General features: G+C 46.6%; 2 protein-coding genes across 2 annotated transcripts; one reads left to right on the top strand and one right to left on the bottom strand.

Annotated features, from left to right (window-relative positions):
- The first annotated feature begins 18,207 nt into the window (after window positions 1–18,207).
- AHNAK2 (AHNAK nucleoprotein 2) lies at window positions 18,208–49,212 on the top strand. The gene is made up of 7 exons (XM_062495405.1): window positions 18,208–18,313; window positions 23,133–23,209; window positions 23,987–24,076; window positions 24,845–24,901; window positions 25,501–25,642; window positions 25,988–26,163; window positions 26,944–49,212. The coding sequence occupies exons 1-7, from the start codon at window positions 18,208–18,210 to the stop codon at window positions 49,210–49,212; spliced, it is 22,917 nt and encodes a 7,638-aa protein (XP_062351389.1).
- A 5,158-nt stretch (window positions 49,213–54,370) lies between these two features.
- On the bottom strand, window positions 54,371–65,403 carry PLD4 (phospholipase D family member 4). Its single transcript, XM_062494784.1, has 10 exons — window positions 65,320–65,403; window positions 62,967–63,202; window positions 62,128–62,311; window positions 61,689–61,809; window positions 61,206–61,333; window positions 60,837–61,037; window positions 60,303–60,442; window positions 57,264–57,429; window positions 56,090–56,186; window positions 54,371–54,820 (listed from the first exon to the last, which is right to left on the bottom strand). The coding sequence occupies exons 1-10, from the start codon at window positions 65,377–65,379 to the stop codon at window positions 54,603–54,605; spliced, it is 1,551 nt and encodes a 516-aa protein (XP_062350768.1). The 5' UTR covers window positions 65,380–65,403; the 3' UTR covers window positions 54,371–54,602.
- Between the last annotated feature and the right edge of the window lie 5,635 nt (window positions 65,404–71,038).

The raw sequence follows: 71,038 nt of genomic DNA, 5'->3' as shown, positions 1-71,038 counted from the left end.
ATGCAAGTGCCTGAAGAAGAGCAGGCACCAAGTCAACTTCATCTGCCTAATAAAGATAGCAGTGTCTTCAGGGGGCGGATTTATCTGTTTTTCAGAAACACAAACAAAGAGATAAGGTTTATATGATTTCCAGGCTTGCTGATAAATGCTCGAGTCTCCAAAGCCCCAGGAACTGCTCTTCACTGCTGGGCAAATGTTGCTTCTTCTCTGTAGTTAAGAGAACAAACACTACTTGATTTTGATAGCAGTGGTCTGTACCTGACTTTCGTAGTCAGAGGACCAGCTCTTATCCATGCAGCCCTCTGATTTCAAATACCTTTTACGTGCCCACTGACGTCCCAGTTCTCTCCCCTTGAACAGTGGTGTGTTTTCAGCCTCAGCCAGCCAGCACTGAAATGCAAAGGTTTAAAGCTGCATGTACTTCTTCCCATTTCCTCAAGTCCTAGCTAAATAGTCTAATGAACTGTTAACAGATATAAAATATTCCACCTAGAAGTGCATCCTGAAAGCTCACACATTTTATTAGTCCAGGCATCCCCACTTCTTCTAAGATTCCCATACTCCATACCAGCCATAGGAAGCAAATGTCATCAGGTTTCCACAGGTCTTCTCTTCATTTACTTGCTGTGTGGTTTTGCTCTAGCTCCTGGACCTTAGACTGGCAGCCAGGCACAGTGCTCTACTCTTCCCTCAAGTAGACACAGGCAGGAACTTTTCTTCCCCTTGCCTCACATCACTCTTTTTAATCCAAAGAATTTGCCTTAGCACTATTACTTGGAAGAGTGAATTCCAAAATGGGAATTTTAGCCTGAGCAGAAGAAATTCAAAGGACATGCATGCAGGAGCAAAAATTATTTAAGTTAGCAAATGGGATAATAACTTTTTCACACAGCAGGAATGGCTTTAACTGATGCTTGTATTGTATTCTGAAGGGGAAAAATGGCTCAGTGGGACTAGGCATCATTATCTTGAAAATTAGTTAGAGACTAGCTTGTGGTGAACCTCAAAGAGGTTATCAGCTCTACCTCAGGTCAGAAGATCTGATAATCATCCAAAAGATTGGTTTTTTTTAAATTTTTATTTCTTTAATTTGTTTTTATTTGCTTGAAAGCTGAGCATGGCAGTATTAGGTCAAAGGTTGGACTTTATGATCTTGGAGGTCTTTTCCACATTTAAAGATTCTCTGATTCTGGGTGTGCGGGTTTATTGGAAGGTCTATAAGATGAAGGTCTGTGAAACTGTCATGAGAAAGCTGGTAGTTTCAGTTGCTGATATTTCCTGATATGAGATGAGCTTCCCCTATTCCTGCTTCTAAAATCAGCCGAAAGCAAATAATTTGCAAGAACACAAAAATGTCATTAAACATTCCCCAAATATTTTCATATATATCAGAGCTGATCTGATTCATGTTTCAGTGAAAGGTTGCATTGATTTTTATATGAACTGTGTCCTCACACTCCTTAAGGCTGGCTTTTTCACATAATGGGCTTGATTATGAGAAAAAAATTGTTTGTGGAATGAATAGCTCAGCCAACTCAGTGCATAAAGAGTGAGAAAGAGCCCATTTTGGAGGCAAGCAGGGAATTTTCACATGAGAATGACTACATGCAACACATGGGTTCATGGTGATGCTACTCAGGCTTCCCGTGAACAGTGATGGCTAATAAGTACTTAGGTTTTGCTATCAGTATCCTTTTAGGGGGCACATCTCAGACTAGAAAATGATTGACTACTTAAGTGGTGTAAAACAGAACTGTCACACACAGGTATTTATGAGGGGACATTCCAGAGATCAACAGAGCTGGGTGGAGGCAGGGCCCCCACAGATCTGCTGTGAAAGGAATAAATTTAGAAATGGCACTGTGATCTTATATCTGTATTTGGATTATATGTTCACAGTGGATTTAACCACTGCTTCAGTCAGTCTAAAAGCGATCTGTGAATGAAAGGGTTTGGATAGAGATAGCAGGAGAAATCATGTTTTTCTTCTTAAAATTATCCCTCCTCAGAGATTAAAAAGAAGCTTTTGGATAACTGTACCGGGTTATGCCAGGAAAGCTCATCACAGAGATTAGTGCATTAACTACATAATTATAATGTATACATTGCATGCTTCAGCGACCAAATATATAAACCTTATTTAGTCTAAATAAACCCTGAAGCCCAGAGAATAAGCCTAGCACTTTAAGATAAGCTCAAGCATGAATGTAATCTCTCCTTAATATACTAGTTTTTCTTAGAAAGAAAGCAGCGTGCCCAGCACATGTGACAGCAAATCATCCCTGGGTCTTATGGTGAGGAGATCAGAGCAGGCATCAGGAGTCCCCAAGGAGCCCAAGCAAACTGTCCACAGCAGCATTTTCCTGGGAGCTCTGCCCAGTGCTTCCCCCTCCTTCATTCCCTTTCTAACTTTGTCTGCTTTTCTACCGTGGATAAACAGCCCCAGTCCTGCAGAACCACTCACATCCCAACCTGGCCAGCCCCAGGCCATGGGACCCCTCCCAGAGACCTGGATCATCATTTCCCTCCTGCTGCCGCTGAGCACAGCAGGACTAGGAGTGTGGAGGGTGTGTGGCTGCCTGAGGTATCCCTGTCCAGAAGTCAGGCTGCTCAGAGGGTATTGGAAAATACAGCATCCCAGTCTGGCAGGATCTCAGCAGCAGTAGGTAGGGAGAATCTGGCAACAGAAATGTTACTTGGAGGGCAGCAGTGTTTTGTCATTCTGGGGCCAGCATGAGCAGGTACATGTGTCAGCAGCATTTACTGCACATCAGTATGATGTCCTAGTCAACCTACAGGCTCCAGAGCACATTGTCACACAAATTCAGAACTCTGCTCTCTCTCTCGATTGTGAAAATGCTGCAGTCCATCTCTGTCAGCACAGAACCGTGGTGTTTCCAGGAGAAGTGCCTGGTGCAGTGGCAGGGAAGGCTGTGGGAGGCAGATGGCAGAGCAGATGGGTGCTGGTTCTGCAGGTTGGGTGTTTGCAGGCAGGCAAAGCGTGCCCAGCACAATGCTAGCAGGGGCATTCCAGGCACTCAGCACTGCAGGTGCTCTGGAACAGAGAGGGTGAACCACCTGAGTCGGATCAACTTGTTGGATGTGGACCATAGCTGATGGTATGGCTTGGGTAGGAAAACCTGTGAGAAAAAGTCCGATTTCTTATTTTCAGTTTTTAGAGCTTTTTTCTCCGAAGAGAAGTTTAAATTCATACAGCACCCATGAAAGAAGATTGTGACAGGCCCACCTTGAAGTCTTTTGCAGCTGGTACCTCCGGGATCAGGCTGCTTGGCACAGGCGGTGCTGAGGGAAAATATCTTGGCAAAAAGACAGGTATGGGAGCAGGGGAGCCCACAGCACACCCCCCTACCACAGCCTGCTGCCTCAGCAAGGGTGCCCAAAGGTGCCTGCAAACCCTTGGGATGCAGTGATAGAGTCAAAGACAACCCTGAAGCAGGGACAGCAGCAAATGGCATGGAAAGAAAACCAGTGATTTTGGATTATTTTTCAAGGGCACTGACAAAGCAGGCAGCAGGGCCACACACAGACACATCCAGCCACAGCCCAGTGAAAACCAGTGTGGGTGAGACAACCTCATGCAGCAAAATCCCCTCCTTGCCCGTGTGGGCAACCACAGCATTTTCCAGCCCAGGGGAAACGCCTGGTTGGAGTTTTGGCTGGTGCCAAAGAGCTGTGCTGCACATCAGCAGCAAGACACATTGCCATGTGTTTGGGGTGTTTCTGCTGACCACTGCCCCCATCATTCTCAGCTGTGCTTCATTAATATATTTTCCCTCCTATGTGTCTGGAGCATATTGCTGGTTCACATCCAGTCCCTGCCCTGCTCTGAAAGATGGGGATTGGAATTAGCAGGTCTCCACCCCAGCGTTTGACAGGGAAGCGACACTTTCGCAATGATCCCCCAAGTTGTGACATGCACTGAAGGCTGGTCCTCTGCCAGCAGTCCTCTGTGCAGAGAGCTGCAACTAAGCTCAGGTGCTGCACGAACACCTCTCCACTATCACACTTATTTCATGGCCTGGGCTGACAACGGCTCCATGACAGCACACACCGATACAGCCCATGAGCCTGGGGCTTTTGTTTGCACCAGAGCAAAGGGAGAGCAAAAGAGCTATAAGAAACCATTATTAATGTCTCCCCTCCCCACAAATCCTCCTCTTTCAAATGCCAAGTAAGGGATGTAGAGGGAGGGAAAAACGTCATTCTCTAATCCAAAACAGGAGCTGGCTGTCATACCAGCACAAACAGACCACGCCAACTCCTCCACAAACTCTGCTCTTCTGAGGAGACAGAGCTGGTCTGCGATAAGGGTTTGGCTCTTGGACACTCTTGGAACCAGGGGGAAGGCCAGGCAGAGCCTGTGCATTCAGGGGAAGGGAGCTGGGACTTGCTAAATCAGCACTAACAGATTGCAGCAAGGAGCAATGTCCTTGACCTGGCTGCAGCTGCTGTGAGGAGCAGGAGAGAGAGTTTCCTGCTTTGCAGGGACTTTGCAGACAGCAGTGTCTCTGGCAGGAGCACAGGCTCAAATCTGTAAAACTGATTATTGTTGCATAAAAGTGGCACAACCCAGCCATGTTTGTCAATAGCTATTCTTGTAATTTATTGCTGCTGCAGTCTGAGGGCAGGTTAAGGTCCCCACCGTGTTAAGTGATACACAGTCTCCTCCCCAGGTGTGCCTTGGAGGATTTAGAAGGTTTGTGTCAAGCAAGTTGAGCAAAATGGAGGTGATAGTAATAAGAAAATAGCAGAAACAGTTCTACAGAGAAAAAAAGGAAGGCTTTTTTGGGCTGCATTTTTTGTCTGTTTTGTTGTCTAGAAGATCTAGAAAATGTAAATCGTAATAAAGCCCTGTTGGCTGGATCAAAGCTGTTGGGTGCAGTTATCCAGAACATGGGTTCATGCAGAGTGCTCATGGTGGAGGCACCAATACAAGAGCATCTGAGAAGACCATGAGCTCTTTGGCCTTGCCACATGTGAGATCTCCAGCTGCTCTTCTGCAGAGGAGCAGGAGACTGCTGCTCTGCGACAGGAGACCTGAATAAAAAATCTGGAGGATATTTGTTTTCCAGTCAAGAGGAATGAGGGAGTTAGGTTAGGCAACCTGCAGCTGCTGAAGTTTTTGTTCCCACTGTCATGCCCCTTGAGTATCTGGGTGAGAGGAGGATACCACATGAAATGCTGTATTTCTTTTTAACTTCTGTCCAGCTCCCCTGGACAATCTTCAATAGGCAGAGCAGCATGTTGGAAGTGGAGTTATAGCAACAGCAGCACAGTACCTACAATCCCAGCTGGGTTTGTATGATGACAGGTAGGAAAAATGGAATGGCATTCACCTTGAGGATGAGAAAACAGGCAAGTGTGTTTGACTGCTCAGAATCATGGACTTACCTTGGGCTGACAGCAGTAAGGATATTTTGCTGACAGGGCATGATGTATTTGATGGAAATGAGATTTACATTGCTTTTGGAAAGTATATGAACATGGCCTACCACAAAGACACTATAGATAGCTTAATGAGCAAATTTTAAATATTTGGACATTCTGTTCACTAAATATATTAATGGGAAATTAATGTTAATTAACTATCAGTCTTATGGCAGACCTGAGTTTAATGGCTGATGGAACTTCCTACCTTTCAGCAAAATAAAAAGATACAGAGGCTTGTCTTAAATTTATACTTACAAAAAGCATGCTGTAGCTTTTTTTGTTTGCTTTTTTTTTTTTTTTATAGTAGTAGACCAGTTTATTTACTGCTTGGTCAAGTTGTTGTCATGGTTCAACCCCAGATGTCAGCTGAGTCCCACAGAACCATTCACTCCCTCCCTTCCTCCTTAGTGGGACGGGGAGAGACTAGGAAGAGTAAAAGTGAAAAAACTCATGGGCTAAGATAAGAACAGTTTAATAGGTAAAACAAAATCCACACACAAAAGCAAAACAAAGAATTAATTCACTGCTTCCCATTGGCAGGCAGGTGTTCAGGCATCCCCAGGAAACCAGGACTCCATCACAGGCACTGGGGAAGACAAATGCCATGACTCTGAATGTGTCCTCCTTCTTCTTGCCCCAGCTTTATATGCTGAGCAGATGCCATATGGTCTGGAATATCCTTTGGGTCAGTTGGGGTCAGCTGTCCCAGCTGTATCCCCTTCTCAGCTCCTTTTGCACCACCACTCTGCTCAATGGTGGGGTTGCTGTGAGGAGCAGAAAAAGCCTTGACTCTGTGGAAGCACTGCTCAGCAATAACAAAAACATCCCTGAATTATCAACACTGTTTCCAGCACAAATCCAAAACACAGCCCCATACCAGCTACTATGAAAAAAAATTAACTCTACCTCAGCCAAAACCATCACAGTTACAAAAATTGTGGTTTTGTAATTAGTGGTTCTTTGCAAAGTCATGAACTATATATATGTATACACAATGTGTATCTCTATAAAAGCAGTATGTGGATAAATGAGTTTTGCACTGATAGGCTACTTGGCAAAGAAATCACTTTTAGTTGTCCATTAGGGCTGGATTCAATAAAAATGTTGGCTGAATTTACTGCAAGCCTTGGAAACCATTGGAGTATTCAAGGCTTAGACAGTCAGATGCCTGCTTTAATTTGTATTGACAAAGGAAAAGGAGGGATGAGTAAATGTAAAACATTTCCTTCCAGCATTGAGCTAAGGGAGGCAGCATGGTGCAGGGAGGAGGTGGAATCCAGGACATCTGGGTTGTATTTAATGCTGGTTCTGCTGCCAACTTGCTTTGTGACTTTGAGCAAATATTTTTTTTTTTTTTTTTACTTTGCTATCTTACTTTCTGCAAGGTGGGGAGAGCTCACCTAGTTTCACATGGTGCTTTGGGAAGGGGGAGGGATTTCCTTGGTGACCATGACCACGATGCTGCAGTTGCCAAGCTGGCAGATTCACATGTACCAGGCAGAGCTGTCTGTGTGATACAGGGTGCAAGGGGTAGCTGTGCCTTTTGAGAGCCCAAAGGGAAAGATGTTCACAGAGTAGAACTGTGCCTGCATAAACATGTATCCAGAAGTACCAGGAACCAGTACCTCCTACTACCCATCACAAAGTAATTTGGAGCTGAAGTTGGGTTGGCAACCTCTACCTATGATCTCCTTTTTAATTTTCTACAGCACTCCAAGGGAAGACCAATTGCTCTGGGGCTAAATCACAGAGGATGAGGTGGCTATTTTTAAAATGGTCTCTGTATTTATGCTTCCTGAACTCAAAGCTCTTTTCAGGTTCTCAGTATGGAGGAAAGAAGCCTGGCAGCTTTTTTTTTTTCTTCTTTTTTTTTTTTTTTCTTTTTTGTAAGATACATTTTCTGCCAAATGTGAAGAACTGAAAAAGCGTGTCAAAGCCAGAAGAGAGTCATGTATGGCCCTCTGCATGCCACCACTTCTGTAGTCCAGCAGTGATACTTGGGCTATTGCTGGAAAATTTCTGCCTATCTCTAATTTGCCTTTGTTTCTCACTTTATACAACACTGATGTTGTAGTGCTACTTGCTGTATCCAGCAATGGAGCTCTTGGCTAATCTACAAAATACTTGCATTTTTTCCTCAAAGCATTTACTCTTACAAGGTTGCAGGTGTGATTGCTGTGATGTGTGCTCTGCTGGATTTTGCAAGATGAAATCAAAGCTGACCTCAGCCCATATCACAGTCTGAATTACAAGATGAATGCAATGTAACATGCCATGTATCAGTTTCAGTGAGGCCAAGTGATGTCTTACTTGAATAGGCATGGAATGAAATATCAACATTTCAGGATTTGATCCTGTGGCATTAGATGATCAGCAGGTGTCATGTAAGTCCTACTGCTTTTTGCAAGCTTCCATTTATGGCTGTGTCCTGATGATCCCACTGGTGAGTCAAGACGTCTTTCATGAAACCTTTTGGAAACTACCTGTAACACGAGAGCTTGGGCACACTTACCTCTCCACAGAGCTGTACATGAACTCAAGGCTCTGTTGAGTATTGCACAGATGATGGAAGAACTTGTCAGGAATAATGATAACCATGTGCCTTTATGCACTGTACAAATCTGAGAAGATGCAATATTCAAGTCTAGAGACAGAGTGATTAAAATCAATAGAAAACATTGATGGAGACTGATCTGATCTATCCACTCTACTGCAATATTCCCCTTTATTTCTTTTAACCTATGAAGGAAAAAGGTTATTAAGAGTAACAGGGTAACACGAGTATAAATTTTGCCTGACGTACTGTAACTTTGTTGTAAGCTGTCCTAGTTTAGGTGTCACTTGAACTGCATTGATTTTCTCTCCTCTGCAGGGTACATAATGTATTCGTCTTCTCACAGTAACATATTTGGCAGCTAGAATCAGTCATTTGAACTGGGGTGCAAGACACCTGGGTGTCTGGGTGGGTAATGCAGTCACATCACCTCTCTGTCTCTGCCTCCCCCTCTGTCCAGCCCTCTCCCCCTTTGGCTCTCTGTTAGTTTAACAGAAAGCCCTTTGGGGCCAGCATTGTTCTCCATTGTGTATTTGTACAGCATAACGAGGTGTTGGTCTTGGGACAGGCTCTTGGAAGCTACTAAAGCATAAGTGGTAATAGAAATTAATAAAGTGAATACCCATGTCTTAGGTGTCAAGGCATGGTGTAAAAATTATCTCCAGTAAAGTGCTCTGAGTGTTTTAAAGTGTGATACAAAGCTTCTCCAGACTTCAGGGATTTAAATTCATCTCTTCGCACGCAGCCAGGACTTCCCACAAAGTTCTCTAGTCCTGCACAGACAACTTTGTGATGTGACGTGAAAGCTCAATTGGAATTTTCGTGGGTTAAGGGCGGTTATTCCCACAGTTCCCATTTCCTAATGTTTTCCACTTATGATGTTCTTCTCTCTTAATGTTCATAATAACTCATGCCAAAAAAGGTGTTTCCTATCATGTTCTCCTCACATTGTGTGTTGTGGTGTAGGGATTTTTTTTATTCCATATTTTCAATCCCCCGAGAGCTAAGGTTAGTCATAAACATGCTTTTGGTTATCAGATTCATGTGTGGTTTGCTATAGCAACAAACAAAAGCATTAGTCAGAAACTGGCATGAAGCTATAAACACATATTTTTTTGTGATATTACCCAGAGTTAGCTGAATTTATCTGGTACACTGTTGCCACACAACTGCATTGTATTTAGACTGAAATCCTGGTTGAATAGGAACCTCGTAGAAAACCCAAATAATACATTATAGAGAAATAATCAAGTCTGTTAACTGATGTTGTCTGAAGATCATGGCCAAATTCTGCTATTGCACTCTGATAAATTCTGCTGAACACCTTCAGGATGCACGTTTAGATCAGAGCCTAAAATTTTAATCTATATCTGTGGAATAAGAGAAAAATTATAATTAAAAAAAAAATCTTGCTTTGCCTTCGTTGTTTTCACCTTCATATTTCTGCTGCAGCAAAATGATCAGAGGTAGGTGTTAGCTGTGGTAGATGGTGTGAGTTCACTGCCAGGACACTTGGAACACATGATCTGCAGCACGGCAGGGAAGGTGAGCATGGGTGAGGACAGCGTCTGCCTGGCTGTGCCTCCAGAGCGCTGGGAAGGTGCAGTTTGTGCAGAGCTGCTGTCCATCCAGCCAGCCTGGGCACGGGAGGAGTGGCTTGTGCAGCAAGTGCCGGCTTCCCTGGGGAGTTGGTTGGGTTTGTAAGGCTTTCACTGAAATCCCACAGCTACACAGCTACCAGTCCCTGAGCCAGCTAGTTTAAAGGCTGCCCTGAAGGCTCTACAGAAGTGGTGATTTTTGCCTAGGCAGAGTAGGCACATTCCTGCTTTATTCCAACCATTTGTCTTCTCTTCCCTGCACCTTTTCAGGAACATGAGCCCTGCTCTGTTTTGACAGCTGCATTTAATAAAAAACATATGCAAGAAAAATGTGTTTTCCAGTATCCCTGAGCTGGCACTGCTCTGCAAGGAGAACTTAAACTTCCCTAGAAATTGTTCAGATACATTTTCAGATCCCTCTCTTTGAACATGTATGTGTGAAGTGGTCATGACCTTCCCTGCTGCAGAGGTGTGCAGAGGAACATAGCTGAAATATCCACACCTGCCCAAGTGATAAGAGTAACAAATCCATCAGAACTTCCTTGTACCAACCAGTCCAGAAGTTTTTCAAAGGGCCAGTGGTTCCAGCTGCAGAGGATAAACCTGCAGCAACATTTGTGCTTGAGCCTTCTTAGAATTGGCTTTAGAAGTTCAGGGATCAGGAACAAGACCTAGCATTGGCCAAGCTATGTTCCAAAAACAAAGAGCTGTTTTCCTGAACTATGGGTTCATAGCAGAAGGACATGCCCCAGGAGATCCTACATTTTAACCCTCACTCTGTGCTTTGCTTAGTGTTGTTGAATCTCTGTCCTAAACACTTGAGACCCTGGCCCAGGTGTATTTTCAAAACTTTTTGAGATAATTTTTCCATGGTACATTTCCCTGATGTGGAAGATGGAGAAGGGCCTGCTTCTCAGTTAACAGGACTTCAGTAGGCTTTCAGCAACCTGGTCTAGTGAAAGGTGTCTCTGCCAATGGCAGGGGGGTTGGAATGAGATGATCTTTAAGGTCCTTTCTAAACCATTCTGTGATTCCATGATTCTGTGACTTACTCTGGGCTTACATGTGGGTTTGTCTTTGCCCTTTCCCCATCTGCTTCCTTTTGCATCACAAGCCCCGCACTAGATTTCTCTGAAAAGAAGAGTTCTGGGCATTTGTCTTCTAAGAGCAGCAGAGTGCTTTTCTTTACTCTCTTTTGGTCAAATGGGAGCAGATCTTCATAAGAGTTCAAAGTGGGATTAAGTAGTCCTCAAAGTATTTGCAATCAAGAAAGAAACAAATTCTGCTCTCAGTGTAGTTGCAGAATTCTGTCAACACTGCCCCAACACAACTATATAAAGCAAATATTTCAGTCTCTGCTAAAACCTTATTAGCATCTCATTCCATGGAGGACTTTGGGACTGCTGCATTTAAAACTGTCACTGTGAGATGGTGATAGAGTCTTTGGTTTTAGATGGGATAATTTCATGGTAGCAATAATTCTCCTTTTCTGGCATTACTGTCTGTAAGCTGTGCATAGTGCAAGGAATGCAAATCTACCTTCCTTAGGAGAGAGCAGTGGTCTCTGTGCTGCACATGGAGCTCACAGAGAGCTGAACCTCTGCTCAGACAGCAGAGTCCTCACTGGGGCCACGGCATCAGGCAGGGTGCAAGAGAGTTCAGGTAGTAAAACACCACTGGTTTAAAAATACTCTTTGTAAAGATGTGCAGAAAACCCTACGGACGGACTGAAGGGCATCTCCAGGTGCCTCCCATTCTTTCCTTTTGCTCAAACTCTTCACAGCTCCACAAATCAAGGTGGTCATTGCTATTCTTCAGAGTGGGGACAAGACACTGGATTGTTCTCCTCTTGCACGGATTTAAATGACTCTGAATAAGCCACCTTGCAGCAGATCTCAAAAACTGTAACTGAAGCTCCAGGTTCTTCATTTCCCTTATACTTTATATTGGTACAAAGCTGTTTTATTTCAGTGGAGCCCTTGATCTTGCTGAAGAGCAAAATGTAATTTACTCTCCCTTATGCATCAGTCTGAATCTAGCACAGCTTTTCATCAAAGAAAACCTTACCATGTGCCTTCAAAAAGAATGCATCCTGTTTTAACCGAGTTAGAAAATACTTAACCTGAGTGTGAGCCAACCATTATGATAAAGTTACTAATTTCCATTAGATTTCATTATTTTCATATTAAAGAGAAGCTGTGGATGTTTGGAATTGTTATGAATCAGGTTAAGGTTGATAATCAGATCCAAGAAATAGTCCTCTTAGTGCTTTCAAACAACTCCACCCATCTCAATTCATTCACCAGTTGCTACATGGATGAGCCACAGCGTAGTTACTTTCTCGCTATTTTAGTCTTTAACCAGAAAGAAATCCAAAACTGCAGTAATGAGTCTTTAAAGAAACGCTTTCTCCCTATGGTTTATACTTGTGTCTGTGAAACCTAAAACTGAAATCTGTTTCCTTAACTAAACGGTGTTTTTCTCTAATCTATTAAGAAAGCATTTTGATTTGTAATTTTTGGGTGCTAGGAGGTACAGAAATGGAAAATCAGGACTGAACTGCTTAAAAACCACATGCAAAGATTTAATTTTATTTTTTCAAAAATATAATGCAACAAAAGTTTGTCAGTGTCAGGTTTTTTTTCTGTAAATTAATATGCACTTAAAATTCCAATGCATTTCAGTCTTAACATGATTTCAGCGAATGCTGATGAAGTTAACAGGTTTGATTGGTGAAAGAAGATATGCATCACATGACACATTTAGAAAATGCCAGGGCAAGGTATACATCTGTTAGGGAAAGGTGTTCAAAAAAGAGGTAAAAACCAATGGGCTGAAATCAACATTTTCAAAAAGAATTTGGTATGTGACCAATTCAATTATTTTGAAATCTGACCTTTTTTTGACTGAAACCCAAGTTTATAGTCCATTTATTCAGATTTTAATTACACTGATGTGGGAAGTACTAAGCTATTTTATTTATTTATTTATTTATTTATCTATATGACTCAATGGATTAATTTATCTGTAAATGAGATTTTACGCTTTTGTAAACCCACAGTCTGTATCCTGAAATTCTCTCTAATTTTAAAGAGACTCTTCTACCACACAGAAACAAGGAAAAGTGAGCTGTGCTAAACGCTATTTTGCTACTATCAGTGTTTATTGACAAAAAAGATTTTTATCTTAACAAAATAAGGGAACTGTTAACTTTATCTTTGATATAAAATATTTTCCCATAATAATTTTCTGTCACCTTTATCCCATATCTCTTACATTACATACACATTAAGGAATTTAAAAGCTTAAAAAATATTTTCTTCTGTGGTGATTTACATCCAAACAAGTTGCCCAGGGAATTTTCTCTCAAACTGAAAACCTGTTTCCAAAGGCAGATACTTATTTAAAAGCCCCCATAAAAGGTTGTGGGAACACTACAAGTTTTTTTTCTGCATTCCTGTTTTGAGAGGGGCTGTGCCCAGCATACCAGAGAGACAGCCAAAGCAGCATCACTCCATTAATATTGCTGTATCTGGGCACCAAATTTTGCACTGAATTTTATCAGTGGGGTAAGGAGAAATAAAAGTCTTCTAGACCATGAGGACCTTAAGACCATAAGGATCATAATATGAACTCTTTCTCTCTCTATGTATATGTATATATGTATGTGCTTATTTCCAAATAGAAAAAAAAATTACTGAGCATTGATTCTGATGAGGTTTTTTTTAAGCAAAGTGTCTGAAAAGCATTTTTAGCAGTTTGGGCTAAAAAATCTGTTTCTAATTTGGAGTGCTAAGTGCCATTTATACAAAGCCTGCATCAGTTTCTTTGGGCTTTTTGCAAAATGTTAGCAGCTCCTCTATTCTTATCTTAAGACCTATTCTTACGGAACAAATATGCATTCTACCAAAACCACCAAGAATTAGCATATTTCTTCAGTGTGTCAGTACTGGGCTACCTTAAGGGACAGCTTGGGGTTACAACCACTTCTTCTTAAGAAACACTGACTCTGTGGCCAGAGAAATTGAGTCTCCGGGCTGCCAATCAAGCCTACGCAGGCAGAGAGATCATTTTCCATAAATGCATTCATTTGATTCATTTATAAATCTGAACAGCGTTATGCTTTGGCAGTGAAACAGGCAATCTGCTCTAGTAGAAGCCTGAATTCTTGGAAGGGTGTATCAGAGAGGAGAAGGAATGTGGCAAAGTTAATTTTTGTGATTTTTATGGGCCTTATCTGCAACAGGCACCCACCTGCCTGTGCTTCTAGGCAAGTCATGGTAAGAGCTGAGTTCACAGCTATCTAACAGGGAAGACAGCAGGAATCTACTCCTTGCTCTGAGAGGAAGGCAGATGTGCTGTGCATTCCCTTCCCAAATCTAGTTTTTATAGGTGAAGGGGCTTCTTTTAGAGGGGAGAAAACTGCAAGATGCCTAATCAATATATTGGATAACAAAATAGCTGCAGAGTAGTTCCCACTAGGGTTTCTGAAGCTGGTAATCAAGTGAGAGCTCTTCGTTTCAACATGTTCCTGAATCCCTTCTTGAAACTCAGATCATTCAGATGGGCAGTGAAACTGCAGGAAATTTTATTTGGGTATCCATACAACCGTTTACAGCACAGTAGTGAATCAATTGCAAGTAAAACCAGTATATCTCAAGAGATAAAACTCTTGAGGATCAGAATAGATTAGACCAGTCTTTATTGCTTTATTTGGCTATGAATTGCTAACTCACTTTCTCTCCAAAAGGGTGGTAAACAATTTTAGTTCAGTTCAGGAGCTTGGGTACACACAGCAAAAATTGTTAAAAAAGTAATTCTCTTCTCTTACCATGTTTTTGAGAACAGGCCCTGCAATCCTGGAAAATTATAATTATCAGAGAGGGTCCCGATTCACTACATTATCACAATATTATGCAAGAAAACACTGTACAAATTCATGCAGGAAGTAAAGCACAGACTGAAACCCATTCTGTTACAGAAAACCTGAGAGAGAGGAAAATTTCTGCCTAAGACATGCAGGACAGAGACGCAGGGCAGGAAGTTACACCTACCCTCCATGCAAACAGACTAAAACTTTGTGAGATGACACAAAACTTGGGCTTCTGAGATAGAGCCACGGCCTAGGGGAAACAGCACCAAACCTCTGCTGGTCTGCCGGGTACCATGAACATTTCTCCAGCTATCTTTTTCACTCTGCCACTTCCATCTGTGTTTTAGCTCAGAAGAGGAGGGATGGACCAGGAGAGTCAAATACAGCTATCAACCACTGCTGTCTGCTTTTGCTGTCACTTATGGCCATTACTCTAGTCATGTCCTTGCAATAAACTTTGGTTAAGAGCTTATTTTCAAACTCTCTGTTACTCGTAGGAAACATCATCCCGTGTCAGTAAGAGGTCACACAATGAAATACTTTAGTTAATATTTTATCCTTGTAGCAGAAGAGTTATGTGGATCTGGACAAACTACATTTCCTATATAGCCAAGTAACCAACAAATGATGATAGCTAGATGAAAGTCATTAACTCAGGATCTGGGAAATTTCAGTTTGACAATTGGAAAAAAAAGTCCCCTGTGCTTGTCATGTTAAAATATGACTCAAGCTGAGAAGGTCTGTGAAGAGTTCCACCAGAGCAATTTATTTTCATGCTCTGAATTGTTCTGTGGTTTCTATTAAGTTTATGCTTAGCATCACAGGAAAGGTGGGCCACTGTAAGAATCAAGAACTTCTTTCTCAAGGTTTTCCTAAAGGTTTTGTTCCTATTTTGAAGTGTGAGCAGGAATGCTTTTAATACTTTAAAATCTGTGGGCAGAGCTTATCAATAAACACACACTCATGGGAAAGCCATTCACTCTTCATCTGGGGGCTGTTAGTTTCTGTTTTTATGGTAGTGTTTTTATCAGTTCTTACTTGCCAGTGCTCTTACACAACTTTCCTGATACTAGTCAATATGCAGAAAACACTCTATAAAATCCTATGGGGCTCAGTATGGTCTGCAAGGAACCTTAATTCCCGAGACGTTTCCCTGCTTGGATGTACTTTGCAGAGCAGAGTACTGTTCCTTGTGATAAAAGTAAGTGTTAACTTCATGGACAGTCCTCTGGCTGGCCAGGGAGACTCATGATTGTAACTCACATATATATAATGTCTTCAAAAGGTTTTTGAGATGAAATGATTTGAAGGCTTTTAATGAAGTACTCTAACAGCCAACAAGGGCAGCTTAACATACCAAGGCAATGAATCAAAACATCTTGTTCATGCCCTGAATGGAAGGAAACTATTCACACACGTTGGTTATTTGGGAGTAGCTGCTCCTTTAGCACGACTGTGCTCCAAGCCCCTGCTTTCGGCTCCCAGGTCTGAGCTACATTCATCACAGCACAAGTATGCAGCCCAGGGACAGAGTGCAGCCAAGGGGCATTGCCAAACCAGCGCAAAACAAAGGCAGGAGTGTAGCTGGAACACCGGCCCAGCTGGTTCGGATAGCATCCCGCTGATAACAAAGCCTGTTAAACTCCCTCAGCGGCAAAATCTTTATCTTCATTCCACAGAGCAGTGCTTTGTCCTCATCCCACAGAAATTTCAGGGCTTGGTGGGGAGGGTCCCTCTCTCAGCACAGAGCAGAGGGGAAACACTTAAAGGGGCGATGCTGATCCTCACTTTAACAGCTTTTCCGAGGAAGGACGGCTGCTTTTCCGCTCTGCTGTGTTCAGAGCTGGTTCTTCTAGGCGGGGCTGCTGCGTGTCCCCGCTGTGTCGCGGGCAGCGGTTCGAGTGAAGTACCATGACATTGGTGCGGTGCAGGGCTGGCGGGGGCAGCGTGTCCGTGACAGAGCCCCGCGGGTGCCCAGGCCATGCACTGCCATGTACTGCCATGTACTGCCATGTACTGCCATGTACGGCCATGCACTGCCATGTACTGCCATGTACTGCCATCCACTGCCATGCACTGCCATGCACTGCCATGTACTGCCATGTACTGCCATGTACTGCCATCCACTGCCATGCATTGCCGTGTACTGCCATGTACTGCCATGCACTGCCATCCACTGCCATGTACTGCCATCCACTGCCATGTACTGCCATGCACTGCCATGTACTGCCATGTACTGCCATGTACTGCCATGCACTGCCATCCACTGCCATGCATTGCCGTGTACTGCCATGTACTGCCATGCACTGCCATCCACTGCCATGCACTGCCATGTACTGCCATGCACTGCCATGCACTGCCATGTACTGCCATGCACTGCCATGTACTGCCATGTACTGCCATGCACTGCCATGTACTGCCATGCACTGCCATGCACTGCCATGCACTGCCATGTACTGCCATGCACTGCCATGTACTGCCATGCACTGCCATGCACTGCCATCCACTGCCATGTACTGCCATGCACTGCCATGTACTGCCATGTACTGCCATGTACTGCCATCCACTGCCATGTACTGCCATGCACTGCCATGCACTGCCATGCACTGCCATGTACTGCCATGCACTGCCATGCACTGCCATGCACTGCCATGCACTGCCATGTACTGCCATGCACTGCCATGCACTGCCATGCACTGCCATGCACTGCCATGCACTGCCATGTACTGCCATGCACTGCCATGTACTGCCATCCACTGCCATGCACTGCCGTGTACTGCCATGTACTGCCATGTACTGCCATGTACTGCCATGTACTGCCATCCACTGCCATGTACTGCCATGTACTGCCATCCACTGCCATGCACTGCCATCCACTGCCATGCACTGCCGTGTACTGCCATGTACTGCCATGTACTGCCATGTACTGCCATGTACTGCCATCCACTGCCATGTACTGCCATGCACTGCCATGTACTGCCATGTACTGCCATGTACTGCCATGTACTGCCATCCACTGCCATGCATTGCCGTGTACTGCCATGTACTGCCATGCACTGCCATGTACTGCCATGTACTGCCATCCACTGCCATGTACTGCCATGCACTGCCATGTACTGCCATGTACTGCCATGTACTGCCATGCACTGCCATCCACTGCCATGCATTGCCGTGTACTGCCATGTACTGCCATGCACTGCCATCCACTGCCATGCACTGCCATGTACTGCCATGCACTGCCATGCACTGCCATGTACTGCCATGCACTGCCATGTACTGCCATGTACTGCCATGCACTGCCATGTACTGCCATGCACTGCCATGCACTGCCATGCACTGCCATGTACTGCCATGCACTGCCATGTACTGCCATGCACTGCCATGCACTGCCATCCACTGCCATGTACTGCCATGCACTGCCATGTACTGCCATGTACTGCCATGTACTGCCATCCACTGCCATGTACTGCCATGCACTGCCATGCACTGCCATGCACTGCCATGTACTGCCATGCACTGCCATGCACTGCCATGCACTGCCATGCACTGCCATGTACTGCCATGCACTGCCATGCACTGCCATGCACTGCCATGCACTGCCATGCACTGCCATGTACTGCCATGTACTGCCATGCACTGCCATGCACTGCCATGTACTGCCATGTACTGCCATGCACTGCCATGCACTGCCATGCACTGCCATGTACTGCCATGTACTGCCATGCACTGCCATGCACTGCCATGCACTGCCATGCACTGCACCCATCCTGCCCGCGGGGAGTGACAGCCGCAGCATTCCTGCTGCGCTCCGGCCGTGCCTCGCGGCCCTGCCCAGCAGTTGGTGTAACTCACTCCCTGCCATCCTGCAGGACAACGGAATGAAGCCAGGCCTCTGGAATGCACTAGGAAATCTCTGTAGAAGATGAACCTCTTGCCTTTTTTTTTTTTTTTTTTTTTTTTTCTTTTGCTGGTGGTTTTCCCCAGCATCGCTGGAGCTGTTTACTGGAAATGCCAGGAGCCTTCTGGAATCTCGCACACACTGGGAGAGCCTGTGCTCTAAACCGTGGTTTTAACCTCATGGCAGCTTCCTTCAGGAGCACAGCACATGCACAGCAAGGTTTATTTGCAGACACTTCCAGATTCTTATCTCTGGAGCCGATGCTTGCAGGATTATTTCTCTCCAGCGTTGCTTGCTTAGAAGTCAGGTGAACTTACCTATCTGAAAAAGTGCTCTCGAGAGGCCAACATGAATGTCAGGCATGTGCATAGTGTTCCTGCTATCAAGTGCTTTCCTGAACTGTGACCCACGATTTAAAATATTCTAACTATGCAAAGTATTCCCTATTTCAACTCTAAGAAGTGAATCAAAAAGGGCTGGGGGACTTCACGGCAGCACTGCTCAGGCGGCAGTGAGAGCTCTGAGGGAGGAAAAGGAATCCCAGTAATTGCCATACCTTGCAAGAGAGGGAGAACAAGCTGTGGGGGGAAAAGTCAGGCACACCATCCATCTGGAGAGAGGGATGTGCTTTTAAAAACAAAAAGACATTCTGGAGAAATGCACTAGCAGTTACCAGCCACTGATGCATGAGGAATAGCAGCTCCATGACAGGGTGCCTGAGGGCAGAGGGACAGACAAAGCTGCAGCTACAGGGACTGACGCTGCAAGGAAGAGAGGTCTGGTACAGGAGCCAGCTGAAGCTGTCCATGACAGCAGCCATGCACATCTTTGATTACAAGACATAAGCCCATGAGGAAGCACCATGAAAACTGCTGACCCTGCATGTATGAATTCTTTAGTGGGTCAAATACTGTGCCAACAACAACAATGACATAAAATTATTACTGCTGTTGTTTGTCTTGCAATTATTCATTCCTCCTTCTCCTTATTGATAACACAAATGAGGCTATGTGTCCAGAGTGTGCTTTGCACTGTCAGAAAAGACCTGATCTAAAGATGTCCCAACTTTGCCCACATGTCAGGGCAGAGGTTTTCTAACTGGCTATGGACTCAGAGTTATTTCTACAACAATGCACAAACAGGAATGTTAGTTTCTTGACACAGCTTAGAAATGGTAACTAGCAAATGCCAAAATCCTCATAAAGAAAAGGCACAGGCTGTGATTTTAAATAACAATAAGTGAGTGAGCAAAGCATAAAACATTTCACCTGTAGACAAATACTTATCATGGATCAGGTTTCTGTCTGTTAAGAGAAACCATTTGTTGAAGTAACATTGAAGCTGATGCAAGGAAAAGTAATATGCCTAAAGGTAAGTGCAGGTTACTTAAATTCACTATTCATATGCAAATATAAGTTTACTACAAAATCCTAAAAACCAGAAAGCCCAAATCTAAGAATTGCAGAGAAATGGCTATAGTCTGGAAGCAAAGAAGCTAGGATGATCAGCAAAAGATATATTGTTTCTTTTATTAACATCTCTGGTATTTTCATGTACTATTTTATTTTATTTTAAAGTATACAGATCACATAAATTTTACATGTCACTGTTCAAATTAAAACTAGGTTTTCTCTTTAAACAATACATTAAAGCGTATTTGATTTAAATTCAATGACACTGTCATAATTGGAATTCATTATATTGTATCCAATGTGATTTTGGAGACTCTTACCCACTGAATGTGAATACCAAAAAAATAACCTGCTTTTTTTTTTTTCCTTCTGGTTTCCCCCACACAGTCCATCTGGGTTGCTAGGCTAAAGATAAAGTAAATTTTGAATAATTGCATTTCAAAAAGAAGATACACATTTCAGTTATATTATATGAAAATGATCCAGCCTATATAACTCCTACTGCTTACTTTCAAAAAATTCCCTTGTTCTGAAGTCAGCCCAGTGGCTATTAGAAGTAGTCACTGATGTAAATTCCATCTTGTTTATGAAAACATTTTGAACAAAGCGTTGATTGTCCAGGGTCCATAAAAAGAAGTTAAAAGCTATAAAATGTTGGCATTGCTACTATTCAGGGCATGAGAATGACATGCATATAAATCATAGTTTATTGGCACAGGCTTTTCTACTCAGAAAGAAGGCTTTGCTGAAAATGTACTGTAATGCCCCTCTTTTATTGATTTCTTTTGAAAGTATTCTGAATCAGGAAATAATCAGAAGCAAATCTTAGTCTACAGCAGGAATCAAGGGCACAAGTCTTCCATGGCATGGGTTAACTATCATAGAAGGGCAGCGTTGGCAGAGTTTGGGGAAATCAGGGTGGATGGAAAAGCCTCAGTGTGACGATTCAGTCATCCATGTGTCTGATGCCCCTCCATGCAATCTCACCCACATCTCTGTTAGCCCTGGGGACAGTAATATGTTGGTTGTATATTTTATAGGAGAAGGTGCTACTATCACAGTTTAGGAGAGCATTTAGTACTTGCATTGCTTCATTTCCAGACAACTAAAGTGTTTTACGTCAAACAAGAGAAACTGCAGTGAACCAGCCTAAGAAGTCTCACAGATGATTCTTTCCTATTTCTTTTCCAGTAGCAAAATTATTGGCAGCCACCAGGGATCAATATCAATGCTGTAGTTAATGTTGAAGTGCTGCACTGAAGAGCAAACACTCCAGCAATCTAAGCAATTTTCTGTTAAGTCATTCTAGTGAACTGCAGGGCTTGTGGGTGGGATTCTCCCAAGTGAAAAATATGGCAGTGCCGCAAGACAAAGTCCTTACTATTTCTTGGAATTTTAGTAACAGCCATAAAATTTATTATTGGCACCTGATCTCTAGAAGCACTAGGCAAATTAAACAATCATGCATCAATCCTGCAGCTTTTGTCCTCATATGATGCTTATTAAAATATATTTGGTGAAGTGCTTCATGAATGGTGTCCAGAATTTTCAAGCAGAAATGCTTAAAATCAGGTTCATAAATCCATGTCTAATTTTTTTACCAAGGTTATACTAATTTTTCCATTTTCTTGAGCTTCTGAAAACTGCAAATGCTAGAACTTTTGAAAAAAAAAAAATCAAGCTAAATTTCAAGCAGGTCTTTAATCTGAATTATAATGTGCATTAAGACCATTTTTAGAATTTGCTAGAATTGTCTATTGTAGGTGTCAGGACTAGTGCTGTAAAGGCTAAAGGAGGAATGGTCTGGCAGCCCTGATGTGTTTTGGGTTGATCCTAGTTCTCTGGAGGAGGAATACTGCAGGAGAGCTGATTATGATGTGGTACATATGGTTAATGTGGACTGTCTTCTATTTTATCAAGTTTGGAAGCTTGACCCACAGACTGTTACAGGATATTCCCACTGGAAGCACACTATTTCCATTCATCTCAACGAAGTGGTCCATCACTGGGGCATCACTGGTCCATCACTGGGGCATAACTCTTTGAAAACTTTGTCTGTACTATATAACTTCATCTTCAAAAAATCAAGGATAAACTAAATGTAAGAGATCAGAAAACTATGAGGAGTGACCAACAAAATCCCAGCCACTTTAACAAGAGCTTGGCAATGTGTGTAAGTCAGGGATTGCAGACATGACTAAGTCATGCCATCTTGTCTGCAAACACAGCATGTAACATCCAGAAATCTTGTGTTCCAGCCCCAAGATTCTCCATCTAAAACAGACAATGAGTTGCACAGTTCTTCTTGTCAATTGTTTTTTCAAGTTTTTGAGCATATTTTTAAGACAGAGGATCTGTGTAGAAGAGCCAAAACTATGTTTAGTAATGGCAGTTGCAGAACTGAGTGTTGGGGAGCTAGACAGCCTGATGGCTTGGAAAAAACAAGCATGGAGACAGGAAAGAGACATAGTTATTGGGACAACGACTTGGGCACGTGTGTGAATAGCTGGTGCGTTAGGGAATGTGTTGTTCAGCCACACTGTCCTCTACTGGCTAAGCCCAGATCTCTGCGAACATGTTCCAATTCATGCTGTTTTTGTTCTTTGGTGCCCAATTTAAAGCATTTCAAGAGAATCATGCTTTCAGACAGCCCATCTCCTTCACCTCATCTCTGTCCACCCTCAGTACTTTTAAAAACTAAGAAAACAGACTCTCTATGACTATCAAGGTTCATGATGTTTACTCTTGTGTTCTTAAGACCTTTGTCAGAAGCAAGGAAGAGTTTCAATATGGGGAATTTCAATCAATTTAATTTATTGTGAATTATCAATCTGTTAATTACTGATTCTGATATTTTAAAGAATAAAACAGCTAGAGGAAGAACACTTCAGATTTCCTCTGTACACCTCTCCTTCCCTTTTTCTTGTCTCCAATCCCTCCAAGCCTTCATTGTGGGCTGCATTCAGTCCCTTTGGAAAGGTGGGGGGGGGCTGGTGCAGGGGTCAGCAGATGATCACTGCTTTTCTTTTTCCAAAGATATAGAAATATCCAGAAACTTAAAGGCTTTTGTGAAGGAGAAAAATCCCTAGATTGGAGAAAATGTAGAACTAGAAGTAAACCAGATTATAACCCCTGCCCATGGCTAGTAGAGAGAACTAGATGCTCTTTAAGGTCCCTTCCAACCCAAACCATTCTGTGATGCTAGGAATCTAAATTAAGGCAGGCCTTTCTAGTGGCCTGTGCATGTCCCTTGCCGTGCTTCTCCAGAGAGTTTCAGTTTGCCAGCTGACTGCTCTGTGCTGTGTGTGGACTGTGCAGGCACCAACAGCCTGTGTGCTGCTTTCAGGTTCTGGACGACAGCTGAGACCAGCTGAGCCCCCAGGAGATGCTGATGCTGTTGCAGATGCAGACGATGAAGATTCTGTGAGTTTTTTTTTAGTTGAATTTTTCTGTGATGAGAGTTTGGCAAAATGGGATCTTAAATATTTTGTTTATAGCTGGGTCTTGCAGGTGATTTTCCTCTCCATTAAAAATGTATTTTAGCTTGGGATTGTCCTGCCAGCTCAGAAACCAGAAAGATGTTTCAGTGTAAAGGCATCTGCTCTTTGCCATGGTTCATTGGAAGAAGTTTACTACCAAGACTTAGCGAACTATTACATGGCTGTTAACTACAGTAACTTTTCTTTAAGGATTTTGACAGTTTAGGTTCCCTCTTGTCTGACTGGAGAAGGAAGAATGCCAAGTGCTTGTCAGCAGAAATTCCTACTGGGACTTTTCCATGGTTTTCTTGCCTATAGAGGGCAATAAAGTTTGAAGCCATTGGATGCAAAGTTTAGATCTGCAAATAGAGCAGGGAATGGATTTTTAAAATTTTTTCTTTACTTTTCCAATTATTACTAATTGATCTGTCTATTTTCAGCCTGTTCAGTCTGTAGATACATACAATACATAAAGAAAATCAAAATAAGCTTACTGCTGTTTTTTTGTCTCTTGGAACTCTGTCCCTTGTGGTTTTGAGTGCTTTAACATGAGCACTGTATTTGTTCTTGACCTAAAAAAAGTTGCTGATTATTTTTTGTTCACCATCACTAATGACAGATTTTTACTCAGATACTATGGGTAATTAGAGAAACACTCCTAAAAATGAGTCACTGTTTAATGGTGGTTGTTCCTTTACCACTGTTCATGTCTTTTCCACAGGTTAATGAAGTGGCAGTAGAAGACGTTCGTCCAAGGCCACAAGGATCCTCTCCAGTTTATGAGTATCCTGTAGAAGAAGACTATTTAAAGGCAAGATACTGAATTTTCCTGCAGGCATGGCTTTATCAAGTTGATTCAAGAGGCTTTAGCTCCCACAAGTAGCAGAGAATCACATGTCATAGAATGGGATATTATTGCAGTCATATTGTCTTCCTGTCCCCACCAAAATTGCATCTGTGTTCATTGATGGATTTATTTTGTGCTGGACTTGCTGACCATGTTCTTGTTTCTTGGCAAGAAAATGCATTTGACTTAATTCTTTAAAGGACATAAGGCAGAGAACATAAAGAAATTATAGTGGTTTTCCTGTTAGAATATATAATTGGCTTGAATCTAACTAATAAGTATTTCAAAATTATCTGTACCTCTTGGTTATTCAAAGTTAGAGATTCAATTAGTACAGCCATGTTAATTAGGCAACAGTTTAGAATTCATGCGGGAGTTGAGTAAGTAAAAAATAATGTTTACAAAATTGAAAGATGAACAATGTACTACATTAGGATACAGAAAAGCTCCCAATATCTTAAGACATTTGGTCTCTGACCAAATGTAATATTTTGGTAGAATGGTCTCTGATTTAATGCAAATTTGGGTACTATGAAGGGAGGCCTTGGCATCTAATTTACTACTGGGATTAGTATAGTTAAATGATTCATGTTGTATATTGCACTTGGTCCTGATTTTGCTCTGTTGCCATTAAAGTCAGACTCATTTCTTACACTAAACCAGGAATTTTAACTGACTTTGGTTGTACTTAAGAACACTGTGGCTTCTGAATAATTAAAAATTATTTTTCAGCTTCAAGAAGAAAACAAAAAACATTCTACAGACAAATCAAAACAGAGTCATCCACAGGTCAGTCTAAAAGTACTCTGTAATTTTAGGTATGAGCCTTGTAAATAGTAAAGTTTGTTATAACACACAGACATGAATGTGTGGACAGAAAAAAGGACAAGTGGGCAAAGAATCACTTTGGAATTGACCAGGGGCTTCATGAATGGCTGAGTTGTGGCATAGGCATAAACATTTATTTGTCCTATTTGTGGTTCTTCCATAGTTCTTTTTAGAATTCATTCTTTAGCCTTCTCTGATTTGAGTGCAGTACAGCATTAGCTCTTAGTCTGACTTTTCTGGCCCATTGACTTCAATTCGAGTGGTTAACATCTTCACAGAAAATACGATCTTTCAGCCCTAAAAGTTTCCATATGCTTCGCATTTTAATATTACAACTTGTTTACCCTATGACTTTGATCCAACATAACTCTAACACAAATGCTTAATTTCTGATTTAGAAGAGAATCAAACCCACACTAAGTATATTCTCTATTTTGGATAATTTTTGTGAGCTATTGAAAATATACCTGAGGAAATCAAAGTTTTTCTTGTAGAACAACTTAGAACCCTCTAATGCAAATTAATCAAAATTATAAATTCATGTATTTTTCGTTCTCTAGGAGACAATGGAAGTGACCCTGAAAACAGAAGTGGAAGCTGGTGCTAGTGGTTTTAGTGTGAAAGGTGGAGGAAATGAAGGAATATTTATTAAAAGAGTACTTAAGGAATCTCCTGCTTCAAAAATATTTAGTCTTAGAGAAGGTACAGTCTGATTTTTTTGCATATATTTTATTGTATACCTTTAAATAATGAGATTTGTAGCTGTGTGATCTGCCAACTCTTTAGGTCTCAGAAATAATAGATTTCAAACCAACTAATGTTATCTATGAACTTAACCTATCTATATTAATAATTTCTAAGACCACTTGCTTGAACAATAATGAAATGTGATTTTTTTCAGTATACCATAAAAAAAAATCACATCTCACTGGAACAGTGAAAAAGCCACATAGAAAGCAGTATAAACACAACTAAAATGGAAAAAAAAATAGATTGGAAAAACTATAAGAAAACACAAAGTAAAATTACGTATTATTCCATTTGCAGGTGATCAGCTTCTAAGTGCTACAATATTTTTTGATAATATCAAATATGAAGATGCACTGAAGATTCTCCAATATTCCGAGCCATACAGAGTCCAATTCAGTCTCAAAAGGAAAATTGCTGTGCAAGAAGATCTAGAACACTCTACAGCCCAGCACACAAAGGAAAGGATAGGCCAGGTAGATATCTGATTATTTTACAAAGTTTGGGCAACATACTGTAGTAATGTGCTATGTGGAAATAGATCAGAGAACACACACCTGTGTCTTTTTAAGAGTTAGGCATGTGTTTAAAGTTACTAGCATGAATATTCATGATTTTTTAAAAATCCCACACAATATTTGCAGCTTTTAAAATACCTTAAGTGAGACAATAGATTTTACATAAATACACAATCTTGTTTTAGGGTGTAAAAATATTCTTTAGTGAGTCAGCATTTTTTAATTGTTAATTGTCTACTGATGGAACAGACTTGGGTAATCTCTGTAATACTTATATTCAGTATGTTAAAAATGTAAAATAGCAGTAAATATTTTTATCTAAAGCTCCTCTGTAAGATTTTCTATTAAAATATTTGTATCTAACCACTGATATTTTGATAGACCTATGATCTCTTCATAGGTTTCCATCAACTTAAATATTGTGTTTTCTTCATATGCATATATAAATACTATATATGACATATATTTGTATGGACATATATAGATAGATACTTATAGAAACCTGTGTTCATTGTAATATTTTGCAAGGAACGAAAATATTCAGAAAACTATATATTATAGTCCATTTGTTGCCTGACATTGCATATTTTTATACTCTTCAGGAATGTTTTCATATAACAAGTAGATGTTGGTAATAAAAAGAACATTTGTATACATATTGTATAGTATGTTTTTGATTTTCTGTTGCACTATATTCAGGTTACTTCTAATCTTCTGACTACTATTTTTTTTATTTAGGAAAAAGAACTCAGTGAGAGCATTCCTGAAGAAACACTACATGTTTCAGGAAAAACTATTTCAGAAGAAGACAGGGAAACATTAATTGTAAGCCAAAGGATAGGAAGAAGTAAAAGAGCTAAAAAAGACAGATTATCATGGCCAAAATTTCAATCAATCAAAAATAAAAAGATACTGAGGCACAGAAGATCTCATAGTACATCAGATGCATACGAGCCTGCTATACAGGATATTTCCCCTACAAGCACGGACACAGAGTCCCAGTATCCACAAGAGGTCCATACCAAAGAGAAAAAAGTAAGCCAAAGGAAGCTGAAGTTCCCTAGCATTGGATTCAGAATGCACAGGTCCAAACCAGAACCACAAGAGAAGAAAAAAAAAGAAATAAAAACCACACTGATCTCTGAAACAGAGAAAATACATAGCGATGATATAAGCTTGGAAAATCCTGAAATCTTAACTGTTGAATATACCACATCTCCTGCTTATGAAATGAAAAGAGGTGAGAAACACGAAACTTTAACAAAAGACTTAAAAGAGATTAAAAATGGTATTCCATCTCATGTAAAACAATGCCCTGAAGTTGAAATAAGCATTAAAAAAGAGAAAGACAAGGAAGCAACATCAGAATTTAGTGCAACTGAAATACCAGACATAACAATAGAGATACCAAAGCCCAGTTTAGAAGCAGCTGATCTGAAAGTAAGCCCAACTAAAAAATCACCACAAGCTTCATCAAAATCTCGAAAAAAGAAACAGAAAGGAACAGCAGATAAAAGAGATGGAGAAAGTGGAATTAACATAGACTTGATGGGACACACAGCTAAAGGATCTGTGCAGGTAAAAGGCCTAGAAATATGCACTGCTAAAGCTGAATTACAGACATCTGACACACTGGAAACAGGAGAAAAACAAACAGAAGAAATAAAACAAATGCTAAATATTCAGAAAATGAATTATGGAATTTCAGTGACCAAAAGAAAAGAGACAGAGACTGACACCACCAAACAGAGAAGTGACATTCTACAGTCAGAACTAGAAAAAACAGCTGGTTCACAAGACAGCAGGAATTTCAGTGTGAAAACTCTTATGACAGATGCAGAATCAGAAGTCTCTACTTGGAAAGTACAAATGCCATCATTCAAAGTGGCCAAAGCACCAAAAACTGACAAGAAAATACCAATAGAAGAAAACAGAGAGAACACAGAAGATATGGTAAAAAAGGAACAGATAGAGGAAGATGACATGCCAACAAATGACAAAGTCCTAAACCTAGAACTTGGAATGAAGAGAGGGGAAAAAGATATAGAGGGGAAAGAAAGCAAATTCAGACTGCCAAAGTTAAAATTCCCTACATTTACCTGGTCAACTACCAAGGAAGAAACTGCTCAACCTGAAGAAGAGATAAGTACAAGAGAAGTAAACATGAAAACCCTACAAAGAGCAGAAGGCCTTCAGCTAAGTAGACCAACAGAGGAAATCATGGTACCAAGTGCAGAAAACGAAACAGGAATATCGATACGGAAAACAGATGAACAAGAAATCAAAGAAAAGACAACATGCCAGATACCAAGTCAAAAAATACCAACTATAAAAACTTCCCAAATAAAAATAAATACAGAAGAAAAGAATGAAAAACTATTGATTTCAAAAACTGACAGAGAAATAGAGAAGACAGAACTCAACAAAATATCAAAACATGCAAATATAGAAATTACACCATCTGACCCTAAATCACCCAAGGTGCATATCAGCCTGCCCTCCGTCGACGTCAGCCTTCCACAGGCCAGCGTTGACCTTCAGGCGCCCGAGGCCACCCTTAGCCTGGAAGGTGAAGCCAAAGTGCCAGAGAAGGAGGCCGCCAAGACCAAGGACGGCAAGTTCAAGATGCCCAAGTTCGGCATGCCTTCCTTTGGCTGGTCCAGCAGCAGAGAGGCCAAGGGCACCGTGGCCGCCGAGGCGGACGTCAGCCTCAAGGAGCCTCACGTGGCGGTGCCCTCGGGGGCCGCTGAAGTGGACGTGACCCTGCCTGGGGCTGAAGTCCAAGCTCCCGGCGTGGAGGTGACTGTCGAGACGGCCGCCATCTCAGCAGAGGGCGAGAAAGGCCGATTCAAGATGCCCGACGTCAAGATGCCCAGCGTCAAGCTGCCCAAAGTCAAAGCTCCCCAGGCGCAGGTCAGCCTGCCTAAGGCCGAGGTCTCGCTGCCCAAAGGCCAGGAGGGCGATGTCGCCCTGCCGGGCCCCGAGGCCGAAGCCAGCCTGGAGGTGGCCGCCGGCAAAGCTGAGGGTGGCGGCATGAAAATACACATGCCCAAAGTCAAGGTGCCCAGCGTGGTCTTCTCCAAGCCCACCGTCAAGGCTCCCAAAGTGGACGCAGATGTCAGCCTCCCGCAGGCAGAGCTCAAGGCCGCCGACGTCAGCGTCGCGGCACCCGACGTCCAGCTGCCCTCGGTGGAAGGTTCCCTCGATCTGCAGGCGCCTGACATTGACCTCAAAACGCCCTCCACCGAAGGCAAGCTCGAGCTGGAAGGCACGGGCCTGAAAGCCAAGCTCAAGATGCCCAAGTTCGACAAGCCCAAATTCTCAGTGTCCTCTCCCAAGGCCGAGGCTCCCGCAGCCGAGGTCAGCCTGCCCAGCGCGGAGGTCGACCTCCCCTCCGCCGCCGTGACAGCCGCAGGGGAGGGCCCCGCGCTGGGCCTCAAAGCTGACATTCCAGGAGCCAAGACCGAAGGCGCCGGCTTGAAGCTGGAGAAGCCCTCCCTCAAGATGCCCAAAGCTGACATCAAAGCTCCCAAGGTGGACATCAGCCTGCCCTCCGTCGACGTCAGCCTTCCACAGGCCAGCGTTGACCTTCAGGCGCCCGAGGCCACCCTTAGCCTGGAAGGTGAAGCCAAAGTGCCAGAGAAGGAGGCCGCCAAGACCAAGGACGGCAAGTTCAAGATGCCCAAGTTCGGCATGCCTTCCTTTGGCTGGTCCAGCAGCAGAGAGGCCAAGGGCACCGTGGCCGCCGAGGCGGACGTCAGCCTCAAGGAGCCTCACGTGGCGGTGCCCTCGGGGGCCGCTGAAGTGGACGTGACCCTGCCCGGGGCTGAAGTCCAAGCTCCCGGCGTGGAGGTGACTGTCGAGACGGCCGCCATCTCAGCTGAGGGCGAGAAAGGCCGATTCAAGATGCCCGACGTCAAGATGCCCAGCGTCAAGCTGCCCAAAGTCAAAGCTCCCCAGGCGCAGGTCAGCCTGCCTAAGGCCGAGGTCTCGCTGCCCAAAGGCCAGGAGGGCGATGTCGCCCTGCCGGGCCCCGAGGCCGAAGCCAGCCTGGAGGTGGCCGCCGGCAAAGCTGAGGGCGGTGGCATGAAAATACACATGCCCAAAGTCAAGGTGCCCAGCGTGGTCTTCTCCAAGCCCACCGTCAAGGCTCCCAAAGTGGACGCAGATGTCAGCCTCCCGCAGGCAGAGCTCAAGGCCGCCGACGTCAGCGTCGCGGCACCCGACGTCCAGCTGCCCTCGGTGGAAGGTTCCCTCGAGCTGCAGGCGCCTGACATCGACCTCAAAACGCCCTCCACCGAAGGCAAGCTCGAGCTGGAAGGCACGGGCCTGAAAGCCAAGCTCAAGATGCCCAAGTTCGACAAGCCCAAATTCTCAGTGTCCTCTCCCAAGGCCGAGGCTCCCGCAGCCGAGGTCAGCCTGCCCAGCGCGGAGGTCGACCTCCCCTCCGCCGCCGTGACAGCCGCAGGGGAGGGCCCCGCGCTGGGCCTCAAAGCTGACATTCCAGGAGCCAAGACCGAAGGCGCCGGCTTGAAGCTGGAGAAGCCCTCCCTCAAGATGCCCAAAGCTGACATCAAAGCTCCCAAGGTGGACATCAGCCTGCCCTCCGTCGACGTCAGCCTTCCACAGGCCAGCGTTGACTTTCAGGTGCCCGAGGCCACCCTTAGCCTGGAAGGTGAAGCCAAAGTGCCAGAGAAGGAGGCCGCCAAGACCAAGGACGGCAAGTTCAAGATGCCCAAGTTCGGCATGCCTTCCTTTGGCTGGTCCAGCAGCAGAGAGGCCAAGGGCACCGTGGCCGCCGAGGCGGACGTCAGCCTCAAGGAGCCTCACGTGGCGGTGCCCTCGGGGGCCGCTGAAGTGGACGTGACCCTGCCCGGGGCTGAAGTCCAAGCTCCCGGCGTGGAGGTGACTGTCGAGACGGCCGCCATCTCAGCTGAGGGCGAGAAAGGCCGATTCAAGATGCCCGACGTCAAGATGCCCAGCGTCAAGCTGCCCAAAGTCAAAGCTCCCCAGGCGCAGGTCAGCCTGCCTAAGGCCGAGGTCTCGCTGCCCAAAGGCCAGGAGGGCGATGTCGCCCTGCCGGGCCCCGAGGCCGAAGCCAGCCTGGAGGTGGCCGCCGGCAAAGCTGAGGGTGGCGGCATGAAAATACACATGCCCAAAGTCAAGGTGCCCAGCGTGGTCTTCTCCAAGCCCACCGTCAAGGCTCCCAAAGTGGACGCAGATGTCAGCCTCCCGCAGGCAGAGCTCAAGGCCGCCGACGTCAGCGTCGCGGCACCCGACGTCCAGCTGCCCTCGGTGGAAGGTTCCCTCGATCTGCAGGCGCCTGACATTGACCTCAAAACGCCCTCCACCGAAGGCAAGCTCGAGCTGGAAGGCACGGGCCTGAAAGCCAAGCTCAAGATGCCCAAGTTCGACAAGCCCAAATTCTCAGTGTCCTCTCCCAAGGCCGAGGCTCCCGCAGCCGAGGTCAGCCTGCCCAGCGCGGAGGTCGACCTCCCCTCCGCCGCCGTGACAGCCGCAGGGGAGGGCCCCGCGCTGGGCCTCAAAGCTGACATTCCAGGAGCCAAGACCGAAGGCGCCGGCTTGAAGCTGGAGAAGCCCTCCCTCAAGATGCCCAAAGCTGACATCAAAGCTCCCAAGGTGGACATCAGCCTGCCCTCCGTCGACGTCAGCCTTCCACAGGCCAGCGTTGACCTTCAGGCGCCCGAGGCCACCCTTAGCCTGGAAGGTGAAGCCAAAGTGCCAGAGAAGGAGGCCGCCAAGACCAAGGACGGCAAGTTCAAGATGCCCAAGTTCGGCATGCCTTCCTTTGGCTGGTCCAGCAGCAGAGAGGCAAAGGGCACCGTGGCCGCCGAGGCGGACGTCAGCCTCAAGGAGCCTCACGTGGCGGTGCCCTCGGGGGCCGCTGAAGTGGACGTGACCCTGCCCGGGGCTGAAGTCCAAGCTCCCGGCGTGGAGGTGACTGTCGAGACGGCCGCCATCTCAGCTGAGGGCGAGAAAGGCCGATTCAAGATGCCCGACGTCAAGATGCCCAGCGTCAAGCTGCCCAAAGTCAAAGCTCCCCAGGCGCAGGTCAGCCTGCCTAAGGCCAAGGTCTCGCTGCCCAAAGGCCAGGAGGGCGATGTCGCCCTGCCGGGCCCCGAGGCCGAAGCCAGCCTGGAGGTGGCCGCCGGCAAAGCTGAGGGCGGCGGCATGAAAATACACATGCCCAAAGTCAAGGTGCCCAGCGTGGTCTTCTCCAAGCCCACCGTCAAGGCTCCCAAAGTGGACGCAGATGTCAGCCTCCCGCAGGCAGAGCTCAAGGCCGCCGACGTCAGCGTCGCGGCACCCGACGTCCAGCTGCCCTCGGTGGAAGGTTCCCTCGATCTGCAGGCGCCTGACATCGACCTCAAAACGCCCTCCACCGAAGGCAAGCTCGAGCTGGAAGGCACGGGCCTGAAAGCCAAGCTCAAGATGCCCAAGTTCGACAAGCCCAAATTCTCAGTGTCCTCTCCCAAGGCCGAGGCTCCCGCAGCCGAGGTCAGCCTGCCCAGCGCGGAGGTCGACCTCCCCTCCGCCGCCGTGACAGCCGCAGGGGAGGGCCCCGCGCTGGGCCTCAAAGCTGACATTCCAGGAGCCAAGACCGAAGGCGCCGGCTTGAAGCTGGAGAAGCCCTCCCTCAAGATGCCCAAAGCTGACATCAAAGCTCCCAAGGTGGACATCAGCCTGCCCTCCGTCGACGTCAGCCTTCCACAGGCCAGCGTTGACTTTCAGGTGCCCGAGGCCACCCTTAGCCTGGAAGGTGAAGCCAAAGTGCCAGAGAAGGAGGCCGCCAAGACCAAGGACGGCAAGTTCAAGATGCCCAAGTTCGGCATGCCTTCCTTTGGCTGGTCCAGCAGCAGAGAGGCCAAGGGCACCGTGGCCGCCGAGGCGGACGTCAGCCTCAAGGAGCCTCACGTGGCGGTGCCCTCGGGGGCCGCTGAAGTGGACGTGACCCTGCCCGGGGCTGAAGTCCAAGCTCCCGGCGTGGAGGTGACTGTCGAGACGGCTGCCATCTCAGCTGAGGGCGAGAAAGGCCGATTCAAGATGCCCGACGTCAAGATGCCCAGCGTCAAGCTGCCCAAAGTCAAAGCTCCCCAGGCGCAGGTCAGCCTGCCTAAGGCCGAGGTCTCGCTGCCCAAAGGCCAGGAGGGCGATGTCGCCCTGCCGGGCCCCGAGGCCGAAGCCAGCCTGGAGGTGGCCGCCGGCAAAGCTGAGGGCGGCGGCATGAAAATACACATGCCCAAAGTCAAGGTGCCCAGCGTGGTCTTCTCCAAGCCCACCGTCAAGGCTCCCAAAGTGGACGCAGATGTCAGCCTCCCGCAGGCAGAGCTCAAGGCCGCCGACGTCAGCGTCGCGGCACCCGACGTCCAGCTGCCCTCGGTGGAAGGTTCCCTCGATCTGCAGGCGCCTGACATCGACCTCAAAACGCCCTCCACCGAAGGCAAGCTCGAGCTGGAAGGCACGGGCCTGAAAGCCAAGCTCAAGATGCCCAAGTTCGACAAGCCCAAATTCTCAGTGTCCTCTCCCAAGGCTGAGGCTCCCGCAGCCGAGGTCAGCCTGCCCAGCGCGGAGGTCGACCTCCCCTCCGCCGCCGTGACAGCCGCAGGGGAGGGCCCCGCGCTGGGCCTCAAAGCTGACATTCCAGGAGCCAAGACCGAAGGCGCCGGCTTGAAGCTGGAGAAGCCCTCCCTCAAGATGCCCAAAGCTGACATCAAAGCTCCCAAGGTGGACATCAGCCTGCCCTCCGTCGACGTCAGCCTTCCACAGGCCAGCGTTGACCTTCAGGCGCCCGAGGCCACCCTTAGCCTGGAAGGTGAAGCCAAAGTGCCAGAGAAGGAGGCCGCCAAGACCAAGGACGGCAAGTTCAAGATGCCCAAGTTCGGCATGCCTTCCTTTGGCTGGTCCAGCAGCAGAGAGGCCAAGGGCACCGTGGCCGCCGAGGCGGACGTCAGCCTCAAGGAGCCTCACGTGGCGGTGCCCTCGGGGGCCGCTGAAGTGGACGTGACCCTGCCCGGGGCTGAAGTCCAAGCTCCCGGCGTGGAGGTGACTGTCGAGACGGCTGCCATCTCAGCTGAGGGCGAGAAAGGCCGATTCAAGATGCCCGACGTCAAGATGCCCAGCGTCAAGCTGCCCAAAGTCAAAGCTCCCCAGGCGCAGGTCAGCCTGCCTAAGGCCGAGGTCTCGCTGCCCAAAGGCCAGGAGGGCGATGTCGCCCTGCCGGGCCCCGAGGCCGAAGCCAGCCTGGAGGTGGCCGCCGGCAAAGCTGAGGGCGGCGGCATGAAAATACACATGCCCAAAGTCAAGGTGCCCAGCGTGGTCTTCTCCAAGCCCACCGTCAAGGCTCCCAAAGTGGACGCAGATGTCAGCCTCCCGCAGGCAGAGCTCAAGGCCGCCAACGTCAGCGTCGCGGCACCCGACGTCCAGCTGCCCTCGGTGGAAGGTTCCCTCGATCTGCAGGCGCCTGACATCGACCTCAAAACGCCCTCCACCGAAGGCAAGCTCGAGCTGGAAGGCACGGGCCTGAAAGCCAAGCTCAAGATGCCCAAGTTCGACAAGCCCAAATTCTCAGTGTCCTCTCCCAAGGCTGAGGCTCCCGCAGCCGAGGTCTGCCTGCCCAGCGCGGAGGTCGACCTCCCCTCCGCCGCCGTGACAGCCGCAGGGGAGGGCCCCGCGCTGGGCCTCAAAGCTGACATTCCAGGAGCCAAGACCGAAGGCGCCGGCTTGAAGCTGGAGAAGCCCTCCCTCAAGATGCCCAAAGCTGACATCAAAGCTCCCAAGGTGGACATCAGCCTGCCCTCCGTCGACGTCAGCCTTCCACAGGCCAGCGTTGACCTTCAGGCGCCCGAGGCCACCCTTAGCCTGGAAGGTGAAGCCAAAGTGCCAGAGAAGGAGGCCGCCAAGACCAAGGACGGCAAGTTCAAGATGCCCAAGTTCGGCATGCCTTCCTTTGGCTGGTCCAGCAGCAGAGAGGCCAAGGGCACCGTGGCCGCCGAGGCGGACGTCAGCCTCAAGGAGCCTCACGTGGCGGTGCCCTCGGGGGCCGCTGAAGTGGACGTGACCCTGCCTGGGGCTGAAGTCCAAGCTCCCGGCGTGGAGGTGACTGTCGAGACGGCCGCCATCTCAGCTGAGGGCGAGAAAGGCCGATTCAAGATGCCCGACGTCAAGATGCCCAGCGTCAAGCTGCCCAAAGTCAAAGCTCCCCAGGCGCAGGTCAGCCTGCCTAAGGCCGAGGTCTCGCTGCCCAAAGGCCAGGAGGGCGATGTCGCCCTGCCGGGCCCCGAGGCCGAAGCCAGCCTGGAGGTGGCCGCCGGCAAAGCTGAGGGCGGCGGCATGAAAATACACATGCCCAAAGTCAAGGTGCCCAGCGTGGTCTTCTCCAAGCCCACCGTCAAGGCTCCCAAAGTGGACGCAGATGTCAGCCTCCCGCAGGCAGAGCTCAAGGCCGCCGACGTCAGCGTCGCGGCACCCGACGTCCAGCTGCCCTCGGTGGAAGGTTCCCTCGATCTGCAGGCGCCTGACATCGACCTCAAAACGCCCTCCACCGAAGGCAAGCTCGAGCTGGAAGGCACGGGCCTGAAAGCCAAGCTCAAGATGCCCAAGTTCGACAAGCCCAAATTCTCAGTGTCCTCTCCCAAGGCCGAGGCTCCCGCAGCCGAGGTCAGCCTGCCCAGCGCGGAGGTCGACCTCCCCTCCGCCGCCGTGACAGCCGCAGGGGAGGGCCCCGCGCTGGGCCTCAAAGCTGACATTCCAGGAGCCAAGACCGAAGGCGCCGGCTTGAAGCTGGAGAAGCCCTCCCTCAAGATGCCCAAAGCTGACATCAAAGCTCCCAAGGTGGACATCAGCCTGCCCTCCGTCGACGTCAGCCTTCCACAGGCCAGCGTTGACCTTCAGGCGCCCGAGGCCACCCTTAGCCTGGAAGGTGAAGCCAAAGTGCCAGAGAAGGAGGCCGCCAAGACCAAGGACGGCAAGTTCAAGATGCCCAAGTTCGGCATGCCTTCCTTTGGCTGGTCCAGCAGCAGAGAGGCCAAGGGCACCGTGGCCGCCGAGGCGGACGTCAGCCTCAAGGAGCCTCACGTGGCGGTGCCCTCGGGGGCCGCTGAAGTGGACGTGACCCTGCCTGGGGCTGAAGTCCAAGCTCCCGGCGTGGAGGTGACTGTCGAGACGGCCGCCATCTCAGCTGAGGGCGAGAAAGGCCGATTCAAGATGCCCGACGTCAAGATGCCCAGCGTCAAGCTGCCCAAAGTCAAAGCTCCCCAGGCGCAGGTCAGCCTGCCTAAGGCCGAGGTCTCGCTGCCCAAAGGCCAGGAGGGCGATGTCGCCCTGCCGGGCCCCGAGGCCGAAGCCAGCCTGGAGGTGGCCGCCGGCAAAGCTGAGGGCGGCGGCATGAAAATACACATGCCCAAAGTCAAGGTGCCCAGCGTGGTCTTCTCCAAGCCCACCGTCAAGGCTCCCAAAGTGGACGCAGATGTCAGCCTCCCGCAGGCAGAGCTCAAGGCCGCCGACGTCAGCGTCGCGGCACCCGACGTCCAGCTGCCCTCGGTGGAAGGTTCCCTCGATCTGCAGGCGCCTGACATCGACCTCAAAACGCCCTCCACCGAAGGCAAGCTCGAGCTGGAAGGCACGGGCCTGAAAGCCAAGCTCAAGATGCCCAAGTTCGACAAGCCCAAATTCTCAGTGTCCTCTCCCAAGGCCGAGGCTCCCGCAGCCGAGGTCAGCCTGCCCAGCGCGGAGGCCGACCTCCCCTCCGCCGCCGTGACAGCCGCAGGGGAGGGCCCCGCGCTGGGCCTCAAAGCTGACATTCCAGGAGCCAAGACCGAAGGCGCCGGCTTGAAGCTGGAGAAGCCCTCCCTCAAGATGCCCAAAGCTGACATCAAAGCTCCCAAGGTGGACATCAGCCTGCCCTCCGTCGACGTCAGCCTTCCACAGGCCAGCGTTGACCTTCAGGCGCCCGAGGCCACCCTTAGCCTGGAAGGTGAAGCCAAAGTGCCAGAGAAGGAGGCCGCCAAGACCAAGGACGGCAAGTTCAAGATGCCCAAGTTCGGCATGCCTTCCTTTGGCTGGTCCAGCAGCAGAGAGGCCAAGGGCACCGTGGCCGCCGAGGCGGACGTCAGCCTCAAGGAGCCTCACGTGGCGGTGCCCTCGGGGGCCGCTGAAGTGGACGTGACCCTGCCCGGGGCTGAAGTCCAAGCTCCCGGCGTGGAGGTGACTGTCGAGACGGCCACCATCTCAGCTGAGGGCGAGAAAGGCCGATTCAAGATGCCCGACGTCAAGATGCCCAGCGTCAAGCTGCCCAAAGTCAAAGCTCCCCAGGCGCAGGTCAGCCTGCCTAAGGCCGAGGTCTCGCTGCCCAAAGGCCAGGAGGGCGATGTCGCCCTGCCGGGCCCCGAGGCCGAAGCCAGCCTGGAGGTGGCCGCCGGCAAAGCTGAGGGCGGCGGCATGAAAATACACATGCCCAAAGTCAAGGTGCCCAGCGTGGTCTTCTCCAAGCCCACCGTCAAGGCTCCCAAAGTGGACGCAGATGTTAGCCTCCCGCAGGCAGAGCTCAAGGCCGCCGACGTCAGCGTCGCGGCACCCGACGTCCAGCTGCCCTCGGTGGAAGGTTCCCTCGATCTGCAGGCGCCTGACATCGACCTCAAAACGCCCTCCACCGAAGGCAAGCTAGAGCTGGAAGGCACGGGCCTGAAAGCCAAGCTCAAGATGCCCAAGTTCGACAAGCCCAAATTCTCAGTGTCCTCTCCCAAGGCCGAGGCTCCCGCAGCCGAGGTCAGCCTGCCCAGAGCGGAGGTCGACCTCCCCTCCGCCGCCGTGACAGCCGCAGGGGAGGGCCCCGCGCTGGGCCTCAAAGCTGACATTCCAGGAGCCAAGACCGAAGGCGCCGGCTTGAAGCTGGAGAAGCCCTCCCTCAAGATGCCCAAAGCTGACATCAAAGCTCCCAAGGTGGACATCAGCCTGCCCTCCGTCGACGTCAGCCTTCCACAGGCCAGCGTTGACCTTCAGGCGCCCGAGGCCACCCTTAGCCTGGAAGGTGAAGCCAAAGTGCCAGAGAAGGAGGCCGCCAAGACCAAGGACGGCAAGTTCAAGATGCCCAAGTTCGGCATGCCTTCCTTTGGCTGGTCCAGCAGCAGAGAGGCCAAGGGCACCGTGGCCGCCGAGGCGGACGTCAGCCTCAAGGAGCCTCACGTGGCGGTGCCCTCGGGGGCCGCTGAAGTGGACGTGACCCTGCCTGGGGCTGAAGTCCAAGCTCCCGGCGTGGAGGTGACTGTCGAGACGGCCGCCATCTCAGCTGAGGGCGAGAAAGGCCGATTCAAGATGCCCGACGTCAAGATGCCCAGCGTCAAGCTGCCCAAAGTCAAAGCTCCCCAGGCGCAGGTCAGCCTGCCTAAGGCCGAGGTCTCGCTGCCCAAAGGCCAGGAGGGCGATGTCGCCCTGCCGGGCCCCGAGGCCGAAGCCAGCCTGGAGGTGGCCGCCGGCAAAGCTGAGGGCGGCGGCATGAAAATACACATGCCCAAAGTCAAGGTGCCCAGCGTGGTCTTCTCCAAGCCCACCGTCAAGGCTCCCAAAGTGGACGCAGATGTCAGCCTCCCGCAGGCAGAGCTCAAGGCCGCCGACGTCAGCGTCGCGGCACCCGACGTCCAGCTGCCCTCGGTGGAAGGCTCCCTCGAGCTGCAGGCGCCTGACATCGACCTCAAAACGCCCTCCACCGAAGGCAAGCTAGAGCTGGAAGGCACGGGCCTGAAAGCCAAGCTCAAGATGCCCAAGTTCGACAAGCCCAAATTCTCAGTGTCCTCTCCCAAGGCCGAGGCTCCCGCAGCCGAGGTCAGCCTGCCCAGCGCGGAGGTCGACCTCCCCTCCGCCGCCGTGACAGCCGCAGGGGAGGGCCCCGCGCTGGGCCTCAAAGCTGACATTCCAGGAGCCAAGACCGAAGGCGCCGGCTTGAAGCTGGAGAAGCCCTCCCTCAAGATGCCCAAAGCTGACATCAAAGCTCCCAAGGTGGACATCAGCCTGCCCTCCGTCGACGTCAGCCTTCCACAGGCCAGCGTTGACCTTCAGGCGCCCGAGGCCACCCTTAGCCTGGAAGGTGAAGCCAAAGTGCCAGAGAAGGAGGCCGCCAAGACCAAGGACGGCAAGTTCAAGATGCCCAAGTTTGGCATGCCTTCCTTTGGCTGGTCCAGCAGCAGAGAGGCCAAGGGCACCGTGGCCGCCGAGGCGGACGTCAGCCTCAAGGAGCCTCACGTGGCGGTGCCCTCGGGGGCCGCTGAAGTGGACGTGACCCTGCCCGGGGCTGAAGTCCAAGCTCCCGGCGTGGAGGTGACTGTCGAGACGGCCGCCATCTCAGCTGAGGGCGAGAAAGGCCGATTCAAGATGCCCGACGTCAAGATGCCCAGCGTCAAGCTGCCCAAAGTCAAAGCTCCCCAGGCGCAGGTCAGCCTGCCTAAGGCCGAGGTCTCGCTGCCCAAAGGCCAGGAGGGCGATGTCGCCCTGCCGGGCCCCGAGGCCGAAGCCAGCCTGGAGGTGGCCGCCGGCAAAGCTGAGGGCGGCGGCATGAAAATACACATGCCCAAAGTCAAGGTGCCCAGCGTGGTCTTCTCCAAGCCCACCGTCAAGGCTCCCAAAGTGGACGCAGATGTCAGCCTCCCGCAGGCAGAGCTCAAGGCCGCCGACGTCATCGTCGCGGCACCCGACGTCCAGCTGCCCTCGGTGGAAGGTTCCCTCGATCTGCAGGCGCCTGACATCGACCTCAAAACGCCCTCCACCGAAGGCAAGCTCGAGCTGGAAGGCACGGGCCTGAAAGCCAAGCTCAAGATGCCCAAGTTCGACAAGCCCAAATTCTCAGTGTCCTCTCCCAAGGCCGAGGCTCCCGCAGCCGAGGTCAGCCTGCCCAGCGCGGAGGTCGACCTCCCCTCCGCCGCCGTGACAGCCGCAGGGGAGGGCCCCGCGCTGGGCCTCAAAGCTGACATTCCAGGAGCCAAGACCGAAGGCGCCGGCTTGAAGCTGGAGAAGCCCTCCCTCAAGATGCCCAAAGCTGACATCAAAGCTCCCAAGGTGGACATCAGCCTGCCCTCCGTCGACGTCAGCCTTCCACAGGCCAGCGTTGACTTTCAGGCGCCCGAGGCCACCCTTAGCCTGGAAGGTGAAGCCAAAGTGCCAGAGAAGGAGGCCGCCAAGACCAAGGACGGCAAGTTCAAGATGCCCAAGTTCGGCATGCCTTCCTTTGGCTGGTCCAGCAGCAGAGAGGCCAAGGGCACCGTGGTCGCCGAGGCGGACGTCAGCCTCAAGGAGCCTCACGTGGCGGTGCCCTCGGGGGCCGCTGAAGTGGACGTGACCCTGCCTGGGGCTGAAGTCCAAGCTCCCGGCGTGGAGGTGACTGTCGAGACGGCCGCCATCTCAGCTGAGGGCGAGAAAGGCCGATTCAAGATGCCCGACGTCAAGATGCCCAGCGTCAAGCTGCCCAAAGTCAAAGCTCCCCAGGCGCAGGTCAGCCTGCCTAAGGCCGAGGTCTCGCTGCCCAAAGGCCAGGAGGGCGATGTCGCCCTGCCGGGCCCCGAGGCCGAAGCCAGCCTGGAGGTGGCCGCCGGCAAAGCTGAGGGCGGCGGCATGAAAATACACATGCCCAAAGTCAAGGTGCCCAGCGTGGTCTTCTCCAAGCCCACCGTCAAGGCTCCCAAAGTGGACGCAGATGTCAGCCTCCCGCAGGCAGAGCTCAAGGCCGCCGACGTCAGCGTCGCGGCACCCGACGTCCAGCTGCCCTCGGTGGAAGGTTCCCTCGATCTGCAGGCGCCTGACATCGACCTCAAAACGCCCTCCACCGAAGGCAAGCTAGAGCTGGAAGGCACGGGCCTGAAAGCCAAGCTCAAGATGCCCAAGTTCGACAAGCCCAAATTCTCAGTGTCCTCTCCCAAGGCCGAGGCTCCCGCAGCCGAGGTCAGCCTGCCCAGCGCGGAGGTCGACCTCCCCTCCGCCGCCGTGACAGCCGCAGGGGAGGGCCCCGCGCTGGGCCTCAAAGCTGACATTCCAGGAGCCAAGACCGAAGGCGCCGGCTTGAAGCTGGAGAAGCCCTCCCTCAAGATGCCCAAAGCTGACATCAAAGCTCCCAAGGTGGACATCAGCCTGCCCTCCGTCGACGTCAGCCTTCCACAGGCCAGCGTTGACTTTCAGGCGCCCGAGGCCACCCTTAGCCTGGAAGGTGAAGCCAAAGTGCCAGAGAAGGAGGCCGCCAAGACCAAGGACGGCAAGTTCAAGATGCCCAAGTTCGGCATGCCTTCCTTTGGCTGGTCCAGCAGCAGAGAGGCCAAGGGCACCGTGGCCGCCGAGGCGGACGTCAGCCTCAAGGAGCCTCACGTGGCGGTGCCCTCGGGGGCCGCTGAAGTGGACGTGACCCTGCCCGGGGCTGAAGTCCAAGCTCCCGGCGTGGAGGTGACTGTCGAGACGGCTGCCATCTCAGCTGAGGGCGAGAAAGGCCGATTCAAGATGCCCGACGTCAAGATGCCCAGCGTCAAGCTGCCCAAAGTCAAAGCTCCCCAGGCGCAGGTCAGCCTGCCTAAGGCCGAGGTCTCGCTGCCCAAAGGCCAGGAGGGCGATGTCGCCCTGCCGGGCCCCGAGGCCGAAGCCAGCCTGGAGGTGGCCGCCGGCAAAGCTGAGGGCGGCGGCATGAAAATACACATGCCCAAAGTCAAGGTGCCCAGCGTGGTCTTCTCCAAGCCCACCGTCAAGGCTCCCAAAGTGGACGCAGATGTCAGCCTCCCGCAGGCAGAGCTCAAGGCCGCCGACGTCATCGTCGCGGCACCCGACGTCCAGCTGCCCTCGGTGGAAGGTTCCCTCGATCTGCAGGCGCCTGACATCGACCTCAAAACGCCCTCCACCGAAGGCAAGCTAGAGCTGGAAGGCACGGGCCTGAAAGCCAAGCTCAAGATGCCCAAGTTCGACAAGCCCAAATTCTCAGTGTCCTCTCCCAAGGCCGAGGCTCCCGCAGCCGAGGTCTGCCTGCCCAGCGCGGAGGTCGACCTCCCCTCCACCGCCGTGACAGCCGCAGGGGAGGGCCCCGCGCTGGGCCTCAAAGCTGACATTCCAGGAGCCAAGACCGAAGGCGCCGGCTTGAAGCTAGAGAAGCCCTCCCTCAAGATGCCCAAAGCTGACATCAAAGCTCCCAAGGTGGACATCAGCCTGCCCTCCGTCGACGTCAGCCTTCCACAGGCCAGCGTTGACCTTCAGGCGCCCGAGGCCACCCTTAGCCTGGAAGGTGAAGCCAAAGTGCCAGAGAAGGAGGCCGCCAAGACCAAGGACGGCAAGTTCAAGATGCCCAGGTTCGGCATGCCTTCCTTTGGCTGGTCCAGCAGCAGAGAGGCCAAGGGCACCGTGGCCGCCGAGGCGGACGTCAGCCTCAAGGAGCCTCACGTGGCGGTGCCCTCGGGGGCCGCTGAAGTGGACGTGACCCTGCCTGGGGCTGAAGTCCAAGCTCCCGGCGTGGAGGTGACTGTCGAGACGGCCGCCATCTCAGCTGAGGGCGAGAAAGGCCGATTCAAGATGCCCGACGTCAAGATGCCCAGCGTCAAGCTGCCCAAAGTCAAAGCTCCCCAGGCGCAGGTCAGCCTGCCTAAGGCCGAGGTCTCGCTGCCCAAAGGCCAGGAGGGCGATGTCACCCTGCCGGGCCCCGAGGCCGAAGCCAGCCTGGAGGTGGCCGCCGGCAAAGCTGAGGGCGGCGGCATGAAAATACACATGCCCAAAGTCAAGGTGCCCAGCGTGGTCTTCTCCAAGCCCACCGTCAAGGCTCCCAAAGTGGACGCAGATGTCAGCCTCCCGCAGGCAGAGCTCAAGGCCGCCGACGTCAGCGTCGCGGCACCCGACGTCCAGCTGCCCTCGGTGGAAGGTTCCCTCGATCTGCAGGCGCCTGACATCGACCTCAAAACGCCCTCCACCGAAGGCAAGCTAGAGCTGGAAGGCACGGGCCTGAAAGCCAAGCTCAAGATGCCCAAGTTCGACAAGCCCAAATTCTCAGTGTCCTCTCCCAAGGCCGAGGCTCCCGCAGCCGAGGTCAGCCTGCCCAGAGCGGAGGTCGACCTCCCCTCCGCCGCCGTGACAGCCGCAGGGGAGGGCCCCGCGCTGGGCCTCAAAGCTGACATTCCAGGAGCCAAGACCGAAGGCGCCGGCTTGAAGCTGGAGAAGCCCTCCCTCAAGATGCCCAAAGCTGACATCAAAGCTCCCAAGGTGGACATCAGCCTGCCCTCCGTCGACGTCAGCCTTCCACAGGCCAGCGTTGACCTTCAGGCGCCCGAGGCCACCCTTAGCCTGGAAGGTGAAGCCAAAGTGCCAGAGAAGGAGGCCGCCAAGACCAAGGACGGCAAGTTCAAGATGCCCAAGTTCGGCATGCCTTCCTTTGGCTGGTCCAGCAGCAGAGAGGCCAAGGGCACCGTGGCCACCGAGGTGGACGTCAGCCTCAAGGAGCCTCACGTGGCGGTGCCCTCGGGGGCCGCTGAAGCGGACTTGGCATTGCCTGGCAGTGATATCCAAGAGCCGTGTTTTGGTCTTGAGTCTTCCACTAGTAATGAGGTAGAAATTGGGAAATGTAAATCTTCTGTTTTTAGAATGCCCAAAATTTCTTTTTCTAAGGGTTTCAAATCTCGCTCCCCAACCCCATCTGCAGGTGATGTTTCTGTTTCTGAAACCCTTTGTTATACTTTCACAGAATACCCTTCTTCAGTTCCTTCTGAAAGTGTTGGGTCCGAATATTTTCCTGACGTTAAGGGAGAAATTATATCTAAAAGTGCTAAATTCAGGGTTCCTAGCATTGGTTTCTCTAAAGCTGAAGTGACTTCGCCTGAAAGTGATATGGAGTCCTCATTACAAAAGGGGAATATTACTCTTACCAAATACCAATTTTTTCTAACAGAATCTGAGTCAAAAGTATCCTCTCTTGCCGATGAAAATCTTTCAGATTTTGAAATTTTAAATGAAGATGCTTCTGAGGAGCAAGGAGGTCTTAAGTTAGAGGGGACAACACCTGCTGAAATACCTTTAATTGACACAGAGGTCACAGTTAAAATTCCTAAATTCCGAAAACCAAAATTCAGAATTCGATCTAAGGGAAAAGCAACTCAAAGTGACACCTGTTCCAGTGTGGAATCTGAAATTTCCAAGGGAAGGATAACATCTGATATGACTGATCCTGATATTGAAAAACCAGCTCAAATCTCTGACACCCAGCTTGGCGTAAAGTTGCATAAGCCTTCACTTGAAGTTTTCCTGGATGCACCAACAGTGGATCCAAATCTCTCACCCATGGAGGTTACCTTGCCAAAATTAGAAGCAGAAATCCATGGACCAGATTTAGAGTGCAAGGCAGAACAGGAAGTAGTTACAGGAGAGAAGGGTACCGAGGAGAAAGAAAACAAATTTAAATCACCAAAATTCAAACTACCTTCATTTAGGTGGTCACCAAAGAAAGAAGCTGTTGCCCCTTCTCACATTGAGGAACAACTGGAAGGACCCACTTTGTCTACTTTATCTGAAGACATGGGATCTGAATTAACTTTTCCTAGTCTTGAGAATCAATACCTCCATGATGAATTTGATACAATCGAAAAAGATGGTGAAAAGGCCAAAACCAAGAAGTCCCAATTTACCATGCCAAAGATCTCATTCCCTAAAATTAAGGGTCAGAAGGTACAGGTCTCTCCACCCGTAGTGGAAACTGATGCTTTTGGACCCAAACAAGAAAAAGAAGGTGTTTCTGTTCAGATATCTGAGAAAGGGAGTAGTGGAGAAGGGGCAGGACTGGGTATAAAAGTGCCAAAAGTTACAGTCCCAACTTTGGAATTTTCCAAACCAGAAATCAAAGCTCCCAAAATAGAGATGGATATTAGCATACCTACAGGTGAGGTCATAGTTCCTACCTGTGAAGAAGATGGGCTGACATTGAAATCAGCTGCTGCTAATGCCAGCCTCTCCACCTCAGATATTAAGACACCTGAAGGTCTTCTTGAGGTGAAGAGTCCTGACGTAAGTGTTGAAAGAACATCAAGTGAAAATGCTGTGGGTGATGTAGAGATAAAAGCTGAAGGTTCTGAAGGGAAAACAAAAATGTCTAAATTCCAAATGCCAAAGGTAGGAATTACATTTTCTAAGGGGAAAGGGTCAGAAAAGGATGTTGGCCAATCCAAATCAGAAGTCAAAGTTCCCCAGCTAAAAGCAATAGTAGAAATGTCTGACATTGCTGTTGAAGCACCAGACTTGGAGGTGAAACATGGCACAGAAATGGAGACTTACAGCCCTGAAGCCAAAATTACCAAAACTGACAGTAAGGCATCAGAGGCTGATGTTCTCCTCCCATCAGCTGACATTTCTATTCCAAAACCAAACAGTGAAATTCAGGAGTCAGATGTAGCAGTAAAGATCAAGGGGGAAATAAAGCAAGATGGAGATGGAGAAGAGAAAGAAGGACATTTCAAAATGCCCAAATTCAAACTTCCATCCTTCAGTTGGTCACCAAAGAAGGAAGCAAGTGTTAAATCAGATTCTGGAGCGAATTTGGAAGACCGAAAGCTTGCTGTCATGACAAGCAGAATAGACACAGAAGTGAAAGAAACTGCAACTGATGATCAAGGTAGTGGGCCAGACCTTGCTCTGGAAATATCTGTAGGAAAAGTTGAACAAAAAAGTCCAATTAAAAAGCCTCAATTTGTCATGCCTAAAATTTCAATCTCCAAGATCAAGGTTCCAAAATCTCAGTCTCACTCACCAAAAGTTGGAGTTGATGCTGCTCTTCCTAAAAGAGAAATAGAGGGTGATGATTCAATTAAGATACCTGATATAGAAAAAAGTCATCCTGAAGGAACTGAAGAAGGGGCACAAATAAGCATAAAACTGGCTGACACTATGGAGTTTTCCAGAGTAGAAACTGAAGCCTCTAGAACTGAAATAACAGTCAGCTCAGCAAAGATTGATGCTTCTTTGACTCCCTCAGAGAAGAGTTTTCAACAGGTTGACTTAAAAATAAATTCTATCACTGAATGCAACATTCAAAAAACAGGTATTAAGCTCCCCAAAGGAGAAGCATCAGTTGATTTGAAGAGCCCTGATATGTTAACAGAAAGCTCATCAGTTGTGGATGGAAGAAAAATTAAATTGGAAGGTCCTGAAGGGAAGATTAAAATGCCCAAATTCCAGAAGACAAAGTTTGGAATCTCCCTAACGAAAGGGAAAGTCCCAGAGACAGAGATCAACTCTCCAAAAATAGAAGCTGAGCTACCCCAGCTAAGAACGATGAACGAAATTGCTGACATTGCTGTGGGAGTTCCAGCATCAGAACTTACATCTGATATGCCAGATAGTGAAGTAGTTGATGGTAAGATAAAAACACCCCAGGTTTTGACAGGTGGCACTGAAGATGAAAAGGTAGACATAAGCACCCAGTCAGTGTCTAAACCAGTGACAGAGGGAATTATTGAGAATTTTGAGAAGGAAATCAAATTAAAAGAACGTGAAATAAAAGCTGAAGAAGTTCAAACTGAGGAATATCAGGGATGGTTTAAAATGCCAAAATTCAGAATACCTGCATTTAGCAGGTCATCTTTAAAGGAAAAAAAAAATGATGTTGATACTGAAAAAATTATGGAAAAAGCTCAGGCAACTATTCCTGCTGCTAAAGTACAAACTGAAATAAGTATTCCTGAAAATACCTTCTCATTACCACATGGAGTTGTTGATATTACTGTTGGAAAAGAAGGGATTCAAAAATTCGGAGATTCTGTGAAGGGTTCTGATGTTAGCTTACCAAAGATGGAAGGAGATACTTCATTATCCACAGATGGAACAGATAGCAGAGTGAATATTCCAAAAACTGAAACTTATGCAGATGTAGTTAAGCGCAGTGCTGAAGGACATACTTCAGAAATCACAGTGTCTGCAGCACAATTGTCTAAATCATACCCAAGTGCTTCAGAAACTGACAAAGACAAGAGTTCAACAAATAGGTTTCCTACATGTACTCAGGCCTTTCCAGAGCATAAAGGCAAATCACAGGATATAGAAGTCCCAAAGGTAGGAAGTTCCATGAAGTTAGAGACATCAGGGGTAGGATGCAAACCATTAACAGGTGAAATTACTCTGGATGCAACACAGAAGAAAAGAGATGTTAGTCTTCCAAAGGAAGAGCTAGACAGTCAAAATAAAGAAGCAGCAAGTAAAAAAGGAAAGATAAAGGGTGAGGTGAAAATCATAGGAAAAGACAGTGAAGAAAGTCAGTTAAAAAGGACTATATGTGAATGGTCTACAACAAAAGGATCAGAAGATGGTACTTACGTTACTGCTAAGATGGAAGATCTAAAGGTAGAAGTTCCAACAGTGCAGACAGATGTTAGAATTACTGAAGTAGATGCTGAAATGAAATTTCAAGTGAAAAGTGTTGAAAAGCATGTGTCTGCAGGAGTGGAAGTGCAAGTAGAAGACAGAGCAGAAACCAGTAAAATTAAAGCATACAAGTTTAAGATTCCCAAGTTTGGAATGTTGCATTCAGAAATCAAGGGGTTTGAAGATGATACCAATTTGCTGAAGTCAGAAGCTGATTCAGCTCCTGAAAGTGAAAGAGGCACAGCAGAAATGCAGTTACGAAAACCAGAAGGATCAGTTGACCTGAAAAGTCCAGCTCTAGATCATTCAGAAGCATCTACCAGAATAACAGGAGAAACAGTGGACCAAACACAAGGTGTCCCAGAAGTAAGTGTAAGAATTCCCAAACTAAAAATACCAAGATTCACATTCAGAACTCTCCCAATTGAAGCTGATGTTTTACTGTCAAAAGTAGCAACAGATCCAAAGGGTTCTAGTACTGACATTGAAATAGTGCAACTGGAAGGAAGCTCTGCTATCCCTGAAGAAGCAGGAGCTCTAAAGGGGGGTATTCAAAAAGCAAAAAGCAAAATTTTAACGCTGACTGAACCTGACATTAAAACAGCACAAATGACAGCTACCATGGAGTCCTCCCTTTCAAGTGCAGGGCAAGACATTCATTGGTCTTATATAGAGGGCCAAGAAGTGAGTGAAAAAGTGGAACCTGAACATGTTGCTATTGAGAGGTGTGAGATTTACACTACTGAAATACTGAAAGGATCAGAGATTCTGTCATCAGAGGTCAAAACTGCTACTTTGGGATTCTCCCTGCTCAAGACAAAGTTGCCTGAATCACACAGTGATTTAGATGTGCTGGTCCAGCAGCCATCTCCAACAGGAGGTGCATCAGTGAGAAAACCTACACATGCTGGTGAAAGCTTTGGGGTAGCAGCACAGAGAACTGGCAGTGCTGAGCTTGGACTATCTGACAAACCACACCATGAGTCTGAAGAATCTAGAGGAAAAGTAAGTCTGACAAAGTTAAAAACATCTGCTGAAGTAAAGTGTTCCAGTAAACTTGAAGAGAGTTTCCCTGATAAAGCACCAGAGGGAATAACTGCAGCTTCTCTCTCTAAAGATGAAGATGTAGTTGAAGATGAAGAAAAAGACATAACCAATGAGAAAGAAAAGACTGATAGTAAAAGATCTCCTGGAAGATTCAAGTTCTGGCTTCCAAATATTGGCTTTTCATCTTCTGGGGATGAAACAAGCACAGATGCAAAACCAGAAATAAAAAAATCAGTTCCAGAAGATGTGAAACCTGCTGACACATCAGATGATTCCTCTAAGCAGGCAGATAAAACTGGATGGTTTCGATTTCCCAAGCTTGGTTTCACATCTCCTTCCAAAAAGGCTAAGTCTGTTGACAAAGAGGAGGTTGGTCATAAAGAGGGGAGTCACTCAGATGAAGATAGCCCAACAGATAAACCAGATGTATTTTTTGATGCACAAGAAAGCTTATCACCTAAAGAAATAGGAGAGGGTGAAAAAGCTGAAATTGATGGAGCCTCATCCATTGTGACATCTTCAGCAAGAACTGAGCTAATCTTATTGGAGGAAGAAAAAGATAGTAAATCTAATATTGTTGGAGATACAATCAAATGAAGGTTGTATTTCTCAATCCTCAATGAAAACAAAATCATTCATATGTACAGAAGAGAATGTTTTCCTAATTTTCTACTAACTGAAAATTAAAACCCAAGGCTGGTATTCATTAAAACACTTGAACAGAATTTACCACATTCAGATTTTCAAACACATGGATATATTAGATTGTAAACTAATTAAAATAATGATTTCTTCATATCTACCCCAAGGGCAACAATTATGACAGATGCAGAGGAGCCCATAGTTTCAGCAAAGTCTGAGTAGATACCAGAACCATGAAAGTAAATAATTGAAAGGCTCAACAATAGCAAAAGAATTGTGAAAGAGGCTTCTCAAAACATACCAGTTATATTTAGATAGTAGATTATTTCCAGGATGGGTTCTAAACTAGTACTATAAGAACTGTCCTCACCTATTTAGGTTTTGGAACTTTCTGATCTACTTTTGCTTTGTTATTAAAATGTTTTTCTTTATTTCATCCAAGGTAGTATGTATATTTAACAAACATTTAAAAATATAAAATAGAAATTAAATACTAATGTAGAGAGACTAATGCTTTGCTTCTTTCTCTCTTCTCATTTTTTTTTATTATTATTGTGGTGGGTCATATTTAGCCTTGCAATAATTTTAAAAAACAGCAAAAACCAACAGAATAATTTCAAGACCAAAAAACATGTAACTAAATAATTTTTGTAAGATACCAGAATAAAACATGCTTACAAAGAATATTATTCAAATGTGGATAAATAAATTTTAATGTATATACTTATGGGATAGTTAAATGCTTAGAATGATCTGCCACACTGGTGGAATTGCTTCAGAGATTTTCTGGGAAAGGAGGTGTATATAATTATTGCTCGTTTGTTTATATTAATGCTTTTCTCAAGTGCAAAATGAAAACCAGAGTGCATATGTGACAGCCTTCACATGTACCATTAAAACAATGTCTGTATTCTTAATTCACAATAAACTCACCACACAAATAGTAACTTGAGTAGCATGAGTTACTGACATTTCTGATTTGGAAATCCCAGCTTAAATCTGCAAGTTTGCATGAATTTCACTGTTTGCTGAGGTGAATGCTTAATTGACAACACAGTTTCTAAACATAGGGGTAATGGAGACTTTTCACTCATTACAATCCCAAGTTGAATCACAGAATACGTTGAGTCGGAAGGAACCTGTCAGGATCCTTGAATCCCACTCCTGGCCCTGCACAGGATGCCCCAAGAATCACCATGTTCATAAGAGCATTGTCCAAAGGCTTCTTGAACTCTGTCAGGCTTGGGGCTGTGACCACTGCCCTGGGGAGTCTGTTCCAGTGCTCAAACACTCTCTGGGTGAAAAACCTTTTCTTAACGTCCATCCTAAACCCCTCATCACTCAGCTCCAGCCATTTCCTTGGGTCCTGTCTCTGGTCATGAGGGTGAAGAGAGTGGAGAGGGTGCCCCTCTGCTGTCCCTCATGAGGATGTTGAAGGTCACAGTGAGCTCTCCCCTCAGTCTCCTCCAGGCTGAACAGAACAAGTGACTTCAGCCACTCCTCATACAGCTTCTCCTCCAGACACTTCATCATCCTTGTGGCCTCCTTTGGATGCTCTCTAATTTATTGTAGAACCCAAAGCTACTCACAGGACTCCAGGTGAGGCTGCCCTAGCACAGAGCAGAGCAGGATCATCCCCTCAAATAAAAAAACATTTTCTCAGGAGACTTTACTCACTAGTTCTCTGAGCAACCTAAAGTCAGCTCTCCTCCTGTCCAGAGTTGAAGTTTTGCTGTCCCTTTTCCTCCTGTCACCAGAGATTTTAAACTCAATTTCTTTGTGGCCTCTGTGGCCAAGATGGCTGTAATCACCACATTCACTCACAAGATCCTCTCTCCAGAATGACAAGTGCAGACATGCTTCATTATAGTAGTTTTCTCATCCCATATTTCTCCCTATTCTACTTAGTACAGGAAAGCAGACACAGCAAAACACTTAGGAAATAGATCGTAAGCGAAGTGTACTTGGCTGGCTAACCACCTGTAGATTGAGAAGTTCTTCGTTTCTTCTCTTCTTATCACAGAATCATAGAATGTAAACAGGACAGAAGGAACCCTAAAGATCATCCATCTAACCCCCTGCCATGGGTGGGGACACCTTCCACAGGCCCTGCTTGCTCAGAGCCCCTTCCAGCCTGGCTTTGAACAGTCCCACGGATGGGGCAGTCACTGCTGCTCTGGGCAGTCTGTGCCAGGGCACCACCCTCACAGTAGATTTTTTAATATCTGATCTAACCCTGTTTCACTTTAAAGACATTTAGAATAGAACAGAATAGAATAGTTAATTAAAAGGGGCCCACAATTATCATTCAGTCCACTTGCTTGACCACTTTGAGGGGTGACCAAAACATAGGAAAAACAGTGAGGTTATTAAGGGCATTGTTCAAATGCCTCTTGAACACTGACAGGTTTGTGGCATTGAACACCTCTCAAGACATGTTTGGTTTAGTGTTTGACCACTCTCTTGGTTGGGAGATGTTTCCTAGGGTCAAGTATGAACTTCCCCTGATACAACTTTGAATTATCCCCACACATCCTATCACTGGCTACCAGGAAGAAAGAACTGGCACTTCCCTCTCCACTTCCCTTCCTCAGGAAGCTGCCCCAGCACAATCCACCCTGCAGCTAAAGCTGACTTTTCTGGGCCTCTGGAGAGAGCACAGTCAGTGCCCATAACCCAAGAGCTGTCCTCTAGGGATTATGGAGATATTCATGACTGTCAAGAAATTAAGCGCACCCTGACATGGCATAAATGGTAGGTGAAATGTTTTCTCAGTACTTGCATGAAAGCAACAAAAGTATGTTTTATTATCTGGAACAACTGGGAAAGAAAAAATCCTGGGTAGTGACAGGAAAAATAAGAACAGTTAATACTAAAGCTTTTGGAACAAGCTGGTGTCTAATGCGTGAAGGCAGGTGTCTTTATGCTCTTGTCAGTACCCATAACCCATGGAGCCAGCTAGGTCCTGTCTTGCTGTCGCCTGCATTGCTGTCACAGGACTGTAGCCACAAGGCACTGCACCAAGCCAAGAGCTTCCAGAGGTGATCCTGCTGGGAGAGGAGTGCAGCAGCTCCTCCTGAAAGCCACTCCAGCAAAGCAGAGCCAATTTGCACGCCCTGTACTCCCTCATAGCACAGGTAGATGAGATGAGCTGATCAGAGGAGAGTATCCATGTTCAAGAGTTCAACCAGTGACTTTCTCTAGACATGAATAACCAATACTGACAAAAAAAAAAAAAATGAACAGCCTGCAGTCAGACTAGAAAATCATAGAGTATCCTGAGTCAGAAGGGATTCATACAGTCCACTCCTAGTTCTACATAGTACAACCCCAAGAATCACACCCTATCTCCAAGAGTGTAGCTCAAATGCTTCTTGCTGTGACAACTTCCCTGGGGAGCCTTTCCACTGCCAAGTGACCCTCTGAGTGAAGAGCCTTTTACTAATACCCAATCTGCCCAAGGATGATGCTAATAAATAAATCAGTAGGAGCCCCAGGTTACATTTACTACAATCCTGAGCTTGGAGAAATCACAATCTGAATGAAAGAGACAAGTAAGAGATTAGTGGATAAGGACTTTTATTAACCCTGTTTCATAAATGGAAAAGAATTGACACTCAAAGCCCAGTTATAACCTACATGATATTCTACCTTTCTAATAACAGGTAAATAAGAATCAAGGTATGAATGGGCTTCAAAAGTCTCACAAGAAACCAGGGAAATAATCTCAAGTTCCTCTTAGATTTAATTCATGGTATTTTTTGTAAACTCCCCCTTCACCTTCCCATATGTAGAAAAAAACACAAGATGTCAGTAGAGAACATACAAGAACACTCTCCTAAGTATCTATTTTTCTTTTATAAGCCAAACCTTCACCTACCTGAGGTTTATATGGCAATAAGAAAATTCGGCCAGATTGTCCAGAAACTCTGTCCCACTAAACAACTAATCCAGCACCGTCAGCTTCGAGCTCACAAGTAGAGCAGAGAGTTTTCCTCTTACTCCTGCAGCTCTATCCCTGCCAAAGCAGTAAAACACAGCTTGGAGTGCCATCTAGAGGAATGCGCTCCTCTACAGGAAACTGCTTTGTTAGTTGAAGATGCAGCATCTCACAAAGATTTTCAAGCTAGCTCTAGTAAGGAAATAGGGGATGAGAGCACGAAAAGCATGTTTCTCAGTATTTTGGCATGTATGTGAATACTCCCAAAATTTCAAGGATATCTGTACATGTAACTACCTGTCTTTTAAAATCTGCTATGGTAACAAGAAGCATTAATTTGTAATGGTGGATAAGATATTCCAAGGAAGTGTCTGAAGAGATAGCTAAGGAGCAGCCTGGAAACCAAAAAATGGAACTTTGATGGGGATCACCTCTGAAAGTCCTTATTTGTCTGGGGATTTTTGTGTATGCACAGCCCTGGAAAGACTCATGGAGCTCCAGGCCAGTGCCACTCACAGCGGGAGCACATGCCCTGCTCTCCTTTCCTGTCACTTCAGAAAGTCACCCAGGTCAGAGCTGTGGTGGATTCAGATATCAGGCACCAGATGGTTCAGGGCTGTGGTCCCTGAGTGGCCGCAGGAGGAAAGGCAGCCCAGGGACACAGCACTGCTCAGGGCCAGCACCAGGGCAGCCCAGGAGTGAGGAGGCTCTCCAAGCACTGCCCACAGTGCAGGTGGGGTGCCCTAGTCACAACAGCACCCATGTAGCAGCTTTGCCCTCCTCCCCCATCCTGTTTACTTCACAAGACCAACACCCAGACATCCAAACATTACCGGACACTCGGAGTTCCAGGGCAGCCGAGTTGGAAACTGGACCCAAGGTTTAAATCCCAGGCATTTATCTCTAGCAGCTAGCCTCAACACTTAGAAACAGGTATTTCCCTGTATCTCTAATTTCTACACGCTTTTAAAAATCTTGCCCTTGCTATTGTAGGTGATCATATACATGGCTCAAACATTAAGGTTTATTAAAAATGTTTAAACACATGTAAGCAAACACTGTTAATGGAACATTTAGGTTGAAATATATAATCTCCAAAGGTAAAATAACACAGCAATAATGATCTGTGTCTCTGATGTTTGCTTTAATGCCAGACAGCTTGTCATACAACACTGTATGCATTTCATTAACTCTGTAAGGAGGTAATCACACAAAAAAATCAAACATCATACATTGATTAATGGTTTTGCAGGTACAGCCAATTATCAGAAATTCTCATGCCATCAGTGTGGATGCCACAAGGAAGTGATTTCTCTGACAAAGAGGAAAAGAAGGGAGTTCCTTAATTTGCACATGAACAAGATTCAAATACATTTTTTTTTTTGTTTCAATTTAAATGTACATTTCAATTCACTTCAGGGTCTTCCTCCCAGTTGCAGTCTTTCTGCCCCTGCACATCTTCCAGATTCACCGCATATTTGGAATTCCAGTCTCGATCAAAAAGATCTTTCAACTGTTCCTGGACAGGTTTTTGCCTTCTTTGAGGGTTGGTCGAATTCTGTTTGATAATTAGTCCCACACCAGCTGTATCAGTGAAGTAGTTTTCTGACCAATTGGAAGTCCCTTTGCAAAGGAAAAGTAGCTGATTAGAAAACATTCTTTTCCCAGTGTTCTGCTTCATCTCTGGGCTTTGTTGGTGTGCTCTATGACTGCAAATCTCATTAGGAGCAACGAGACAGCAAAAATCAGGTCACCTCCTTCTTATGCCAGATCTCAGGTTTTGAAAACTTGGTATTAACTGCAACCCTGAAGGTTCATGACCTTCTGATTCATTACAGCCTGTGACAAAATGCACTAATCTACTCATAAACATGGTAATTAAGTGCAATATTTGAGTGTTAAGAGGGGTAAAAGCCACTGTCTCACATGAGTTTCTGTGTTTAAAGAAAAAAGTCTTTAATGAACTTAATTCTCTTCACTTATTAAAGGAAAACAAAAGGAGAAACTGGACTCTTGATTAATAAACCTTCAGGAGCTGTTCTGAGCTTGACATGCAAAGCCTGCCTCTAAACCAAGCAAAGATAGGAATCCAGCTGCAGAGATTGTCTAGGGCTCTCTCCAAAGTTACCTCAATTCAGGAAATCAAGCACTGTGAAAAATACACATTTTATCACTTTTGCACTTCCCCTCGTGATTGCCTTAGCCAGAAAAATCTATCAATTCCAGAAGGTGCTTAGGCATGAAAACAAATCATCTGCATATATGCCTTCAAGTATAAAACAAGTTATTAAAGTATTGAAGGCAATTGGAGTTGTAAACCTTCAGCCAGTTGGAAAATCAGGCTATTTGCTGGTGTGTATTGCTGGGAGGATGAGCTGGCTGAAATGACAGAGCACTTTCACATCCCCTTTTTTGAGGGTTCCTAATAAAAGAGTGAAATGTAAACACCATCCCAGCTTTCAGGAACAGTGCACAGTTGACATTTCTGTTTTCTCATTTCCTTTCCTAGAGTTCTGATCAACAAACAGTGCATAGAATTAATTCCTCCCAGCAGTTCCTTTTTATTAAAGCATGATAATGTTGTATACTGGAGCACCAGCTATCCCTGTATCATTCTGAGCACACAGGCTGTGAAATTCCCACTGTGCTTGTCACAGGCTGTGCACTCAGCCTTGCTGTGCCCTGTTCCTAATGATTCACAATCATATGAAATAATCTCTTACTGAACTTGACCTACATTATTTTCTCTAAAGAAGTATTTCTTTACCTAGGACAGGCCTTGCTTTATATGGCAAAATGAGGTAATTTTTTGGTATTGCAGCTGATGCTATCTCAGTCTCAGTGCAGTAGATCTGGAGATACTGTAAGGATTTGGACTAATGGAATACATACCAATGTAGGCTACTTTATCAGTGACCATGTATTTGTTGTGATTCACTCTCCCATGAGGAATGTTTGTGTGATTCAGAAGGGGAACAATGAAGAGTTTCTGGAGGGAGAGAAATTTAAAATATTAACAGAAATACTAGAGTGAGGAACAGGCTTCATGATTGGACAGTGCATATTTTCTATAGTTTCAGAGAACAGAACAGTATGGGAAGAACAGGAGAGAATATACTGCGCTCTGCTATTGAATGGACCATAGAAGAAATTTTACTCCTATCCAAGAAAACTAGCAAACAATACTTCCACTATACATAAAACTGGATAAGCAATTGAGATCACATACAGATAATGTTTGCCTCACAATGTTCCATTAGTGGTACAGCTATTATCATTACAGGGCAGACAATTAAATGCAGTTTTAGGCAGCTGTTTAATAGATCTGCATTTACCACTGATTGCTGCTCTTATTTTGTGCAAGAATGGGCTGTTCACAGACACTGCAGGCAACTATAATGCCTATCTTTTTTTTGTTAACTCTTACCAAAATCTGTATTTCCCTTTTTATTTTTTTTCTGAAACCCACTCCTCCTCCTGTAATATCTGTGTTGTGATTACTGCATCATGTTGGGAGCATCCACACCATCCCCACTTGATGCTTTCCAGCCTAATGCCTATAGCCTGTGTGCTATATTTAGTATTTAAGATATAGATATATAAGATATATTTAAGATATAGATAAATATATAATATTTAGTATTCAAGAATAGATCTATCTATATAGGCAGACAGCAGAGCTCTCAATTAAAAAAAAAACAAACTGATGGCAATTGGACCAATTTAACATATTCCATGGAGGAAAAGGTCTCTGAGAGGAGCACTAAGCTATCATATAAACTGTTACTGCCACGGTTCTCAGCAAAAGCAGCTGCCTGGATAATGTCTCAAGTGCCACAGCCAGGCACATACCTGGTATCACTAGGAGCTTGAAATAGCTGCTTCCTCAAAGATTATATATTGGGCCTTATTTTCACAAAAATGGGAAGCAGTCACTGCAAAAACAGACAACCTGCTCCTCTAAAAGCTATTATTTGTACAAACACAAACAGCAGCTTAGTCTCAAAAATCAATGTGGGACAATATCCTCGAGATGTCTTTCCAAAATCAGGTTTCTTATTCATACCACGTCGACACTGATGTGGACATGGGGGTTGTTGAGAGCACGCAGGGACCTCAGATAGTGGAGCATGGCTGGGTCGGTGTATGCCCAGCAGCTGACCAGAAGCCGGACCTGTGCTCTGTGGTTGAAAGCTGCACGTCTCAGGGCGTTGTCAATGGCTGGCCAGTATCTGCAGAGAAGGAGGTGTGTGCAAAAAGGGATCATTTTTTTAAACTGTTCACTAGAAAGCTGTGATGTTAGACTGAGACTACGAGTGATGATGCACAGATGGGATTTCTGGTGTCTAGTAAGTGAAGCGCTTGTGGCATCCCTGGAGGTACAAACAAGGTTTCTGCCTTCTACCAAGTCCATTCTTTTCACAGAATGTATTTTGAGACTTCCAGACTCTGCCAAATTGGGGTCAAATTCATCCAGAAGTTTAAAGCTTAGTAAAGTGCACATACACAGATAAACACACAGTATGGTGCCACCTTGCTCATCTCCTTAGGAAACTGAAGGTAACAGTAGTAACTCCAGGGTAAAGCCAGTTCATACAGCACAGTTAAAAGGGGCAGTGCAGAGCCCAGAGGAAAGTCTAAGAACCTTTTTGCAGAATATGGCTTTTTCAGGCCCCTGGAAACTGTTTCCAGTTTCTGCAGTGGTCCTGTGCCATCAGCCAGCCTGGGCAGACAGACCCTCCCTGTCCTCCGTGTGTGTGCCCAAGGTAATGGTCACAGCTGAGCTCTCTGTGTTCCCTGAACATGGGAAAATCCATTTTCCTGACACTTGTGTTGGCTGTAGCTGTGGGGAACATTTTTAACATCCTTCACCCAGCTGCACAAGACTAAGAGCTGGACAACGTGCATCCCAGGGCTGGTAACTCCAAACACCCATGCAGCATTTTTATTCCATAGATCCTAACAAATGCTGCACAGAGGGAGACCAGTATGCTTAGTACAGATTGGAGGGTTGATACAGAGAGAGTTCCAGCATTTGCTCACAGTCTCATGAGCAATGATGAATTAATTTGCCTAGCTTAATCCTTTTGGTCTTATGTACAAAGGCCTGAATTCTCTAATCCTCCCCCGTGCATCGTCCTATTGTGATCAATGGCCTGGCCACGTGCTCTGAGGCTCAGGCTTGACTTAGAGATCTTGGAAAGCTTGGAAAATCATGCTATTTGTAATGCAATTTTTGAATGGTTTCAATTTTTAAAATATATCAGTTTCTAGTTGATTAACAGTCAGGCATTAGACAGCAGCTTTGTTCCCTCTGCCTCAGCTGCTGGAGGAACCTAACCTGAACTAATCAGCTTCAATTCATGGCACTACAGCTGGTTGCTGTGGAGATAGCCCGAGGCCCTGCACCGCTTTCCCTGGGCCTTTCAAACTCTTGTTTGCATCTGATCAGCCCTAGATGTCACAAACTGTGGATTAAGCCTTCAGATGAAGAATAAGGAGTTTTAAGGCATTCAATTCTAAGAGGGGAAAAGAGACTTTCTGGGAACTTATTCTTGGCTAAAATCAGAAGATGAGAAACCCAGAGACTCAACAATACTACACAGAAACAAAAAATCCTATGAGTGATTTGATTTTTTTAAAATATATCCTCAAGTAGAAGCTAGCCTCGAGATTTTGTTTCTTGGACAGTAGAATTATCTGTTCTATAGAATCACTATTATTGTAAAATCTTCCCCATGACACACCTATGCCCCAGCTGAACAACAGAGGCTTTACACAGTTGTGACAGAGGACGTAATGCATGATATCATTCTGGCTAAATGGCAGCCTAGAGCTTACCCTATTCAACAAGCCATGTTGTACGTGATTCTTTCACTTGAACTTCTTTCTCAGATTATTTAGATGGTTAGAAAATTCAGAAATGTTGTAAGCAGATAATTCAGAGCACTTGTTTGCATGTAAACATCCTATTTCAAGCATATTTAGCAGGATTTGGGAGTCTTAATGCTGCCCCATGGCTGAGTAACATTGTTAGTCAGAACTTTCTGTGTTTCTCAGGTTTGGGTACAAGATGGTCTGTAACCCAAACCATTCTATGATTCTGTGATTACTCCAGATTACCACTATCATCTCATCTCTGGAACTTCTGCTGGAACTTAGATGGAATTATTGAAAACAAAATAAAAGCCCCAAACAACAACAACAAAACAACAACAAAAACCAACCACAACAAAAACCCCCCCACCAACCCCCAAACAAACAAAAACCCACAGAAGTTTCTTTTAGAGGCTGTTTCAGCTCTCACTTCCAAGGTCAGGACAGTCAAGAACCACCCTCTAAACTATGGGTCAAGTGCATCAGGCAGGAAATAGAGCAGGAATTCAAGACTCTTCAGAAGAAAAGGAGAGCAAGAAAGCAAAATGGGAGCAAGAAAGGAGAGAACAGCAATGTTTTGTCTGAAAAATCTGATGTCAGGTGTATTTCTGGTGTTCCCTTCCCTCTCTCTATTCATGAAGCTGCTGTGTTGAATTTTGGAGGATGCTGGACCTGACTATCCCTAGAATGGCACTGGACAGCTTTCCTGCTGTGTGTAGAACACAGAAGGCTGCTCTAAAACACCAGCAAAGTACACAGGTATTGGATATCATCCTTCCTGCAGCATCAGGACTGGAATTACAGAACCCTAGAATGGTTAAGTTCTGGAAAAGACCTTTAAGATCATCAAGTCCAACTCTCAGCCCAGCACCAGCACCATGTTCACCATTAAACCATGTACTCAAGTGCCATATCCACAGAATTTTTAAAAACTTCCAGGGATGGTGTCTCCACCACTTCCTTGGATAGTATGTTCCAGCACCTGACAACCCTTTCCATTAATTTCTTGTTCCTAATATCCAATCTAAACCTCCCCTGGCACAACTTGAGGTTGTTTCCTCTCATCCTGTCCCTTGGTACCTGGGATGCACAGTCTATGGGATGGCTGTGAATGCAGAACAAAGCTTCTCTCCATCCTGAATTATTTTCGTTGCAGAAAGAGGGGAATCATACATTTTTTTTCATTAAACAGTACAAGTAACTGATTTGCTCAGGATTAAAATCGTACCTTTTTGGATTAACAAAACGGCTAGTGGGGAAATACTCCATAACAGAAACATAGACAAACTTTTGTGCCTGGCTGATAATACTGACTATAGCATAGAGGTCATGGGTGCGACCTTCTGGACAAAATGCTGGAGGGGAAGCCTGCAAAAAAAGAAAATATGTAGGTCAGTGATTTCTACCCACCCCCCCACCCCCCCCCCCCCCAGACTACAACTCAGTTATGTTTAGATCTGTCTAGTTTTCATTAAAATGTCACAAAGCCCTTGAGCTGGGCCACCATCTTTCCTCATGCCTTCCATATCCTGCTGGGTCAGATGCTTATTGTTACATTGAACCTACAGGTTATTGGAAGATACCTGCACACTGTTCCTGCCAGACAGTTTGACAGCTAATGCTGCTTTTATCCAAGAGAAACCCAAGGAACAAATTATTATCCGCCTGGAGCACAAGAAGCTGAGGAGGACTGCTGAAGAAACTTTCCTGCTCAATCCTTAAACAGTTTACAGTCTGTCAGGTTATTTTCAAACATACTTACAGAAAAATAGGCTTCTGTCAAGATTCCATTAAATTCTACTTCGAGAGGTTGATGATTGTTAATGTGGGTAGAATAATTAAAAGGCCAAGGGAATGGGATGGTAGCATTAGGATATCCAACATGCCAGTAGGTACTAAATGTTTTCCAGAGGTCTTCTGCCAAACAGCTGCAGTTATAGATCACAGCACCAAACTCTTTCACCTGCAAAAAGAGCAAGCTGTGTCACAGCCCCAGAAGGAGCCACCCTCAGGGGTTTCTTTGATGTTTCTTCTGCTCTGGCAATATTTTACATAATTACAATTTTTCTCTGTTATCTGCTAGGGCATGAGTTTTCCCCCAGATTTTTGAATTAGCAGCAGTAGAGGTTACCTGAGATAAAGATCTCCAGTCCATGTTTGCACTACCAATATATATGTGTTTCATGTCCACTATCCAGAATTTGCTATGCAACACTCCTCCTGTCAAATGTCCAAAATCAATCTTTTTCACATGAGCCCCTGAAGAAAGGTGGGGAGGGGAAAAAAGAGTTCAGATATAGCATGGAGATGGTTCCTCAACAGCCAGAACACATCTGCATGTCTCACTCTTGCAGACAGCAACAGCTACCAAAATTCACAAGCACTCATTCCTGGGAACGCAGTAACTTGAAAAAAAATACGCAGAATGTGAACCGTCAGAAAATCCTAAAAAGCATGGTAACACAGAAAGAAAGCATGAAGTAGAGAGCAGATGGTGCTTGTCCTGTGAACCCATGTAAGCAACACACCAGAACAGGCCTTGGAGACCAGTTTCCTCCAGATGCCTTTTTGCAATACAGAAACTCTGAGTGGATCACTGAAGAGAAATAATTACCTTTTTCCTCTAAAAGCTCAAGGTCCCTTGATTTTGTAGCCAGAGTTGGTGAACTTGCTGCAATATACAAAGAGATGTTCTCTGCGAGTAACCTCTCAAACCTCTGCAGAATGTCTTCACCCTGTGTGGTACATTGTTATTTTTAATATTTTGTTCCAGAAGGTGTAGTAAGATATATGCAAGTGCAGAGTTACTAATGGGTACTTCCTTTGAAGAATCCCAGCACAAGGAAGGTCATAAATTTCACCCATTTCAGTCTAACTTGACTGAAGGAGGAAAGTTGGAGTGGTGCTTCAGAACAGCATGGAAAACCTTCCTGGATTTGCAGGAGGAGTGAAGCAATGTCTCTGGGAGAAAAACCACACAGCCAATCTGCCCTCTGCCACATGTACATGAGGAAAAACAACCACAGATGTGCTTGCTGTTGATTTAAGGTTACCTGCTTGGAAGAGGAGTCATTGACACTGATATCCTTCCCAGTAAGAGACCAATAGTAAGAAGCCACGTGAACTTTTTCCTGGGCTAGATCAAGCAGTCTCACCCAGGCTTGGTACAAGGGCTTGGCTGCAGTGCTGTTTATCTCGAAGGGTAAGTCATAAGGAACATTTTCCACAAGTTCAAAGCTGCAATGGTAATTTTATATTGTGAAGCAAGTGACTGTGACCCCAAGAGGACACCAAGCACTTGTCAGGCCATACAGTTGGCCATGCTGGGTGTCACCTCCACAGCAAACAAGATGAGCTGGACAAACAGGCTGGGAGTGCTCTCTACCCCTAGTTTTTATAGCCAGGCTTATATCATTGTACAGCGACATCCAAATTCAGCAGAATGCTTTCTCAGTAGCCATTCTGAGCTGTTTTATTTTACCATGCCTAAGATATGGAGAAAAGCAAACCCCTGTGTCTGGATGTTGCTTGGGTACCCTCTTCACCCTTTCCCAGCACAGACCTTCCCTGCCCCTCCAGCCTCTGAGAAAGGCTGCTCTGCCATCTGGTCACTCTGCTGCCTCCCTCTGCTGCCACAAAAGGAGGATGGCTGGAGGTGGCAGAGGAGCAACCGAGCTGAGATGAACAGACAAGCACAGGACTGGGAAAGGAGCTGTGACACTGCCCCTCACAGCAGGCAACTACCAATTACTCAGTGTCTAAACAGCACCCCCACTCTCCCCAAATCAGTGATGCTTCATCACTTATGGCACAGTGGGAAGAGAATAAAATCCCTGCTGATATTATCAGTACTGTAACTTGGCTTCTCCATGTGCCATCTAACCTCACTCACCTGCAGGAGTCGTTGGATCTATTGGTGCCCTGCTCAGTTATTGTGGTTCTTGGAAGATCTCCATAGAGTCCTTCTTCCTCTGGAAAATCTCTGTAGAGTCCTTCCTCCTCCACCTTTCTGTAAATGCTGACAACTGCTGCTTCTTCTCTGTTAGCATCAACTGTGCTGTGCACACTCATGAAGTAAGCAGCCATCAGGACAAGACCAAGCATCAAAATTGCCCCTAAGATTTGAAACTAGAACAGAATCCACAGAGAAGATGCAAGTGATCATCAAGACACTGATGCACCAGCTAATGGATGACTACCTGAGCAGGTTGAATAACTCACAATCTTTGAATAGGAGATCTGCTTGCAGCTACTGCCAGACAGTGTTCTTAGATGCAGTACTGAAAGTGAGGAACAGCTGTTCAAGGTCTGCTTGGACAGGGCCCTGAGCAACCTGATCCAGTTGAAGATGTCCCTTCTCTCTGCAGGGGGAGTTGGACTAGATGACCTTTAAAAGGTCCCTTTAAACTCAGATGAGGTGCAGTGAAAAGGAACAAAATTTGCCAAAATCATTCACATTGAAACCTCAAAATCAGGGAAGAAAGGTAAACAAAGAGACACGAGAAAAAACTGAAGAAATGAAATGCTAAAAAAACAAAAAGAGAAAATTCTGAAAATAGGTGAAATCAATGAAAGCCAATGGGATGACATGAAGTGCAGGGAAATGGACCAAAGCTTGCCCAACTGATCCTCATTGAAATGGCAAGATTTCATTCCCTTTCCTGAAAGGAATTTCCTTTCCTTGATCTCAATGAAATCTTGAGATCAGAGAACCAAGTGGAACAAATGTTCTGGAAAGGAGATATGATCAAATAAAGTGAAATTGGAAAAAAAAAATTGGAAATGGATTGGTGTTGGTTTATGTGAAGACTGTGATTTTAGTCCCATTTTTGGTATAATTTTTTTCTGCCAACATATCAATCCCTTGTTTTTTCCACAATTTTGTGATTCATTTGACATTGATTAGCTTTATTTTAGCACAGGACCAACGAATGTTCAACAAAATTTCTACTAAAATCAAAATAAGGAAGTTCCTAACACAAGATTAGCTGTGAGCAAAACATTACATAAAAAGGAAGTTTATGTTGTCAGGGGAAAAAAAACAGTTCAGAAAATGTCAGAGGCAGAAAGACAGATTTTGTGGTTTCTGCACATGTTCTGATTTTGTCTTAAACCTGACACTACACAAATCTCATTTATCCGTGTGAACAGTATTCCTATGTCATTCTAGTGTGGTGAGTTAGTTTCATTTCCCTTTCGCTGGACTTTCTCTTTCCTGAATGCAGATGGAAAGAAAAAAAAAATAATAGCACCCTGGCTACCTGGTAGCTTCAGATGTGCAGTCCAGCCACTCACATGCTGAAAATTATGGCACCAGGCTCTAAATGCTGCCTTGTACTGAGCAGGAAAAGACAACCAACCACACATGCAGATCCATTTCACCCCAGTAATTATCATGTCTGGTTCCCCATGGCAATTCTTGCGAGCTGGAACCATCCACCAGCCTGTGATAGGCAACATGCACTTCAGAGATGAACTTCTGAGCTTCCAGGCTGGAGAATTGAGTCTGGGGGTGGTCGTGAGGCTGTAGCCATAAATCTGAGCTCACCAAAGGGCACATGGGAAAACCACACAGAAACCACTTGCCCCTGGGAGTTTCAGTTTCTTTGTGGATAAAGCTTCTTGCTTTTAATTTTCTCTGCTTTTCTCAAAATCTACAGTGCTGACATCGATTTCAGGCAGGGATTTGAATGAAATAATAATTTTCAAGCTATCCACTTAATTTTTTTTTCCCTCTTCTCCACCTCACCACAAAAAAAAAATCTCACCCATTTTTAACAGTTCTGCATTTCATCACATAAACATCTTACAAGACTTAAACAGGTTTTAGAAGACATTTCTAGGGTAAGAAATCTATTTTGAAGTCACATCATGACTGTCACCATGCTATAGACTATGATGTCCAGGTACTCTGGGCATCTGAAAAAAATGAGCAAATGAATACATTAATAAATGCTGTGCCAATGGGGGAAGTGAGGCTGTTTATATGAGCATGGTTTCCTTGTCCCAAGCTAGGCAGAGCTGCAGGATTTATCTCCACATTCCCTCTGGGCAAGGTTTGACCAGTCTACCAGATAAATCAATGAGGGTTTTGTCACTCACTTGTTTACAAATAGGATTGAATTTCTAAACACAGATTTCTAAAATGGCCAATAAAATGATTCCTCTTAACCTGTTATTTCTTTTCAGAAACGTCAGTGCAATCTCAGCTCTTTTAAGTAAATGTGGTGTGTCCCAATAATTACCGTTTTGACGTCTTTTTGATTGTTCACGCCTAATTTCATGCTGGAGGACTCATTAAGCATCAGGCATGTTTTTAATGCTTTTTTCACAATCTGAAAAACAGAAATGTATGCAAGGGGAAAAATAAAGCTTTATGACAACATTTGTGTACAGCCAATTAGAGACAAAAAGTGCAGGTTACTGCGACTGCTTTTTGCAGTGCTCTGAGATTTGAGTATGGATCTGTGCAACATCCTCCCTGTATTATGGATCTTGAGTGACATTAACAGATTCCAAAGTGACAGAGAGACATGTCCCCGCAGTTTTTCCCCAGTGCTGTCTACACACACAAATCCCTGCAGTAATTAAAGTTTAAACAACTGCATCACTGCCTCTTCCAGCTATCCTTCAACACCCACTTTTGTCCTGTTGCAAGCAAACATATTTGCCAACAAGCAGTAATTAAATGCAGAAGCAGTGGTGATGGTGTGCAGCATCAGTCTCATCCTGCATGTGACTCCATCAGGCTTCTGCTCTCTTCCTGTGTCTGTGAGTTTTCTTCAATGCCAGTGTCTCTTCCAAAAGTGACTCTGTAAACGGGATGGGGGCCAGGCTGAAATACAAATTCCCCTTCTTCCCTGTTGCAGTCATGACTCTAGAAAATCAGTTATCTTCTTCTCCTTCTCAGGCAGTATTTCTCCAATCTTGTGTTACCACCAGCAGAGGCATCCATAAGAGCAAATACCAAAATATGCCAATGTGACAACACATGGCCAGACAGGGGGAGTTGGCGCTTGCCTATTTTACCGTCTCAAAAATTTGACACATGCCCAGTGGGTCATGAATCATCCCTGCACTGGCAGAGGTGAATTTACCCCTGAGAAGCCTGATGACACTTTTCATTCTCAGAAGCAAGAGGCATATCCTGGGGCACAGCAGATCTCAGAAGGTGCTACCAGATGATGGTATCACCTGCCAAGTCCCTGAATGACTGCTTCTGACCCGAGCCACTGGGCATTTGTAGCCTGGAAGATTAACCTGCTCCAGTGGTATTGGAGATGGAGTTGCTCTGTGGGTGGCCACACTCAGGTTTTACATAGGAAGGATCCTGCCAGACTTGTCCCATCCATCTTTGCCATGGGTTCACAGCTCTTGTCACCTGAACTGGGTGGGCCTATGCTGTCTTCCCTACCCCAGCAATAAAGCAGCATGGCTGTACACATTCCCTGCTGCTTCCATCTCCTGCCCACTCCACCTTTCTGTATGGATGCTGTGGCTGTGTGGAACAGGCAGAGGTTGGGCACTGCCCCAAATGCTTCCTGTGGGACTTGACTCACAGGTACTGGTGTGGCTGAGCCAAAGAGCTGGAGGATGTCTTGGAAGACAAGGGAGGTGGGTCTGAAACTTAGGGGACACAGAGAGGGATGTGGAAAGGGAGGGCCAGTGGTGAAAGAGCAGATGAGAGAGAATGGCAGAGATGGAAAAGGAGAGGGAAGAAAAGGTAGAAATACTCCTGCTTAGAAGCATACTGGAACTGCATAGAAGAAAGACATGTTTCCATTTCAGGACCTGCTTGTTGTTATCAGCTGTAATCACTGTAGCAGGGCCCACTTCCCAAAGCAGTTTTACTCACACTTCTCACTGTCACTTCTGTTTGCTGCCCCAGGCTCAGCTGCAAGCTTTTACACTAAAAATAGTTAGAAATGCTGTCAGGTAAACATCCATTCTCCCAGCCCTGGTGAAATGGAGTGGCTGCCAGCAGTGAAGGACTTTCCCATACCTCAGTTCATGTTTTTAGCACAATACAAAGACCCATTGTCTTACCCCAAACAGCTGACAGCCCAAGTAGATGGGGGATATAACCCACCACACAGAGAAAAGGTGTGTGACAGCAACACATGAGAGGAAGTGGTCACATTCCAACCAAGAAATCTTAGTGGGGAGGAAGGGAAGACATGAAAGAAGAGAAAGGGAAGAGTAAAGACGTGAAAGAGTTGGATAGGAAAGTGAGGCAAAGGTGTTTTAAATGAGGAGGAGAAAGGCATCTGACAAACAGCAGCAGTCCTTCAGGATGGGCCAGGAGAGTGCACTGGGGCTGCAGGTCACACTCCACAGCTTGTGGTTTTGGCACAGCTGTCCCAGTCAGCTGGGATGGCCAGGAACAAACAGCCACCATGGGTGCTTCTCATCACAGAACTGGAGCTGAGAGGAGTTGCCTTGTCCCTCTGGCTCCCAAAGTCACATCTGGTGACCCAGGCAGTGTCTTGGTAAGAAACTGCAGGTGTCAGTGCTCTTACAGCCGCGTGACAGCCCTGGATAGATGGAGCTTACCAGAAACAACTTGTTTCACTTCTCTTTTTCAGCAAGTTACAAAATGTCTTCAAAAAGCAGTGTTTTTCTTAAAATAGGAAGGTGAACAGATTTTGTATGTGCTGAGATAGAAATGTCTACCATTCCATTCAAACAATGCCTTTCTGGATGTTTTTGACTGGTGATGGGTTTGTCCCACCTGCTGTACAGAAGTCGTGAGAACTGCTCTAAAACAGTTTAATTTTCAAGTAGGGAAACATCACAGATGCAACCAGGATCCTAAGAATAATATTGTAGCTAGTCAGCAATTAACCAGGTCTCCCTCAAGGCTTTCAGGGCTCTACCAGCTGTCAGTTTCAATGACTGAAATTCATCCAAGAGCAATAAATATAAGCAGTACTTAGCATTGCTTCACACCAGCTAATGCCAGTCTGCTGAGTACCCACAGGACACTGCTGTTTGTAACATTAAGGTTGTTTTCTCCTTGCCTCCAAAATACCTCTTGGTACTTCTTTTCTCCATCAACAACAAATTGTGTCAGACTTCAACTTTCACACACAAGAATGTGATTTTTCACTATACAAAATCCACCCCAGGAGCTATTTGAAGTTCCTCAGATGAACAAGGTGCATTCATCTGTCCATGGCCACCCCCCAGCTCTCTCAAATGATGACAAATGTACTTACCATCCTGGAAGGTCTCCTCCTGTGTGGATGCCCCACTGCACTCTGATGCTACTCCCAGCCTGATGTACTCATGCAGTACAAGAGGCAATACTCATGCTCTGTCTGCACATTTGTTTAGGGTTCTGGGTTTTTTCCCCCTCCTGCTGTAGATCACTTCCTCTTAGACACTGAGTTTCACAAGATAAGTTTCACTGACAGGGTGCTAAGTTATCCAGTTGTTGTGACCCAGTTCTTAAACTCTGGGTCCTGATCTTCACCTGTTTGCCATAGCTTTCTCTGTTGGATGGCAAAGCTTTCCACTCTGTGGTGGAAAGTCAGACTCCAGATCAGCATGGGAAGACAGTGGTTGGAAGGATTGCTCAGCTTTGGTGCTGTCAGCAAGCCAAACATGGCTATATTCTCATTGCATTATTCTTAACCCACCAGAAGCTTCATTTTAAGCAGACAAACAAGCCCTCCAAAACAACCTCTCTACAAAGTTTTTCTTGAAAGCACTTTTCTGCTCAGTCATGCTTGGACAAACACAAGGGAGCAAGCCAGTTCCTTTGAAACAATGCAGCCTTCATCTTCAACATGTGGCATTTGGAATTTGCAGTGATGCTGTTGGGGTTATATCTGACATTGAGTTTGGGGCAGCTTTTAAGAAATTATTCCTTCTGTAAAAATCCAAAGGCTGCATACTGCTGTTGTTCTCCAGGAAGCCTCTTATTCCTCCTGAATCCAAGGATGTAGCTCCCTAGTGCAGTACCAGAGGAAGGATTCTGTACGGAGTCAAAGGAGAGACAGCTTGGAACATGAGGCTTTAGCAAGCCTTGTCTTAAGCTGCTGAAGATGGAAAAAGTGAGCCAGAGGATAGGTCTGCTACAACAGAAAGAGGCCTTTCCCTGGGAAGCTGCAAGTGCCATGTGTCCTCTTCTTCCCTCAAGACCAAAACACAAGCATAAACTCAAAGAAAACCAAAAGGTAGTTGGTGGAGCAGATAGGACACCTCTCTGCCCAGCCACCTCACTCCTGAATTTACTGCTGTGCACAGATCACTTACCATGGGAGCCATCCCAAATCTCTGTTACAACAGGACTTAAAAACAAAGCAAAGGCTGCTGCTGTCCCTGTAGATCCAGTTACCAGAAAGCTGGCGGCTGGATCTGCAGCCAGTGAAAAGAGCTCCAGAAATTCACCCTGCTAAGGGTCCAAATCACCCCCAGGAAGTGTCCCTGGCCCTCAGATGACTTCAGAGCCTGAGCATTCCAACTAAATATTTCAGCTACACTCCTGCTTGTGTGCAGGACTGAAATCCTGGCATGAACTATGTCAACATAAATCACAAAAGCTCCCACTGACTCTGGGATAGAACCACACAGGCAGCAGCACCTTTTTAGGAAGTTCAGGATTTATCATTTATTTCTCCAATATCACCAGTTCTGTTCCAGCTGGCTTTTGTCAGAGGAAGAACAGCTTCCAGGAGGAGCTGTATTTCTCCTCCCTTTGTCAGCTCTCTAACCACTTGCAGCACTGTTAAATTCCACTGTCCTCCTCCTCTCCAGCTTGCAAAACCATGGTTTCCTTCTGCTCATCTGCTCTCACCAGATACCATCCCAACAATTCTGCATTTCTGATCTTACTAACAGTGCTGTAGCTATGAGAGTTTCAGGATGGAAGCAGATGTATGGGTAGAATATGGTTCTATTTGACCAATTCATGCAGCTGGGGGAGAGGAAAGAAAAAAAAATACTAGCAAGTTTTAGAGCAAACAGGAAATTTTCTTTATTCTTCCTCTTCCCCATCTCTCAGACAAGGCTCCTTCTACCAGTTGTTCTTGCCACCATCCCACACAGTGTAAATGCATCTCTTGCTGCACGGTTGGGTGGCACTCTGTGGTTAACATATTCCCTCTAAAAATCATGCCTCATCCAGTTGGTTAATAGGGTGCATTAAACGATACAGTGAAAGAGCTTTTTCTGCCTGTGTGGGAGGTTTGATAAGAAGAAACTGCCAGTTTAACACATTCGCATCTCTGAGAGCTAATTATAGACAAAAACATCAGTACCAATGTGAAGATTACTACAAAACTACACTTTCTGTTTCAGGAGAACAAGGCTGGGTTCCAAATGCCAGCAGTTGACAGAAGGATGCGAGGCAGAATCAGCCAAGGTCTGTACACTTGAAAAGAAAAAAGCTCTATTTATACTTCGTGCCAAAAGATTGTATACTCAAATTAGCTGGGGAGGGGGGACCCAAAAGAAGTTATTTCAGGTTTAGAACTGGGAAGTGATTCAGCTGACAAGCCTAGGGAAAATTTCAGAGTCTAAATAAAATTGTGATTTGTTTGGAGGTATTTTTTAAGATTTACTCAGTTTCCGCTTTTTAAAGTATTCAGTAAATTCACTAAAATATCTGACCATTGACTTGAAATATTTAACTTATTTGCGATAATTTTATTCAGCCTAAAATTAAATACAAAATGCCTGCCAGCCATGTCTTGCTTGGAAAAATATTTCACTTGAAAACAAAAAAAAAGAAAGCTGTGATTCATATAGCACAAGAGACAGCAGAGTCTTTTTCTGTAGCACTTTAGCACTTGTAGCACTTGTAGCACTCACCCTCCAGTCACACCTGGGAAAGATGACTTGCAAGTATTAAGAAAATACTTCAGTGTGTGCTGTGTTGGATGTACTTTTTATTATAAAATAAAAAATATTTTTCTTCTCTCTGTGGTTATTGCTCTTGCTGAAAGCAAACCTCATCCC

This window comes from Cinclus cinclus, chromosome 6, assembly GCF_963662255.1.
Source record: "Cinclus cinclus chromosome 6, bCinCin1.1, whole genome shotgun sequence".
Classification (NCBI taxonomy): Eukaryota; Metazoa; Chordata; class Aves; order Passeriformes; family Cinclidae; genus Cinclus; species Cinclus cinclus.
This window is presented reverse-complemented; position numbering and strand designations above follow the sequence as displayed.

Coding starts and splice junctions, on each gene's coding strand:
- AHNAK2 (XM_062495405.1), top strand. CDS start 18,208: ATGCACTGCCATGCACTGCCATGCACTGCACCCATCCTGCCCGCGGGG. Junction 24,077..24,844: donor TAGAAGAAGACTATTTAAAG/GCAAGATACTGA, acceptor ATTATTTTTCAG/CTTCAAGAAGAAAACAAAAA. Junction 26,164..26,943: donor CAAAGGAAAGGATAGGCCAG/GTAGATATCTGA, acceptor TTTTTTATTTAG/GAAAAAGAACTCAGTGAGAG.
- PLD4 (XM_062494784.1), bottom strand. CDS start 65,379: ATGCTTAATGAGTCCTCCAGCATGAAATTAGGCGTGAACAATCAAAAA. Junction 60,443..60,836: donor TGACAGAAGCCTATTTTTCT/GTAAGTATGTTT, acceptor CTTTTTTTGCAG/GCTTCCCCTCCAGCATTTTG. Junction 54,821..56,089: donor TGATAAAGTAGCCTACATTG/GTATGTATTCCA, acceptor TCCTTTGCAAAG/GGACTTCCAATTGGTCAGAA.